At 46.6% G+C, this 72,089-nt stretch overlaps 1 protein-coding gene across 1 annotated transcript; it reads right to left on the reverse strand.

Annotated features, from left to right (window-relative positions):
- Positions 1-30,537: 30,537 nt before the first annotated feature.
- On the reverse strand, positions 30,538-46,431 carry LOC135901795 (uncharacterized). Its single transcript, XM_070533237.1, has 2 exons — positions 46,016-46,431; positions 30,538-33,304 (listed from the first exon to the last, which is right to left on the reverse strand). The coding sequence occupies exons 1-2, from the start codon at positions 46,429-46,431 to the stop codon at positions 31,951-31,953; spliced, it is 1,770 nt and encodes a 589-aa protein (XP_070389338.1). The 3' UTR covers positions 30,538-31,950.
- Positions 46,432-72,089: the final 25,658 nt, after the last annotated feature.

Below are 72,089 nucleotides of genomic sequence, written 5' to 3' on the forward strand. Positions count from 1 at the left end.
AGCAGTTTCAGGAGATGCTGCTGCTCTGACTGAAACGAAGACTGTAGAGAAATATGTTTTGAATTCTAATGAAGTAGATAAACGTGTGAGAACATTCAACTGGAATTCTTTAACGCGGCACAGCCACCTAAAGGCTTACGAACTGTTTGTAGAGGCCTTTAGAGAAATTTACCTTTGCTCAGAAAAGAAAATAAAGCTTAAAAGAAGAAATAAAGATAGCGCGTGGATTGATAACGAAATAATGGAGCTTTGCAGCGTTAAAAGCAAGCTCCTTAGAAAATGCCAAGATAAACCCGGGGACGCTCTTGCAAGAGAAGAATTTAGGCAGATGAGAAACAAAGTAAACGCTAAAATAAGACTAGCTAAGAAGCGCTACCACTCAGGCAAGTTTGCAGCTTGCATTCGTAACACCTGTAAAACATGGAACTTGGTTAACACTCTAATAGGGAGACCTGCAAAAAAGAGTATTGACAATACGCTTGCGGACGCCTTTCTCGAGTCACCTGCTATTCAGATAGCGAATGATCTTAACAAACACTTTATCGAATCAGTAAACAACATTACAAATGGGTGCATACCGGCAAATATCCGAAACAATGTCACGTTCTCTAACATTCATTCTGCTTTTCTGCCTACTGTTGATGAAGCGGAATTGTGGGATATTATACGATCCATGAGTTTAACAAAATCTCCAGGTTGTGATAAAATTAGGATAAGAGATATAGCTTCGAACTTCGATGGGCTCAAATAAACACTACTTTACATCCTATATGAAACATTAAAAACCGGTCAGATACATGAAAACATGAAAGTTATCATTGTGAGACCTCTTTATAAGAAAGGATCTCGAAAACTTTACGAGAATTACCGACCAATTTCAATTCTTTCGTCTTTGGCAAGCACATTGGAAAAAGTAGGCTATATTAATATGGCCTCATTGTGTGAAAAGTTTAGCCTTATTAACCCAGCGCAGTTTGGCTTTCGCTCGGGACAAAGTACTGTGGGTCTTTTGGAAGATTTTAATGACTATATCTGTAACAAAATTGATAAAAACAATGTTCTTTTGATACTTTTCGTTCATTAACAACGAGCATTCGACACATTAGATCATGAACAGTTACAATCAAAACTAACCAGGTGTGGTTTCAGAGGCCCGTATTACTCATTTTTTAAAAATTATTTAACAGGCAGACAACAGTGTGTCCGTGTGGCGGAGTCCTATAGTTCTTTGTTGCGTGTTAAATCACGGGTACCGCAAGGGTCCGTATTGGGACCGCTTTTGTTTAACATTTACATGAATGATCTTGCTTGCTTACCACTAAAATCAAAAATTTATTTATACGCTGATGACACGGCTTTGGTTGTATCAAATAAATTTTCAAACGAAGCCGCTAGAGTGTTACAGTATGATGTCTGTAAAATACTTGGTTGGTTCATTAATAACAAAATGTTCATCAGTAAATCGAAGACTGATATGATATGTTTTCACAGCCCATATAAAGCAGTCGCGGATATTTCCCCTGTTTATCTCCACACCAGTGACTGCCTTGCATGCTCATGTCCTCCGGTAGCTCTAGTAAATAGCACAAAATACCTGGGACTACACTTCGACGACACATTGTCATGGAATGTCCACATTGAAGAGCTCGCAAGGCGCTTACGTGCTGTGTGCGCCTATTTGTATGCCCTAAAATCTTTCTGTGATGTAACTATTAGTAAAATGGTTTACAAGGCACTTGGGGAATCGATCATAAAGTACGGAATAACAATTTATGGCTTTGCTTCTTCTAGTAGACTTAAGATAATTAACCGCAGCCTAAAAAAAATTGCCTATAGCCTCTCGTATGGCACACTTGGTCACGGGGAAGATCTCTTGCTGAGCATGTACCAGTCAGGCATGTCGTTTGTCGAGCAACAAGTTTTGTTCGACGCCATGTGTAAAAGTTATTTTTCTACTAAATTCAAAAACTTGAACATGAAATCTCGCAGCTTACGTCAGACAGAAAAATATGTGGTACCTCGTGTGTACACAAACTACGGCAAGAGAACTCGTGCTTTCTACGTGCCGGCTAATTTCAATAAATTGAATGAGAATGATATCGCGGGAACATTTAAACAAATAAAATCACATTTAAGGTCATGGGTGATAAGTTATGCCCACATTCTTTGAAGTTTTCTTCGGGATTTGAAGCATGCGAACCTGATTGCGAACTCATCTCTAATGTCAATGTGTATTTTTTTCCCTGTTGATACAATAACATCTTTTGTTCACTTTTTCAATATCATTTTTTTCCTATATTCTTTTTATTAATTTATTTGTACACATATCAGTACTACCAGCTGACTGCCCAGCCTCGCACACAAGCAATGTTGCTTATGCGGGCTGGATCTGTAACCATGACATGACTGAATGTAATATATATATATATATATATATATATATATATATATATATATATATGTATATATATTGCGTGCAACATGACTGATGCCACCGTCTTTCAATGTATAGTTAGGGCGACTCAACATCGTAAGAATGATCTACTCCCTGAAACCTTTCCGATAACCGCGATAAGTAGTTATTACTTAGAAAGTCACGTGGTATAGCATCCACTGGTTTATCGCGCGTTGGTTCAGGCGAGAACGACATAGCGTAACAAATGTATGCGAAAAGCAGCACGTATCGGTTGAACCAAATATGCAAGGATTAGAAACCGCACGTAACTTCCATTACAGTGAGAAAGCTTCACTTGCGCCATTAAGTCCGTTTCCCGTACTAGTCAACATGTGGTATGAGAAATATTAATAATAAAGTGGTCAAAATAACAACGTATGGAAAGCGCTGCACGTATGCGCAGCATTTTCGCAACGTTCTGTACCCGGGCGCATCTTACGCCTGCTGGCTGCCACTGGGTGGCGCTGCGGACGACGCGTGTCTATAATGCGCAAGTCAGCGGCTGCAGGCATTCGGCATGCTGATTCTGCCAGCTCTAGAGTAGGGGCTTAATTGGAACTGGCAGTGGTGTTCCGTAGTCATGGCAGCTTTGGAAGCATACGCGAAGATTCGGTTAATGTAATGCAGCGTTTCTGTCTTTCGTGCGAAGTAGCGCGATTATTAGAAGAAAATTATGCTTCATGAGACCACATCACCGTTTTCAAGGATTTTTCGCAAATCGTCCAAGTAGAAGTGGAGTTTTTTTAGAATAATCGCCTTTGTATAACGGGGTGTGCATCAAGGTCACGTGAGAAACACGAAGAGACGGAGACTCACGGCAGCTGTTCAGAAGAACTGCGATTATGATATTTATAAATGAGTCCATTCCGAGTCTTTTTCTTTCTCGCGTTTCCGATAGTTAATGATTTGGATGGTAATACCGATGAGTGAATTATTGATTGAACGTATACCGCCAGTCGAATAATCTTCTTCAATGCCCACCTTTTATTTATTCGACTTAATCGATTACGCCTGTTTGAGAAATCGATTTCGAGAGTTTCGAAAGTTTGACAGGGGTGGCGCAAAAAATCTGAAATCGGGCTGGAATAGCGGTGCACGAGCAGTGAGTCTGCCGCTGCGGTATAGCGCTGCCGACTGTTTTTGCCTAGTCCCGAGGGAAGCCGAGCCGGGAGATTTCCCTCTCCACCCTCAGAAAACACGCGCCGCCGGAAAGCAGAGGCTTGAAAGGCCCTCGCAATTCAAGGCATACTGTTACAACTCCCATCCACTGTAACGACGTGGAACAGCATGCGCACCGGTTTGGAGCATGTATTTCACATAGCGCAGGAGTTTATGTGGATTTCAACAAATCTACAGCGTCCGAGCCTCTATTCTCCCATGCTTATTGTGCGGCTGTTCGAAGAAGGTGTCGGTTTCACCGAAACATCCCAGCCTGTTGACTTTCCTTCACTTTGTATAAAATAGAGTGTGGTTTACAATCTTAAAGCCAGTGATTTTCTTTTGCCGGTGCATATCGCAATTTGTTGCATATTTTAGCTGGACTTCATCTTTCAGTTTTGCCATTTTTCTTGTTTCTTGTTTAACTGTACTCTACAGGTATTAATTTGTGCCATGTATAGTTTAATAAATTTTGCATTGAGGGATATTTCATAACATATATTGTTTATCTTTTCGAAAGCCACCTGTGCAGACTATATTTATTTTCTTAGAAGGTGAGTATTATCGTTTAATAAAGGTTTATATACTTCTGTTTCTAGCTTGGTTCCAACGCTCAAACATAAATATAGGGTCCTACAAAGGTTGATATTCTATCTTGTAAGTCCCCGGCAAAAATATTTATTTAATGAGTTAATCGATAAAAAACCTTGTATCGAAAGCGATTAATCGAATAATAGCTAAAATGATGAATGATGAATCATTAATGGCTAAAAAAATTAATTGACCATCGCTATTTCGTAGGGTGAGCGACATTCCAAACAATACGAGTCTTTTGCGCAAGATACAAGTTAACAAAGCGTGGTAAATATTAAGAAATAAAAAGGTTTCAAACTGGATTTCTTTGACGATTCCCTCAGATATACGGAAGTTTCATGCGTTGCATTCGTTGTAGTAGCACCCAGGTTCCATACTTCTCAAGTTTGTCCTTTAAGACGACACCCGCTTCACATACAATTTAAGTTACAGGTCTAGTGGTGTACTGGTAGTTTGTGTAGATTTAAGTGCACATCAAGAAACGCCAGGTGGTCAAAATTCAATTGGAGTCCCCCACTACGACATGCTTCATATTCAGATCGTGGTCTTGGCACATAAAACGTTATGATTCTTCTGTGCGCCAATATTTGAAGAAACAGGTTGCTGAGTTGGAAAAGAAACATGAAACAGGAATTTTACTGTAACTATTAAAACGTGACATTTATAAGAAATGAAGGAGCAGACTACGATGATTCTGGTCTATGTGGCACTATCCTTTAAAGAAAGGAACAATTTTTTTAGGCATCCTGATGCGTATGGCAAGGAAGCATGCTTCAAATACTGTGCTTTTTTCCTTAGACAGTTACGATACAACCATCAGCATCTTCATCAGGTTATTTTTATATCCACTGCAGGACGAAGGCCCCCGCTGGCATACTCCAATTACCTCTACCTCGCGCTAGCTGATTCTAACTTGCGGCTGCAAATTTCCTAATTTCATCATCCAACTTATTTTCCTGCCGCTCACGACTACGCTTTCCTTCGCTTGGCATCCATTCTTTAACTGAAACGCTCCATCGGCTATCTACCCTATACATTACATTGCCCACCTACTCCATTTTATTCTATTAATGTCAACTAGGATATCGGCTATCCCCGTTTCTTGCTGCCTGATCGACACCGCTCTCTTTCTGTCTTTTAACGTTACGCCTCAGATGTTTCGTTCCATCGCGCCTTGCGAGGCCCTCAAATTTTTCTCGAGCTTCTTTGTCAATCTCCAAGCTACTGCCCCATATGTTAGCACTGATATAATGCAATGATTTCACACTTTCCGTTTCAACGACAGTGGTATACTCACAATCAAGTTTTGCTAATGCCTAACGTATGTACTTCAACCAACCTTTATTCATCTGTAATGTTACTTCTCATCATTAGAGTCCCCTGTGAGTAATTCACCTAGATAAGCCTACTCCTGTATAGGCTCTAGAGGCTGACTGGCGATCCTGCATTAGTGTTTACTTGCACGGCTACTGAACTTTATCTGTATCTTCTGCATATTAATATTTACCTCCACTCTTATATTTACTCAGTTAAGGTCCTGAATCTTAAGTTGTCCCCAGTCGCCAGGGTTGGTGAACAGGAGGATGACATCTGTAAACTCAAAGCTGTTGAGATATGCACAGTTGATGCTCACTCCAAAGCATCCTCAGTCTAATAGCTTGCATACCTCTTCTAAGCATGTAGTGAAAACAGTAGATAGATTCTGCTTGCTTGCCTGAGCCCCTAATAGATAATTTTCTGCTTCTCTTGTGGAGAACCAAGGTAGCTGTGGAATCTTTGTAGATGTTTTCCAAGATAGTCAGGTATGCGTCCTGTACTCCTCCATTACGCAGACTCAATGACTGCTGGTAGCTCCACTGAATCAAATGCCTTTTCAGAATATATGAAAGCCATATAAAAAGGTTTATTGTAGTCCGGATATTTCTCAATTACCTGAATGATAACATAGATTTGATCCATTGCACAATAACCCTTCCTGAAGCCAGCCTGTTCCCTTGGTTCACTGAAGTCATGTGTTACGCCGATTCTATTGGAAATTGTCTCAGTGAATATTTTATGCAGTACTAAAGGAAAGTTAATGGGCCTATAATCGATCATTTATTTAACGTCTCTCTTTTATGGATTACTATAATGTTGGCATCCTTCCAGTTCTCTGATACACGAAGACGCGAAGTATTGCCTGTAAAGCGCCTGAAGGTTTTTCAAGCATAATATCTCCTCCATCTTTGAATAACTCGACTGTTATCCTATACCTTCTACTGCTGCTTTTCCCCGGGTCATGTCTTGCAAGGCATTCTTAACTTCATCGCTAGTTATAAAGGAGCCTCTGTATCCTGTTTACGATTATTTTCAATGAAGCTATAATGAGCTCCGCTTGGTTTATGGTATACATCCATGAACGTTGTTTCAGCGGTTTTCGTGTTCCAGACCACCATTTCGAGCATAATGAGGATATTATGAAGGATTCACCATTACCTTTTACTCCTAGTAACGCTACTGCTTTGACATGTAGTTGTGTACTACACGAGCGCAGGGTAAACCTGAAGTCATGCGTAGACATCTTCAAGAAATAATGAACTCAAAGTAAAAATATGGCACCTCATCTATATTTTGAGGAGGTAGAAAAGCAGCAAATTTCACCAAGCACAAAATGTTCATACATTTATTATAATTGAAATATTTCGCTTTTCTTTGTTGAGGGTATGAAAGGCGTCTTGCTTCAGAATTAGAAAATATATTACAGCCTCGGACTAGCATTGAAAATCAGCCCTAACGAGCTTGCCTGAGATTTCTCTGTGTCATAAAAGGCCATATTCTTTAGCGCTAGATTCCCAGTCGATGAACACACAATAGCTGCCGCAGGAGGGTTTCGTGGTGTAATACCGATAAGACGACAGGCTGCTCACAGAGGGGCAACTTTATGCGTTGGTGTTTATACGGTATTTACTACATTGATTTTCATTTTTTCTGCAGTTTTCATGTATTGAGGATGGCGTTTCGCCTTTTCACGATGCATTATTGGATTCAGTAATCTTCTGCCGTGGGCCACGATACAAAATGGAGCGTGTGCACACGCATCGACCGTTAGACGACGCAACAATGAACAGGGGACAACTTAAAGGAATGACGTACCAAATATTCTTTAGTGTGGTAAAACAAGTTCAGTATTAGAGCACATGTTTTGTTTTCTTAAAGGTTGCCAAAGTGTGCCTTTGTGGTAAATTGTAAATATTTGTTCGGACTGTGTCCTCTTCTCTTACATAAGCAGAAAGGAAGCTTCAAAAATGGGATTAGGTTTTCGAGACTGTAGTCGAATTCCACGTACTAAGTGTTAAAACAATAATTAGTTTTTTTTACTCTTATGAACGAGAATCTGATCCCAATAACCTTGTTCATGATGCAATTTGCTTAAGAACGCGATCATTTAGACCGGTTATTCGGTTTCTGATGGGGGTAATTCCTCTCTAAACAATGCTTGGCATTTAAATATAGCTCGCTTTTGTCATTCATACGCATATTTTCTACTCAGAAAGCACTGATAGAAAGGGCGTAATACAGTGCTGTGCCATTTTTTTGTGCATCGTGAATTTTGTTAAACACAAGGATAAGCATTAAGCAAAAAAATAACAACATCAGAATAAACTAAGCTCTATAGGATCGCAATGTTTCGAACTGCCTGCACGTGGTATACTGCGCAGTGCCGCACGCGTAATCAGGTAAATTTAAAGGATAATTTGGTGCCAGTTATTTCAATCTGTATGATCATTTTGAAAAGTAGAGACGGAGAAATCGATTTTGATGACAAGTCTCTTGAACTACTGAAAATAAATATTTGCCGTAATTCAAATAATTAAAAAAAGTCATTCATGTTTTTTCAGGTCGTCTTGCAAATGATGTCCGAACTGCGCAGATAATTCTTATCTGGGGACGTAACTCGAGCAAACCTGTAGTTTCTTTAGTGTCCGGAGAAAAAAAGAGCACACAGTATAGTCAGCGACTATTTCCGAGCCCCTACCGAGTGGAGCAACTGTTTCTTTTCGCTGGGCCCTTCTCTTCCGCGGCCGACAGCGTGTTCTCTCTGCTCACCCACGTGTAGCACTAAAAATGAGTCACCGTAATTCTTCCCCTAAAGTACAATCGTCGCTTCTTACTCACCTTTTTTCTTATTTTCGTACGTTTAAATATTCATTCGCTGCCTCTCTTTAGTGCAGCTGCTTGATGTCGAAGGGCATTTGAGGAAATTGCTTAGACAGCCACGTAATACCTTGGCGGACTGTATTCTACCCTGACTGCAGGCTTCCGCGAACAGGTTCGTTCTCCACCCCTATTCTGAATGACGGTGTTAACCTTGATTTATTTCTCATAAAATGGGCTCGGCAGGTTGTTCGAAGGAGCCGCCTTCATTAACCCGTAAGAAAAGAGCAATTGCAAAAAGACGATAATAATTTACAAAAATAATGCTAGCCCATGAACACGCTCTATGTTCAAAATATTCGAAGGAATTTGTAATTTTCTGGCGATTCCTAGGCGCTTCGATATAAATTTTTGTAAAAGCATTCCTTCTCAACTTTCAAAAAACTACTCACTTGCTTCTGCTGTGGCTACTGCTGCTACCTGTGCTGCTATAACTGCTACAGCTCTTGCTACTGCTTCGGTGGGATACGTCGTGCACTCCAGTTTCAAGTTCACCGCTCATCCTATGTCAATTCTCCCTTAGTGAGTGATGGTGATTATATCCTACACATAATCACGAAGTTAACATGCAAATCCTAGCAGGCTTTCAATCCTATTGCCATTGCACTCAACATACTTTGAATAGATATGAAGAAGACGTTTCTGATCTAATAAAAACAGTCACGCTTTGATTCTAGTTCGACGCGTCAGCGATCTGTCATTGTACGCGTTGGAACACAATGCGGTAACGGGGTCCGTCCAGCATGCGCATTATGTCCTGCATTTCCAGCTACGTAGGAGATGATGTTCTTACGGCCGATCAGCGTAAGAATGTTGAAATCCTCATTTTAAATATTTGCCGGTAATTTCCTCTGCATTTGCAATACATGTACTTAGTGTGGGGATGTTTGGGTCATGTTTCCAGTATTGCAGCGCACTGCTTACCAAGCCCTCAGGCACGTGTTTTAGTGAAGAACCGAGAAGTACCCCCTAGTGTGACATATGGAATGGAACACTCAATTTTTTTTAAAATTGCCGTAATGAGTAAGCGCACATGCCATCAGTAAATTTGTTCCATCAGAATATAGTAAACGCACGACGAAAAATGTACTGCTTGGTCTACTCTTAAACGGAACAGCTGAGCGGTGAGTAAGTCCAAATTTTTCTCTCTCGCAATTGTACCCAGTCCCCTAGCTTCACAATAGACAACTTTTTTGATTGGTGGCACCGGGCTGTGCAGCGAATTCACTGACATAGCCTTTTTTGGCATTTGCAGCAGGAGTCTGACCAAAATAAGTGCAGAGCACAACAGTGTTCCCTTTAGCAGTGGGCCGCACTGTACTTGTTACAGAGTATGACCGATACGACTACATGAAACGCATACCTGGAGCAACGACTGCTTTAAGACAAATTTGATGTATTTTTCATATTGCTCGCGACTGTGCAATGTTCGTTAAGGCTCATCGCATTATTATTATTATTATTATTATTATTATTATTATTATTATTATTAATATTATTATTATTATTATTATTAGTAGTAGTAGTAGTAGTAGTAGTAGTAGTAGTAGTAGTAGTAGTAGGAGGAGGAGGAGGAGGAGGAGGAGAAGTAGTAGTAGTATTTTGACACTTTTTTACAATTAATTTTACCCACCGTGGTTGCTTAGCGCCTATGGCGTCGGGCTGCTAAGCACGAGGTTCCGGGATGAAATCCCGGCCACGGCGGCCGCATTTCTATGGGGGCGAAATGCGAAAACACCCGTGTATTTAGATTTAGGTCCACGTTAAAGAACCCCAGGTGGTCCAAATTTCCGGAGTCACCCACTACGGCGTGCCTCATAATCAGTGCCTCATAATGAGATGGTGGTTTTGGCGCGTAGAAGCCCAGAATTTAAGAATTAGGTTTATTTTTTTTGAAAACGACACAAAAGCGTGCTGTTGTAGCAGGCACAAGCACATCTCTATGCGATCAGTGAGAATGTATGGCTGAAAGATTAAAAAGCGCTATTTAATGTGCCTAATAGCTATTGCTCAGAAAATAAAATAACAGCATTTATTGTGTCTACAGTTACACGTCCGGATTTTAAGCAATGTGAAAAAAGTGCAGAACCCTAATACCTAGTCCTATACATGGTCGAATGTTGTCGTAAACAAGCATTCTGTAGACATGCACTACTGCCAACTAGGACTGAAATTTGAAAACCGGGACGCGTGCCCCTTGCTACGTAGTACAGGGCAGCTAAGAGATACATATAAGTGGTAGCAACCAGGGTTCATGAATGACCCCCCCACCCTTTTTAGATGTCACCAGCAGTTCTCTCCATCGGATGAAAAGGACACGCCTGTTTTCATTCAGTGGCCGTCGCTCTGAATCGATGCCTTCACTCGGAGCCACGGAGTTGCCACATCCCCGTTCGCGCTCAGAAGCCTACGCATGCGCGTATGTAGGCTCCCCTATTCACGCCCGGCATTCAGATGTCCGTATCTTCTTGCTTTCAGAGCCGCAATATAAAATAAATAGGAATTTAGGAAATATCCGACAATTACAATACTGCCCAATGCGAAATTTGAGCCCAGCTGCATATGTGTTTTCATTTCGCCATACACTTAGGCAAAAGAATTTGAGACCGAAGTCATTGCACCGACTGGCACTGAGCCAGTGCGGTCAGCGACTTCGCAAAGAGAGGGGCAGCATGGGAACGCCGGCAGGATGAGCGGCCTCGCAGCCAGCTGTGGAAGAAGAAGACGACGACGAACGCGCGAGCAGTGGCACGAGCGAGTTGGCGCGGTTACGCCGAGGGACGGTGACGCTCAACGCAGGAAAGGGCGCCCAAGAGCTGCGGTCTAATACGCTTGCTATACGAGCGGCCCGTAACGTTGGTTAATGTAACCACGGTTATCGCTAAACGCGGTTAGCGCAGTTACACAGCACGGGAAACGGCGATTTGGCTGTTAACCGCGGTTGCATGGAAACCATTCTTGGCGATCTCGGATTGAGTAACCGACGTTACCCCACATGCGGTCAAGACTGCGGCCGGTGCGTCAACAGAGGGGAACGCTTGTATTTTGTAAGTCTTTTAAAACCATGTGAAGTGATTTGACGCGACTATACGAAGGCCATGATAATCATTTGGAATGATAATCTGGCCGCCCTGCGCTGAAACACCTGGAATGCGCACCTCTGTGCGCCTAGATGATGCAACGCCCGACGGCATTGTTGCCGCCGAGAAGGTACAGTACACAATGGAAGAAGCGCAGCTGAATCTCCGCAGTATGAGCTAGTGATATCGGCAACTGCCTACACCAACTGAATTACGGGCGTCACACAGTTTAGAAAACCTGTACGACTAATTATGTGCACGAAAAGCTGCAGTTATTATGCGGTGATAGGTCTGTCTGTTTCAGTGCTCTATGCACAGGCGCGAGCCACGTCGATCTCTTCGATACCAATGATGGCGAAGCACCTGACGAATTGTCAGACATGCCGTGTCAACGGGCAATGTTGTCGTCTCGCTGTTGACGCTGTACTGATCTAGTGTCAAAAGTAGCGTTAATTTTGCACCTCGGTTTATTAATTTTGCGGCGCAACGTGTTCGAATTTCAGTGGAAATGGAAACTTGCGGCATGCCTTATTCATCGCCGCCGGGAACCGGGGTCGGTGTTCACCTTACTTAAATGAGTAGGCGCCATTACGTTGAAACGCGAATAAGGGTATCCGTGTAACAAGGGCACAAAAGAATTACTCCTGCCTACGTGACACTCCTGAATTTATATAATTGCACACACAGACAACACAAGGTCTGTCCCAGAAGTCAATGGAGTGAGTCCAGCAAAACGGTGGAACAGTGTGTTGGGGAGGAGCTGTATAGATATCTCCACTATAATTTATCCCCGTAATGTTTAGTACAATTTGGACTACAGTATGAAAAGGCAAATGTTTCTGTGTGTACTTTTTTTGCAACCTGCTATCGGTCCTTGTTCAAACCGTGATCGGCGAACAGATGATAGCGATGATCAATATCAAATTTCTCGTGCAATTTGGCAGGTATGGCGAAGAAATTTACCAAACGTTAAGGCTTATGTGAAGGATGCCTAGAGGAAATAACCGTTTGATGTAATTGTTCTGCAGAAACCCGGAAGCTGTAGGGAAGTGATTATTAAAGGGAAAATGAGACATCCACCCAATCGTAGCAATCGCTACAATGGAAACCCATACGGGTTCCTAAATAGACAAAGCTTCGCAGTTGAATAAAAATTTGTCGTGGTCCGGGACTCGAACCTGGGACCACAGCCTTTCTGGAGCAGCCGCTCTACCATTTGAGTTAACCAGGCGACTCGCAGATGGTATGGCGAGGTCAAATTCATCAACAACTCTGAAGCAAGGGCGCCGAGTTGAAGCACATGTTCAGGTTCGAGTCCCGGACCAGGACGAATTTTTCTTCAACTGCGAAGCTTTTGCTTTCGAGGAACCCGTATGGGTTTCCTTTGTAGCGATTGCTACGATTGGATGGATGTCTCTTTTTTCCTTTATTAAGGAAATAACTGTGTTCGCGAGTCTCCAGGATTTTCGCGAAGGCCATAAACACTCGAAAAGTTTAAACAGTTTGGCAAGTGGGTAAGGTTTCATCCTGGAACATGGCGCAGGTAAATACAGGAAAGGCGTACGAAATTCGGGAGGAACGGGCGCAGACAGAAATATTGGCCAAGAGAAAGAAGAAAAAGCGCGGAAGAAGAAATAAAAAAAATTTGTCATGCTCGTCGTGCTTTTTTGTGCCATGCCAGAGACGTAAATTATTATAGAAAAGCTAAGAGGTAGGCCTGAATCTAAGTTCTCACCTGCTGCTCAGGATCGAGGAAGGGAACCTGGTATAAAAAGAGAGGTGACGTGTCGATGTAGAGGTGAAGATGGTGGTGTTAAAAATCTGAAATCTAGACCCCTCTCTCGCAAGAATTTGACGAGTGCCTTTAGAAGATAACGCGGAAAAGAATCCAGCTAGGATCCGAATAGAATATTTTCAAACAAAGTTTGACTGGTAAACTTAAACAAATTTTGTACAAATTATTGTCTTTTCGCAGAATATCGTGGGCCTATGTACGAGACTAGTTCTGTAGTCTGGGGTGCGTGGCACTCCCAGCAGTATGGACCTCCTGCACAGCTGATAAAATTTAGGTATCACCGAGTGAATGCCACACCAAATCCTGTCTTGTGGAAAAAGCTTGCACGATTTCTTTTGAACGTGAGCAGTAATTTCCCTTGTATACTATATCTGGGTCAAGTCCGTCACGACTTCGTTGACGGTTAGTTGGTAGCGCCTAGTATGTTCTAGTGTTTTCACGCAATACTGCATACACTAGAGAAATAGTGTCTGGTCGAGAAAAACGGGATGGAGACTTGCGTGGCATTATTGTGGGCCATGTTTGCTTCCTCACCAGCAAGCGCAATCCCATATAACACCCACGATTCCATTGAAACGCAATACGTAAGCAAGTTCTCAGAGCCTAATCGTGGTATAAACCACATATTGGGCAAGAAGGTAATGATGTACAAGTTCAAGGGCAGAATCAACCACTTGCAACGCTGCGTTCGCGTCACATAATATAGTGCATACTTGATGCTGTGCCATCGATACAAAATTGACTACTTGATGGATGGCTATAATCGCTGCAACAGTCGATGTAGTTTGGCTGTCAAATCGGCAGCGCTTACGCATCGTCAAATTCGATATTGCGAATGTCGCTCTCGAAGTAATTGAGCAACCGACGTCGCTGGCTTCCATCACGACACTGTGGTACTGAACCACGCCGCTCCACAACTATTTACCGACTGGGGCCGCTACTTTTTCTCACAGGTTTTTCAGGACATCTCGCACACCTGCGCTACGAAGCACAAGTATACAATGGCGTATCACCCTCAGACCAACGGCCTCACAGAGCGGCTCAGTAGGACTATCACAGAAATGCTCGCTAAGTACGTCTCCACCGACCACCGTGACTGGGATGCCGCTCTGCCGTTCGTCACATTCGCCTACAATACGTCCCAGCATGATTCAGCTGGCTTTTCTCCATTTTTTCTCCTGTGTAGATGAGACCCTATACTACCGTTTGACCCGATCCTCCCAGCCGCTCTCGATACAATGTCAGAATATGCCCGAGATGCCATATCTTGAGCGACCGAGGCACCTGAGATTGCACGCCTGCGTTTGACCACTTCCCCCCCTCCCCCCAAGAAAAAAAAGCAACAACGTATACATGACCCTCGTCACCGCGATTCCCACGATAACCCTGGTAACATCGTGCTTCTTTGGAAACCAGCACGGTGAGTTGGACTTAGTGAAAAGCTGATTTTGCCCTACTCCGGGCCATACAGTTTCTTGCGTCAAGTCAAAGACGTGACTTACGAGTTAAAACCTCGCGATACCTCTGCACAGCGATTCTCCTCTAATATCGCTCAAGTCGCTCCACTGAAGCAAAAATCCTTCAAACCTACCAAGCGCAGGGACAGCGCCTTCGCCGCTCGGGGTCATGCCACGAGGCGCTGCAGTAGCGAACGATGATGAGAGGACTGACGAAGACGACCATCGCCGATAGTCGTGCGCTCGGGCTCGATAGCTTGTGCCTTGCGTCTGCCCGTTGTATGTACCTTGTAAATCTATTGTTAAGCGTATTTTCTCCCCGAAACTATATATATATATATATATATATATATATATATATATATATATATATATATATATTGCACCACTTACACACACACACACATATATATATATATATATGTGTGTGTGTCAAATTGCCTAAGGCCACATAAGGGTATACACGACTTTTTAATAGCTCCCGGAATAGAAAGATGTGCCACAGCTATTGACAAACTCCATGCTGGTACATTCGCTCATTTGGCAGGAGTAAAATGTGATTAAATGGCGCTTTCATGGTGTAACGGAGAATGCGAAAACTGCTCTCTCGACGTAAATTGTGAATTGTCGAAAGCGGGTGACTCACTCGCGGGTCAGCAGTTAATATTTACTCTTAGCACTTCGCAGGATCGGTAAACGTCCATTGGGCCGATGCGGGCTTCAACAATCGTGTCCTTGGTTGAGGTGCAGCGTAGTAGATCTAGACACATTTGCAATGTTTGTAAACTATCAATATACGCAGGAACGAAGGGCGAATATTTGTCATGGTCTGTCAGCGGCCATGGGATTGTGCGTCACGTATTTTTACCTGAAGATCAACTTGTGAATGCAGCTTTCTATGTGGCGGTCCTAATGAATCTGAGAGGTCGTATGCGCTGCATTTCACCAAAAATTTGTCGAAGTGACAGCATTGGATTCTACATCACAATAGGAGCCTTGTGCACTCTTGCTCAATAATGCGTGAGTTTTTGACGCGCAGTGCCATCATTATTATGGAACACCCTTCCTACAAGCCAGATTTAGCCACCCTTCGAAAATTCTTTTTGGCCGAACGCAAACTGGGGCTCGAGTGGCGGAATTACAAAGATGTTACAATTCAAAAGAAAACGACATTGTTGCGGAAACGGTTAACAGAAGAGTACTTACTAGATTGCTTCTAGCAATGGAAAGAGAGATGAAAGAAGTGTATAGTGTGTAATTGGCAGTACCTTTTAGATGCCCCAAATAATGTATCCGAAAGGTAATGGATTTGAGTTATTTTCAAGGTACTGCACGAACTTTAGCGAGAGACCTCGTGTTCAATAGTAATTCGGGAAAATGCACTGCATCCGGGTTTAGTGCAACTGAAACAAATAATTGGCACACGTTAGAAGTGGCGTCTACACTAATGTTCCGCCCATTGCATGGCCTTCGTCAATGTATGCAGCAAAACATGTTACATTTTTAGTCGCTGGTTCATTGTCAACCGCTTTCATTCTTGCAATATGAGTTTGTTCTTTTCTGTTGTTCTTTACTAGCAATAATTGTTTCACGTTCTTAAGTTGCAAATTGGCATGACCAAAGAAACTGTCCATATCAAAGGAAATATTTCTTGGAGCTAAAGACAAAGCGTGGTTTTGCTATCCTCCCCGCTTCTCGTTACTGCTGGCGCGGTATGTACAACTTCTCATCTCTAAAAGATTACTTGATGTGAAGCAACGTCTAAAAACACCATGATTCTGGCACTGTAGATGCGGCCGTCGCGGTTGGAGCTTGCTCACTCCGCATGCTATTTCAAAACGCATGCTAGGCTTCCGCTTCGTCTGCACCAACCTGGTCTGATGCCATTCATTGGCGCAGAATTCACATTAAAATGTTGAAACGACTTTCACTAGTCTCTGGCAATCAGTGCAAACGAACCAAAATCACCTGGATGAGTGAGACTCGTCCTTTGGGTCAGTCACGATAGCCCTGCTGTCGTAGCTGATTAGGCGAACCCACCGATTAGCGTCCATCGCTCAAGGGTCAAAGGGTTGCGAGCGGAGTGAACTGGACGCCAGTGCCACCGTAGCATCAAATAAGTGTACCCATTCAACAGAGTGAATGAAGCGTATCAGAAGTGCGAAGGGGAGCACCGTGCTTAACAATAGAAAGCGCTGCACATCAAGAAATCCGCGCGCTCTCCTGTTCTCTTTTGAATGGGCCTTGAGAGCAGTTTGCCTGCGTTCATCAGTAATATGTCTGCGAAATTATTTCCGCAGTGGGTCGAGCACACTGGGGAATAATTATACAGTATCTTTATTGTTGTACAGAACCTCAATAGCTCCAAATGATTCGGATCCTTATGGCCTTTCTGTACGTATTCACTTGAGTTAGTAGTGCACTAGTTATACAGATAAAATGCCTCTAGAGGAACACCTGCGTCCTTCTGTTCAGTTAATATTTGGTCCGTTTGACAGGCCCTATATAAAAGCGTCGAGGAGTTGTCCGGTTCGCAGCATTACGCACTTTCGCCAGTTTTGTGGGTCGTTCTGCTTATCGCCTGCATGCAGTTCAGAATTAACCAGCTCGGCACCGCAATGACTATGCGGAAGTTGTGTGCAATGGCGTGAAAAAACTGTTTGAGTTGAAAAACCGTGCTCAAGCGATAAATGTTTACCATTTTAACCTGACGGTTCTAAACCTTTGCTGTATCATTGCTGTAAATGATTGCGACAAAAAAGATATGGCCGTACATGTTGTTTACTCCCGCTCACAACGGGACCAATACCACGCCGTAAGGTGAGTAGCACATATAAATTTGAAGGCACTCAAACGCTAAGGCGCCAAGCAGGCATAAGAGGCCATTCATGCTTCATAAAAATAAATCATTAATTGCGCACCACTTATGAAAACAAATAGCATCCAGTTGTTCTCGGTGAACCACTTCTTAACCTCTCAATAACCGCAACATAGATAAACGTCCGGTGAGAATCGGCGGTTCCCTGAGGGCGCATTTTGTCTCATTGCGTCGTTGTGCCATATCGTCCGCTTCGCGACGCCGTCTGGGTCCCACTCATTCGCTTTGTTTACGTAACAGCTTACCGTTGCTCTGACGTAAGTAGGTCGGAAACGTCGCGCGCTTAGCGTATCTTATTGAATCACCCAGAACACGTGATCGGCGCACGGGGACGCCGTAAGTGAAGCCTATTGGCGGGGACAGATCGAGCGCTGCAAAAGTGCGGGCCGATTTCCCCAGCGACGAGAGGACCAATTTTCCCCTTCACTTCGTCCGTCCCATCCAACCCCGGTGCTGCGCCTCAACACATTACTCCGACCCGTTTTTCGGCTGAATCCAATTTCCTCGCCTCTTTATCCTTTTTACGGCTTTTTGTTTAGTTGAGTGGTATGGCTAGAGCTGTAGACAGAACCCGCTCTTATAAAGGCGCATATCCCCCCTACCCGCATAGTGTGCGATGAGCAAATATTGACAGTGCTTCTTCCCGGCTTTATTGCTGTCGATTACTGAGTTCCCTGGGTGGCTCTGTGGATCGGAGATTGTAGCAGCCGAGGCCCTGCTGTTCTGTCCGTGTTCACTTGCAAAGAAGAATCTTTTTTTTTCGAAACAGTAGACGGTATGCGAAATTCTGTAAGCATGCTTTTAAACACGTCTAGCTCATTGCCCTAATCAATGTGACTGCGTTCTCATTAGTAGCACAGATAAAGGCGAGACGTGCTTTTTGAAAGCTTGGATGGAGCGAGGACACGAGGTGGACGGTATTATGTCACCAGCCAGCACGTCGACACCTTGTCTGCTTTTCTAGTCCTAACTCTGGCATCTTGGCTAGGTCAGTCAAGGTGTGCGAGGAAGTGCACGTGTAGAATTTAGCATATTCGCTTGTTTGATAAAAAAGAAACATGATTTCGTTACTTCCGTAAAAATTGCAGTCTGGAAAGGTTGTGAGAGAACAGATTGATGCGCTTTAATATTGTCGTTTCCAATTAAAACAGAAACGAATGGTTGTATTACTAAATAACATTTCTTTTGCATGAAGTAAAAGTTGGCAGTGAATAGATGAATGAATAGATTGCCAAGAGAATAAGGGTTCAGGATGGCCAGACAGCCTCTAGAGTCTATGAAGGAGTATGCTTACTAAGGTCAACTAATCACAGGGAACCCTGATCATGAGAAGAAAATTCATAGAAGAATAAAATTGGGTTGGATCGCATACGGCAGACATTGTCACCTCCTGACTGGAAGCTTAACGTTATCATTGAAAAGGAAGGCGTACACTCAGTGCATTTTACCGGTGCTGACATATGGGAGAGAGACTTGGAGAATGACAATAATGCTTGATACCAAGTTAAGGACAGTGCAAAGAGCGATGGAGCGAAGAATGCGACGCATAACGCTCAGAGACAGAAATAGAGCGGTTTGAATAGGAAAGCAAACGGGCACAGCCGATATTCTAACTGAGATTAAGAGAAAAAAAATGTAGCTGGGCAGGTCATGTATTCCGCAGGTGAGATAACCATTGAACCGTTAGGATTACAGAATGGGTACCAAGAGAAGGGAGACGCGATCGAGGACGGCAGGAGACTTGGTGGAGCGATGGAATTGGGAAATTCGCAGGTGCAAGTTGAAATCGGTTGGCGTAGGACAGGGGTAACTGGAGATCGTAGGGAGAGGCCTTCGTCCTGCAGTGAACTTGAAACAGGCTGATGATGTTGAGGATGATGATGATGAGAGTTGTCAGTTGCAAGAACTTCATAAAAGAGCACCTTGACTAGGCGATTAGCTAAAATATAGTGGTCACGAACAGCAACACAGCATCGGTGGGCAAACTTGAGTAATCTTGATGAGATGAGAGATAATATTTACGGAAGTTTATGTTAGGGTTTACATTAGATTACGTAATCTATAGGGTGATTTTTATACTGGATGTTTTAGCGAACTTTCAAAGAATTCTAAAGGTTGCGTGTGGCAGATAGCACAATTCTTGTTCATTAGGTGGTCTTCTTGAAGTGGCGGACACTATTTGCACAAGAAATTGATATGCATAACCAACTAATTAAAAAAGATTCGCTAATCAACTTTTTACCTTGTAAAGGCGTTTATTAGTCACAGGCGTTTGGAACCGACCGTTCCAGCAGGGCACGGTCTGGGCACGCTGGAGAGGATGGCCCACTATAGCGTCCCTATTCTTCTCTACATTAACCACGGAAACGAAACGGGAGCCATCGGGCGACTTAACAGCTACTCGTTATGAGTGGATCATACTACGGCTTGAGGCGTTCCACGTTGACACTGTCTCGTCCACGACGGCGCATGTGCGAACATGGTTCATTGGGTTTGATCGCGTAGTTAACGGGGGATGCGCGCTTGAGGATACGGTATGGCCCGTCATACTTGGGAAGTAGTTTTGAAATGAGCCCAGGTGCAGCGGAAAAAACAGAAAGCCACACAAGGGCTCCAGGAAGGAGGGTGGGTACAGAGGTGGTGTCATAGTGCTCCTCTGGCGCTCTTGGTCATTGGAGGTAAAGTGCCGTGCGAGAACGCGGCACTCTTCAGAGTGACTTGCCGTGGCAGAAATGGGTGTACATTCAGATATATCCGGCCGGTATTGTAGCATTGTGCCGATGGTGTACGACGGGGCATTCACAAAGCTCCGTGGGTGGCTAAACTCTCCGCCAATTTTGTGCCATTACGACTCGATAGCTTTAACCGAAGTGTACACAGATGTCAGCGGTGTTGGCCTCTGCGCTTTTCTTGCCCACTGCAAACAGAGGTTTCCTGATTATGTCACGGCTTATGCAAGTCGTAAGCTTACGAAAGCTGAAAACAATTACACTGCGACAGATAGAGAATGCCTGGCCATCATCTGGACTCTCACCGAGGTCAGATGATATTTGTACGGCCGTCCATTTGATGTAGTCACAGACCACAATGCACTATGTTGGGTGTCATACTTGAAGATCCCTCAGGCCTTCTTGCCCAACGGGCACTTCGCCTGCAGGACTACGATATCCGCGTGCTCTATCGCAGCGGACACCATCATGCTGACGCCAATGTCCTCTCCCTCTCTCCCTTGCCTGACGACAATGTTTACTGCTGACTATCCCACTTTACCGATTGTTCATTCGACCTTACCACCATAGCGTCTGAGCAGCGCAATGAGCATTGCATTATCTCTCCTACACTCTCGTTCTGTGGCTCATCAGCACCACCAACCACTCCCACCTTGCGTCGTCAAGCTCACCATTTCGCTATTCGCGATAACTTGCTTTACCGACACAATGGTAACCCCGACGGGTGCCAGTGGTTATTAGTAGTGCACCTCACCTCCACCACTTGTAAAGGCGTTTATTAGTCAGCAGTGTTTGCGACCGAACGTTAGAGCAGGGAACCGACTCTCAGCACGAGGGACGTCTGCCGAGGACGGCCCTGGAGAGTTTGACGCACTAGAAAGCGCTGGAGAGCACGGTCGACGATAGTGTTCCTCTTCTTGACTATGATGTAAATAATTATGGCCCAACTTGAAATTAACAAATTCTAGCCGTGGAGTTTGCAAGCGGGATCCACTTAGAACGAATACTCAAGATGACACCGGTTTCGAGATAATAATTATCGAAGTTTGTGGAGAAAAGCACTGGCTTTCCATTTACTTTTATGCTTGAATGCATAAAATGACGTTTTCTTAACAAAGTAACTTAGGGGTTTCGATCACCCCTCCCTAAAATCTTTTACCATCTAATAAAGTTTCCGTTTACGTACATATGCACGTTGTAGATTTAAGAGTGCTCGGTAACTCCGAAATTTTAAGGAAGTAAAAGCCTTAGATGTATTTTTCAGTCGTCTCCACGAAGTCATGTTAGAGCATGTAAGAGTAGGCTATGGATGTCAATCATTAACTTCATGTACATGGCGTGCCTGGTGGTGAAGTGGAAAGACACAGCTTTTTTTATTATATTCTACCCTGCCTTTAGTTTTCTACCAGCTGGGAGTTTGTTTGATAGATTAGGTGCCAATCGTCAGCCAATCAGCGCGCCAGTCAATCATTGTCCTTCACGCGCATGTTCTTTCGGTGCAGTATCGTGGGTGGCACAATAGTAGGCGCAATAAGTCTTGCGCTGTTGCAGGGAATATCGGTTGGATAAACATTCGCAAGTGTATGAGAACCGATCGCAGGTGTACTCAACTGCTGATGAGAGCACAACGCTTGTAGTGTAGGTGGGGCGCCCTTTGTTATAAAGCGGATAGACACAACTACTTTGTCACCTGCTTCGTGCCTTTCACCTCTTTGTCTTCGAAAACCATTTACCCACTTTCGTAATTTCCGAACCAAAAGTTCAGAACACTATCCACATTTCTGGCTGTGAGGCATTAATATCCTCTACCTGTGGTGATATGAGCAAAGTCGTTGAATATGTCAGATGTAAACTGATACACGTATTGCACAGAGTCCCTCCTCACGAGGACAACCAGTACGTTTGTTGAATTGTGAAAACAAAGAAAGTGACATTCATATTTATCGCTCTGTACATTCCTCCTCCAAGTCACTTCCACTCAAAACCACTGCACGCCGTGTTATCAGCGACAGCCGGCCCTTCGAATCCCACCAGAGATTTTAATGCTCACACTCTGCTTTGAGTGAGTTTGAAGATTGACTCCAGTGGAGGGAGACTAGCATCGTTTGACACGCCGAACGATTTTTACTGCCTCAACAATGGTAGTCCGACTTATTTGCATACATGAGAAGCCTAGATTTGACCCTGCCCTCTCGGTGTCTTGAAAGAAACGTGCGGTGGTTACTTCACATGGAACCCCATAGAATTAACCATAGTCCCACGTATCTGAGTATCAAGGTACTATTGAAATACCCCTCTACGACTCTCCAGTGAAATGACTGGCCGTCGTTTCGCTCACGCATGGACGAAGTATGTAAGGAAGGCAACCATTCTAGTCTAAAACAAGAAATTCAAACACGCATGCAAGAGGCTACGCGTGATTTTCAACCTTTCCAGAAATTTGAATAATTGGAACATGAACTGCAGTGACTACGAGCACTTCGCTGGGGGCTGAAAGAAGATCGAGCCCACAAAATCCATCCACAATCTCAGAGAGGCAAGGTGGATGCAAAAGGAGATTGAGCGCCGCATTGATTCACTGCAATCTCAAAGATGGAAACGATTCTTTAAGTCAGTGGATCTACGTCAGCACTTATCTCAGATATAAAATGCCTTTTGTGGACTTCGCGTATCACTGCAATAGCATGTTCCTTAGAAATCTCTCGCTTTATACCAAGGTAGAAGAGAGATTGAGATTGCTGAGGAATTTTGTTCAAGGCTCGCCCGCTTGCGGCCCCAACGTGCATCTACACATTTGTCACTGCTGTGCTCAGAACTCCCGTATGGATGTAATGTTTTCGGTGGAGGAGGTTCAAACGGCACTGGTGGCATGCAGGCCTTCTTCGTCACCTGTGCCGGAGGGCGTTGCCTATGCGCCGCTCGGCAATCTCGAGCAGAAATCACGACTCATGCTGCTAAACCATGACAACGAGTTTTGGCGCAGCAGTTTGGTTTCACGTGAATGGAAATGCAGCTGCTTGGTTCCACTTCTCAAACCTGGTTTCATCCTACCACCCTATCGACCTGCCCAATTGCATCGGAAAAGTAAGTGGAAGAGTGGCCCTGGCATGTCTTAAATTCTACCTTAAAGAGAGAGAGCAAAGGATAAATGAAAGGCAGGGAGGTTAACCAGGACTGAGCCTGGTTGACTACCCTATGCTGGGGAAAGGGAAAGGGGATGAAAAGTTTGAAAGAAGAGAAAGTCCACTGGGGACATCATTCGGTCGCTCAGTCCGGATCACAGACGCTGACTCAATCCAGTAGCTTTCAAATATCGCAGCTGCACTTTTGTGGCCTTTTGTAGCTGCGATATGCGAGGCCATGGTCCCAAGATCTTGTACAAGGAGAACGGCTTTCCATCTAGCTGATTGAGGGCTGTGAAGAGGTTTTGCCTTTCGTTTTCAAAAGATGGGCAGTAGCACAGTAGATGTTCTATGGTTTCCTCGACACCGCAGGCATTGCACTCGGCTCTATCAGCCATCCCAATCAAAGATGTATATACATTGGTGAATGCGACGCCCAAACGTAAGCGGCACAGCACTGCTTCCTCAATACGCGGAAGACCTGGTAACAAGCACAGTTGCATAGAAGGATCGAGGGAATGCAATCGATGTTGAATGAATTGAGGCGTGTGCCACTTCTCTAGTGTCAAAGAGTGCGCTAGCTTGCCTAAGTGTTGGGCTGCGTCAGTCCTCGATTAAGGTATAGAAACAAGGGTTGCTCCTTCGTGTGCTTTCCTAGGAGCTTCGTCAGCGATGTCATTGCCGGAGATACCGCAATGACCAGGCCGCCACTGAAACACGACGTCATGTCCTTTCGCGATCATGTGATGGTGCATTTCTCGTATTTCCGACACGAGTTGTTCACATGAACCGCGACGAAGACATCACAGAAGACATTGTAAGGCCGCCTTCGAATCGCAGAATATAGCCCACCGATCAGCCGGTTGGTTATTATTATAATCAACGGCACCTCGGAGGGCAACAAGTTCCGAACCGGTCGATGTTGTCAAGCGAGAAATCTTGTATTAGGAATTGTACATGGAAAATTACAACTGAACTATCTATGGCTGGCTTCCGGCGTGGGCGCTCATCCATAGATAATACCATCAATTTGATCACTTTTTTTCAACATCAAAAACGTCTGAAACGACTCACTGCGACTTTGTTCCATGACATAAAGGGCGCCTACGATAATGTAGCACATTATGCCATTATAGAGGTTCTGATTGAAGCCGGAATCGGCAGCCGCACTTTTTATGGCCCATGCAGTTATTTGACCGAGACATTTTTTCATGATCACGGAGGTTGGCTCCACGACTCTCCTCCGAACATTCCCAGGAATACCGAAAGGCGGAGTGTAGAGCCCGACTTTATTCAACCTAGTGCTCGTTGGCCTTGTCCGTGCTTGCCCAACGCAGTTCAAGTATCAATCCATGCTAAATGGCCTCTGCATCTGGGCGTCTACGGTAACATGATTGCATGCACGAAGAAGGCTAGAGGAGGCAGCTAGGTTAACATCGTTGTACTTGCGAAAACAAAATTTGCAGCTGTGTTGAGGGAAATGCTGCATTTTTACATTCATTTCGAAGGCAATGAGGCCTTCCAGTGTAAGTTTCAATGGGCAAGCAATTGCAAATGCGTGGAAACACCGCTTGTTAGGGATAATTATCGACCGCGACCTACCATGGAGAGTGCACATTTGACACCTAAAGACGGGGAGGTTCTCGAGAGCAATGCACCTTTTCAAATTAGTCGGCGGAAAGTCATGGGGTACTTCGTTGCGGTCAATGCTGCGGCTTTATGATGCATCGTTACTCGCTTTCACAAGATACAGCCTCCATGTGCGTGGTAACACCTTTAAAAGAAATATGCGTGTACTCCAGGGACTACAAGCTCAAGCCCTAAGGAGGTGTCTAGGGTTTGCGAAGCATGTGTCTGCAGCGGCAAGCATTTTCATAGCACGAGATCACCCAATATCAACGTACAGTCACGAGCAAAAATGTGGGGCGCAAAGGTGCCGCACATTTCTTTATTTGGCAGCCAGGGCATTGCGGCTGGAATCAAGAGCACACGCATATGAGCGCGTGTCCATAAATCCAGGCCGCGGAGCTGGTCTGAGATATTTTAATTCTCTTCTGATGCCTTGGTCTCCAATGTGTTGCTCGTGACTGTAAATAGCCCCCGACGCTCTCAGAGCGCATATTCGGCCTTTGCCCGACTACCTTCTATCCAACTTGCTTCTTCACCTGCAGATAGACCACACACAACTTTCAGTCGTATGACTGGTGTTCCTTTATACTTCTATTCTATCGAACTACATGCCTGAAGTAAGGCCGTGCTCGCCTTTATGGTCCCCGCACAAACCTGGAACACGCCTGACCATCCGAGTCATCCCGAAGGAAACCTAACATGGCTTCGTGTGCCCAGAAACAGACATTAGGACATTTACATTTGGTTCACAGTGACCGCATACTTGTTTGCATCGATGGATCAGTAACACCTACAACCTGCCACGGTGGTGATTCCAACAAGATCCGTCAATAAAAAAAAACAGCTAAAACATTTGCTGACAATTACGATACTCCCTTATGCGAAATTTGAGTGCAGCTCTTTATGTGTTTTCAATTCGCGATGTATCGGCTGGCAAGGACAATCTGTCTCACGCGGCACGTTGTAAATGGAGCGAAGTGCGGCGCGAGCGCCTTGCTATCCTCGAGATCCTGAGATTCAGCGCGTGGGTAAAGCGTGGGCGAGTTTCACAGCCGCCGCCGCCGCCAAGAGACCTGCCAGACCATCTGTGCAAGTCTGGCGCCATCTCGTAGCCACTGTCACCGCACTACGCTTTTCTTGTCACGCTTTCGCCATACCCTCCTGCGCTTTCTGCCTCATGGTTGTTGCGCTGCACGCTCCTCTTCGCTTTCCTCCTCGCGTCTTTCATTCTCCACGTTCGCTTTCACCTCGTTCGTTCGGTTACGCCGAGCTACGACGCCGAAGCACGCCGACGCTCGCCGAAGGAACGGGCGCCTAAGAGCGTTGCTCTAAAACGTCACAGGTATCATCAACGACAGCTACTGAACTGGTAGCCATCCGTGCAGATCTTCATTTCATTCGGGAGCCACTTCCGTGGTCAATATCCTGTGATTACAAGGTAGCCCTCAAGCGTTTATTGAGCAGCTCGTCGTCTGGGTAGATCGTCGCAGAGATTCGATAAGTCCACCATCGAGTAGTTGACGAAGGACACAATGTAATATATCAATGTTTGCGTAGTCACTGTGGAATACATTCCAATGATGAGTGGACGAAGCTTCCTAGACTGCCTATGGCAGAGTGAACTCCGTTGCCAGTTCTCTTAAGAAAGCCGATGCAACGAAAAGAAGTTGCCGCGCTTGCACGCATCCGACTTTACAAATAAACGCCTTCATACCCTAGTCCCTTATTTACAGCTCCCCATTCTCTCCGACCTTCCACTACATGACTGCACCCTTGTAGTCCGTCTACGGCTTGGAGTAGCATCTTCAAATGCTTAGTGCTTTCTATTCGAAATGGCGAATAGCCCACTTTGTGATTTCTGCTGGTGCGGCAAAATGATCGCGCACCTTCTTTACGAGTGCCCGCATTTGAACCTGCGAAGAGGAACGCTTTCAGTGACGCTAGACAAACTCGACAAGCGCTCATTAACAGAAAACAACATGCTTGGAAACATGCCTACACGAACGTTAGCGCGAGCCACTATGAAGGCAATGCTGCGTTATTTAAAAGACACCGGACTGCGTGAAAATTGCGGCTGTGCACTGTGTAAAATACAATGCATTAGTGGCAAGTTGACGCTCTATAGCACTTTCTAACGCCTTCGCAGACTGTGGGACGGCGCCTACAGAAACTGCTCTGCATTTTGTGCATTTTAATGTGAAATCGTTATGTGCCCCATTACACGAAAATCCGGCGTAGTCGTCGGTGACGTAACCGAAAGATGGTGACAAAAATAGACGATGACGCGAAGAGTAAAAACACGTTGAAAATGCACAGATTGACTTAAAATTTGTCAGGCAGGTTTCTGCAAACGATGTCAATTAATGGAACTGAAAACAATATTTGGCGCATTTTGGCATGGGCCTACGCATTTTGGCATTTTGGCCTACGGGATGCGAGGCGAGCCCGCTTCCCCGATGCAACTGTGGCCCCACGGTTATGGTTGACTAAAGATGTGCCTAGTGCATGCGTCATTGCACGCGTCACGTCACTGCCTCCGTCACTACCTCTTAGGTGTGGATTGCTCTCCGGATTTCATCGATGGATGGATGGAAAGAACTTTATTCTGAATCCGGCAAATTTGACGACCCGGGCTCAGGTCTCCCATGAGGGGACTTCGAGGCCTTGCCTCGTCGCCGCCTCTCGGGCTTGCTGGACAGTCCACTCTTGTGTCTTCAGGTTGGAGCTACGCAGAGCGGTGCTGTGTCTAGTGCGATGCACTCTTGACGCCAAATCATGAGTGTATAAAATGAGCTGCGCCTAGTGCGTGCTTCATTGCACACCACCTCACGTCGCTGTCTCCCGCTCCTTCACTTGCTCCGGATTTTATCGATTCTTTGTCTACTGCGACGCACTCCGAAGCGTCTGGCTCAGCGGAATCTGTGAAACGTGGCCGCCCACGGAAGCAGGCTGCCAAGGACGAAGCAGGAGAACACAAAAAGGAATGCCGTGCAAGTTTACAACGTGCCCGACGACACAGGGATGAAGACCTAAGCGAAAACGTTTCCCCAAAGCGACTGCAATGCTTTCGCATTCTCACACGTAAGCGGTTTTGACTGTCCCTGCCAAACTTTTTTTTAAATTTCTTTTCGTGTTCTTTCTCTCTCGTCTATCGCATCCCTTTCTGTTTCTCTCAGGACAGGGTAGCCAGCCGGATATATTGTCATGCAGTATAGTGAGAGTGAAGAACACAGCAGCAAAGCTATGAGTGAAGAAACTAAGTTTATTCGGCGAGTTTGTGTTCACAAGGACGAATGACGCTCGAAGCACAACGATAGCGACGTGTACTGTCGGCGATCGTCGAAATCTGATGTGCGAGGCAAGGGCGTCTGCTTTTATACATCCCTCGTCGAAGGTTCTGGTGTAATCGCTGGTGCCCGCGTAGTTTCCAGAAACTGCTACACAATTTGTGTCGTACGTGCAATCTGATAATGCAAGGTTCGGCAACAGATAGAATGAAGGATAACATACGCGTAAGTTCCAAATCATGCGGGCGCGTCTTGCGCTGAGCGATAACGTTTAACATGTGTTAGAAGCTGAACAGCAGTCACCGAAGAAAGATAAAAGAGCGCAAGTGCCAATATTCTCTGGTTAACCTCCCTGTTTTCATTTTGCCTTTCTCTCTCTCTCTCTCTCTCTCTTGTCAAAACGTACAACTAGCTTCGCTTTAATTATTTCACTGTGGTGGTAATTTGTTGATAAACTGAAGTACTCAAGGGTGTAGAGTCAGCATATCAGACCAGCTAAAGGCGCTAAAGGAGTCTTAGCATGCTGCTTTACAACCTTATGAACTTGCAGCAATGCGCGTAAAAGACACAAAATTGTGTAACCATGTTCCTTTTTCGTCTGTGTCTTTCATGCATACTGCTACATGCTAGTAATTGAAAAAAAAATTTCAGGTGAAAATCTTATTTAGGTATTATTCACGTTGGGTGCGTTGCGGTGTCGTCAAGAGGTGACACTTCAGACTGGAAATCTCTAGGTACAAGGTTCGAATCCACTCTGCGCGGCTGTTTTCTCGTCGTATTATTATTGTACAAATGTGGCGGAAAACACTTTGCAAATTAGCCGACGGTCCTTCAAAAGACTACGCTGTTAAGAAGTTTGCACCCTTGTAGCTTATGTTCCACAGCAATAACCGTCACCTATATTGCCCGCATTTCGCATTGCTTAAGCTACGAGCGCGGTACTTCCTGATCGAAAATGGCATGCTCATTATCAACGTGGCATTGTATTATTGCCACTAAAGTAGCGAACCCAACGTTTTCACGAATAGAAACGCAAGCTAGGCCGACGACAGTTATTATTGTGGGACAAGAAAAGCCCCAAAGGGAGCACACATATTTAAAAGTCTAGGGTAGTTATGGAATAAAATACATTGATGTCAAGACAAAACTCAGTGTGGATTTGGCCAAAGGCACGTTGGGGGAACGGGTAGAATTTCAAGAAGTAAACCTTTGAAATTGGACTATGCATTTGCTTAAACATGCTCTTTTGTGGGTGTGAGTTATATAAACAACAAAACTCTTAAGGCTGTAATTTTTTGTTACGGCGTAGGACCTGACGTGCACTCTGCCTAACTTTAGCTCTATCTATTTTCGCTTGTTCGCAGGTTTTGTACGCGGTGTTTTGCAGCCCCAGCATGATTCTGTCTACCTCTTCGCCAATGGAGCTAAGAAATACATCACATCCGAGTAAAATATATTGTGTATAGTTGAAAGAAACATTTTTCTAAGCAGGAAAGTGTTCTTACCTACACACTTACGATTTACGATCGCGTAGTGTGGCATTCTTTAAAGAAAGTTCAATGACAGTGTGGTGTTGAGCGAGGGTGGAAGCCAGACTCCAGCCGTCCCGAAGTAAAAAGCTGTTTATTTAGCATATGCAACCAAATATATAATGAAGAACAGAAGCGCCCCCTGGGGAATAAAGAACTGAAATGAATAACGAAACTGAATATAACATACTCCCTCCCTTATTTTTAGTGGTTAGTTGTTTGTAAGTATTAGTTACGAAAACCCCAAAGCATGCACACTGTACTTATTTACACATATTTACAACCTATGTACACAATGACAGAATACATTTACAACACAATGTCAGACCGCGAACTAATTAGTCTTAGTCTTGGAGCCAGGCCGGTGGCCGGCGCTCTCGGGTCGGCCGCGTTGGACGTCGCACAGGCGACGGGCTCGTTGACTGCTGCTGTGGTATGCCAGGAGACAGCGCCCGCGTCCTGGGAGAAGGAGGCTGTAGCACGGCAGGCTGTAGTGCCTCAGGAGACCGCGGCTGCGGCGTGGTGGGCAGCAGCGCATCAGGAGACCGCGGCTGCGGCGTGACAATTGGGCCTGGTCCCCAGGTGCCCCTCTCTGGAACAGTTGTGAGTAGCGCTTGTCCTTGTCTGTCTTCCTTGTGTTTGTGGTTTTATTTGCGCTAAGCTACTACTTCAAATATGGACGACCAACTAGCCCAACTGTCAACTCTTCTAGAACCCTGGAAAGCTTGGAGGCATTCCACGTACGGCCGTCTCCAAGTCGGAAAGAGGCTGGTCCCCTCCTCTTGATCACCTTAGTTGGCGAAAAAAGGCGCAGTCTCCCTTGAACCGAACGGACAGTTTTTTGATGCGCACAAAATCGCCTACGGCTATCTTCGTCTTCTTGGCGGCTCTCCTTTTGTCCGTGTAGTGCTTGCTGCTTTGCTGCTGACGCCGAACCCTTTGACGAAGTCGCGCCAACTCCTTGGCTGGATCTTCCGCAAATGCTGGTGCCGAGAAACCCACGATATCCAGCCTGGTTCGGGGCATTCTACCAAGCAGCAGAACTGCTGGGGCGACCCCGGTGGTGGCGTGCGGAGTACAGTGGTAAATGGCAAGGTAATCTGACAGCTTGCCGGAGTGGTCGTCTTTCGAGAAGTGAGACTTGAATGAAGTTTTTCAATGTGCGATTGGAACGTTCTATTTGCCCATTGGCTTGGAGATAGTATACTGAAGAATGTGAAAGACTGATGCTTCTGTGTTGCAGGAAAGTTATGAACTCACGCGAAGTGAACTGAGGTCCATTGTCACAAACGATCTCTTCCGGGTAGCCTTCACGGGCAAAAACACTTCTTAAAAAGTCTTTCACGGTGCTCGTGGACACTTCGCTGCAAAAATACACCTCTGGCCATTTAGAATGGTAGTCAACAAGCGTTACAGCAAATCTGTTGTAAGCTGCATGCTCTGAAGGACCAACAATGTCTAGGCCAAGCTTTTGCCATGGTCGCTCAGGCCATTCAACTGGTTGCAACGGTGCTGGTGATGTTCTGGCGGACTTATCTGCCTCCAGGCAGATATGGCAGTTTTTTACTGCCGTTTCCACTTGCGTATCTATTCGTGGCCACCAGAACCGCTCACGCAGTCGCGCCTTCGTGAGCATGATACCCGGATGTGTCTCGTGCGCGGTGCGATGATCTGAGCCGTGAGGGAGGACGGAACAACGAGGCGCTCTCCACGCAGAAGCAGGTTATCGACAACAGAAAGTTGTTCCCGAATGGCGTAGAATGGTTTCGCCTCTTCTGGTATGAACTTCTTTGGCGGCCAGGAACTCAGCACGAATGACTTCACGGTTTCCAGGCAACTGTCGTCGAGGGCGGCCTGCCTGAACTTCTTAGTCACGCCAGCTTTGTTACGGGGTTGCGTGCTTGACGGTGTGGAAATAAAACAGGATAGCGAGTCAACAACAGTCGGCTGCGGTGCAACGGGCGTGTATAAGCACTTGAGAGCAGAACCCTCGATGCTAAGATCCAAGGCCTTAATGCCGTCAAGACCGACCAGAGAAGTGCCTCAGTGAACAACATAAAAACGTGGCGACGCTGTGCGGCCTTTAAATCGAACGTCTGCCTGGAAACAACCTAGCACTGGAATCGGCTGTTGAGAGTAGTCAAACAGACTAACCTGCGGAGCAGGCAGGAGCGGAACGCTCTGAAAATATCGACTGAATTCTTGCTCCGACAGAATTGAAACAGACGACCCTGAATCAACAAGGAATGTCAAAGTGACATTCGCGACTTGCACTGGAATATGAATACCGCTACGCGCGGAACATTGCACAGTCAAAACTTCCTCAGCACTGCTGCATGACGAAACATCTTCATGAAATTCAAGTTCATGGACTCGGCCTTGCATTTGGGTTAGCTTGCGGTTGCATACTCTTTGAAAGTGGCCCTTGCGACCGCAAAACGAACAAGTCTTGCCTTGCGCTGGGCACTGCGGCGCTGACGCGATGTGGTTCCGCGAGCCGCATCGGAAACAATGTGGCGAGCCGGAGCGGCTACTCTGCGCTCGGTTCCGCTGAGGGGGGCGGTGCCGCTGCGGCGCACGTGAGCCGCCCAGGCTCCTCGTTAAATTCTGTTCTAAGGTGGCTGCCGGTTGTGAATTCCTTTGTTGCGAAGAATGCGACGACGGTTTTCGACGCTGCCGCAGTGAAATTGCTTCGACCGAAGCAGAAAGCTCCTTTAGCTCTTCAGCCGCCTGCTCAAACTGAAGTGCAATTCGAACAGAATTCTCGAACGACAGTGCGAAACCCTCGAGCAGTAACCGCTCACGTACGCGAGTGGAAGCTACGCCGGCAAAGAATTGGTCCCGCAAAGCATCATCTTGCGAGGCAAACGAACAATGTGACGCTAGCTCCCGTAGAGCGGCAACAAAGTCATGAACGGACTCGCCTGTGTGTTGGCTGCGGCGGTGAAAGCGATGACGCTCGATGATAACGTTGCGCGACGTCGAAAACTGGTGCCGTAATGCGGCGAGTGCAGAGTCGTAGTCGTCAGGAGGGGCCACGACAGACTTGTCATCGGCGAGTGCTGCGGCACTTGGCGCGGCCTGTGCTGCGGCGCTGGTCCCTGCATGTAGCGTCTGATAAATACGCTGGCCTTCCGCCCCCAAACAATGCAAAAGAATAGCCTTGCGTTGCTCCGGCTTGAATGCGGCGGCTCCGGATGCCAGCAAGTACACGTTGAACATCTGCTCCCACTGCTCCCATGGCAATGACGGACGGCCGGGCGTCGGAAGGAAAAACGGTGGCGGAGCAAGCCCGGTGAAGCTCATGGCGGGCGGATACGGACGGCGCAGCGGGGCTGGGGGTACGTTAACGACATCCTCGTCGCCAACGTGGAGTTGAGCGAGGGTGGAAGCCAGACTCCAGCCGTCCGGAAGTAAAAAGCCGTTTATTTAGCATATGCAACCAAATATATAATGAAGAACAGAAGCGCCCCCTGGGGAATAAAGAACTGAAATGAATAACGAAACTGAATATAACAGACAGTCCCCAAATTCCGACTTTGTCAGTATACATCGTAAGCTGTTTCGGAAAGAATAAGGAAACTATGAGAAGCTATTGGTAAGCTTTGCTATCCATGGGAAGTATACTCCCAAGATAAACGCATCTTCCGGGCAAGTTAAGGTGCCGAAGCGAGACGTATCTTGAAAGCTAACAGACTAAAAAATAGGTTGTGACTGCTGCTGAAAAGCTAGCAGACTAAAATACATGTTGTGACTACTCCTGAAAAGCATTAACTTTCGTTAAAACAGAGTTACCGTCACTATCACTAATGCGGAGTGGTTTTTCATTTTTCCCTTCTCCCTCTCACCTGTCGCATCCCCTTGCCCCTCCCCCAGTACAGGGTAGCCAACCGGAGAAAATCTCTGGTTAACCTCGCTGTCTTTCTTTTACCTTTCTCTCTCTCTCCAACAAGAACTATTGTTGTTTCTTTAAAAACAGAACTTATATGGTAAGGAAATTTGTTTTCTCAAGTAAAGAATTTGATATGCGACGGAGAAATGTAATTATAGGCTTACTTTGTAGCACTCTGCTATTGCTTCAGGGGTGGCAGCTTTTGTTTGATGAATATGACCGCATTACGCAGATTACTGCTAAACTACTTAGTTTACAGCGTGCGCGGAGTTGTCCACGTATTTTCAGAAGCACTTGAGCCTGTCGTAACATATTGCAAGGCGTTTCACTACATCTGAGGTATTCTTGGCTGCTCTGCTTCCTTGAGATACGACGCGTCGTTTACTATCACCGGCAGCCTAAACACTTCAGCAATCTCATGCAGATGCTTGTGCAAACACTAGCTGTAAGAATCCGCATCAAGGACCATAACCCTAATGGAGCACTGAGACTAGAGCAGAAGCGCGTTCTTACTCAGGGCTTCTCCCGGCCTCACGTTTGCTTCGCGGTGGCGGTGTTCTTCGGGTGCCTAATCGAGGCACACCTTTCTCCTCAAGTGTACAACCGAGCTAGGCATGGGCTTACAGGAAAGGCGACGACAACTCCGCGAGCACTCTCGCATCCCGGCACGAAGCCGCCACGCATTCCTTCGACTGCCATCGCTTACCTTTCCCCTAGCCAGCAGGGACACTTCGTGTACGAGAAACTCGCGATTAAGGAGCCGTTCATCTACGCACGCTGCAATTAGCTCAGAGTGCCTGCCGCGCTCACTCTGGCTGCACCTCGAGAAAAGAAAGGCACTTCGCTGTCTTGCACTCGGCCAACGAGACTGCCGCATCGTGCGGTAGTTCTTGGGGTTGCGCAAACATGTCGTTTGGTAGCGTGTGAGTGGGATGGCGAAGATCGGGGAACTCTCAGCAGACGCAAGTGGCTAGTAGGACGGGATTTGTACGGTGCTAGGATACAAACGAGAACAAACTGTGCCGGATCGCTATTCTCTTACGAGGAAGTAGACGTGTGGGACTTCCTTAATTGGTTCGGTAAGAGCAGGAACATTACGTTGGCGGCGAACACGGTGCCTGAAGCTTGAAGCTTCTCCCTCCAATCTGTCTTCCACTGTGCTTTGCCAGGGGTTTCATCCGCCGCCTTTGATTTTGCTGGCGGTGAAGTACAAGGAGTCACTGTGGCTAAGTGATTCACACTTCTCCTTGTCTAATTCTTCTCTCTCCGCGTGTTCCTATTCTGATACTTTCTTTTTGCACAATAGGCACTGCACTACAGATCCTGCTCTGCGCAGTCAGAAAGCTCACGCGTGAGAATCCAAGAGTCCACTAGGGCGTGTTTAAGCGGCCAATTTTTATCGCTCATAGAAAGGCAACTTACTTAGTTATTCATTAGCGGATCTTAGCAAGCACAGCCTTCGATATAGCATCACTTGTGGTGCTCGGTTGCACCGCGGAAAATCTCGCTGTGAGTCTCAACCTTCCTCTGGATTACTCTGATTTAAGAGATATAGGTCACAAGCATGATTCATGTTTCTCGTGGTGGTTATAATGGAGCACAATCAAAGAACATTTCTGTGGACCTCTCTGGTTCTTAAAGAGCGTAATACCATTCTCTTATCTGCTTCTTCTTGCAGTACCTTCGACTCTTGCCACATGATGAGTAAAATGTTAATTCGTATTCTATGAATCATTCTCACAACATTGGAAATCCATGTGGTAATGGGATTATTTATAAGAATTTTGGTGTCTTACAGGTAAGCTCGAATGAATACAGTGCATTGCTATTGTTTCAACTTTTGCTTATCATTAGGAAAACCGTCACCCATATGATGTTTGTCCAAGCCAACGTTAGCCAAGGTATTCAACGACAAGAAAGATTAAAATAAAAACCACGTTCCAAGATACAAATATAAGGCTATGCGGTGTTCGGTCGTCAGGCCTATGACGACTGAATATTGTAGCTTTTTGTATTATTACCTTGCCCCTTGTTCCCGAACTCTTCTTTTTTTTCTTTGATAAGCTTACCCAACGTTAGCTGGGAGGCCATATGTGGTATCTACCTGGCGATATCACCAAAGTAGCAGGCGGTAAGTTTGTTCACTTACCGAAAATGAAAATTGAGAAGCACGCATGTGAAGCATATTCTGGATTTGTAGCTCCCTTGGTTCGAACGTCGAAAAGACAGAAATAAATAGATCATTGTTTTTTTTATTTCTTGGAAACTGTTTTGGTACTCGCTTCTTACATAAATACGAACAAATTTCTAAATGTTTATGAGGAACTGGAGCTGTATATACGTCCTGATGTGTGCAAAACTAAAAAAAATTCGATCAGAACTCCAAGTTGTCTTGAAATCTTAGATGCTGTTTTCTTCTAAAGTACAACGGAGGGCTGAAGGAAAGGGATGCAAGCAATATAAACGAACCAATCCACGTTCACAGCAACCGGTAATTCTATGCCGATAAATTATGAATCGCAACAGCGGAATTGGAGATACACCTATGGTTGCAAGTAAACGATCGTGCTTTTTTGTAGTTGTTGTCGATCTCTTCACATTCTACACAGTTTTTCAGGCATATGCATATGTCGCTTATACATCGTGCCGGCAGTGGTTGGGGCTTTGGCTTAGCGGGAGTGAAGAAAACGTAAACAAGTACAATGAACCGCATCTTAAGGGCGTAAGATAAAAAATATCACAGGAAGAAGTGCGTTTTCTTTGATTACAAAATGCAAATACGAATTGTAGGTCATTCGTGGTTGATGCCTGCAATAGCAATACCGAAAGATTCAACCGAAGTGGACACGGCAACAGTTTTATTCCCGCAGATATTGTGGTTGGAAACAACTAGTACTTCCGATTGATAATGTGGGGTGTGTTTGTTTGATCATTTTACTGTGACCCATGCGCAGTGAATGCCTGGTGAGGTTGTGTTGGTGAGCAGAGCCATTAGAGCAGAGCCAGAGCCTGGCACAAACAACAGCCCACTGTTGTTTTCTGCCAGGCTTAGTGGCATACGCCGCCTAGTTTCTCCAATATAATGGAAAATAAACATGTACGTTTTCATATTGTTTACCTTACTTGAACAGGAGCGAATGATACGACTGTTTCGTAATTTAAAAGCACATCGAAGTTTAAATTTGTTCGGGAGTGCGCAGCCGCGGTTCCTCAAGTTTATTGCGAGTTTGACGTTCACAGCTGTACGCAGCTGGTAGTTCAGCGCTGTGTGTTGTCTCACGTGCGTTCTATGCCGGTGTCATTCTGCGTACGCTACAACGAATTAGAGGATGAACTGTGAATCAAGCCCATATGGCTCCCCGCATCGCATATGCAGTGTTCAGAATGCGGGTGCAGGGAAACCGTGGTTCTCGCGCATACTCTCGTGCTACCCGTGCTAAACATCAGCTTCTGATGGAATGATGTTTACATATTGCTCATAATTTCGCAGAAGAGTGGCCTGTTCCCAGCCATATTGCAAAACACAGCAGCAAGCATCGACCAAAAAGCCAACGTTTGCCATGAACGAAGCCGCAAATGGTCTATGTCACGAATGTGGAATGGAATTTTTGTTGCGAACTTGAATCTTATGTCACGACATACTTTTGGGCCAGTTTATTTATATCCGTAGTAAAACAGTGCCAGAGAACACAAGGAACCAGACGTATAAGAACGACATGTACGCAGGGTGTACCAACAATTGAAGGTTCATGCACTGGATGCGTAGAATAAGTGCTGGCTGAACATGAACAAACAGAAAATTGGAAATAATAAGACACATGAAAGCGCATCACATGGTGAAGCCTACTACGCACGAAAAACGGCTTGTGTGCGGAATCTCACGGCTTTCTCTGAGCATTAGCCTAGTTCATGCATCGCGCCGTGTGTGCTCTAATTGTGTGTAGAAGTGTTCTGAGAATAATAAGAAAAGTGTAAAAGGCGACACCCCAAGTATTTTAAGAACAGTAGTCACTTGTGTACGCGGCATGATTGCATTTGATCAGGCATGGGCGTAGTCTTCTTTCTTGTCCTGCATGTGCCTCACGCTGTAAGCATAGTGTGAAATTGTACCTCTATGCTTCTCCCTTTTCCTCTGTGTTTCTCTCTCTCTCTCTCTCCACAGAGATGTCTTAATCAATATGCTGCAGTACGTAGTTCGGCGGCGTAGCCACAAAGCAAAATAAAATACGTTGCTAGTTGTATATGTGTTTCCTTATTGACATAATACAGCGCGAATTTTTCCATTCGTAGTGGCAAAGGAGGAAGGGGGCGTGAAGTAGGAACCGATGGAAACTATCGGCCAGTCTTGTCGACATGCGTAGCCTTTTCTACCTGTTTCTGCATATTATCTTAAACAGGAGGCCCAAAACGACAGATTACCAAAAACCTGCGTGACTGGAGCAGAGGTTATGGTTGCTTCAGTGGAAATTAATTGCCTTGTTTCCTTTTTCCCGCGTCGGTACTGATGGTACGTACTGTTCGCGCAATCCATGGCTCAACTCAATTATTTGCACTGGTCAGGTATGGTTCAGCGACCGACGCCATTTCCCAAAACAAACCGCGAAGTAGCTGTCGCGGCTCTCCGCGTAATAAAAAAGATCGCAGCGATCGCTGCGATCTTTCTTATTATATCGCTGCGATCTGCGATGTGGCGTCTTCGGCGCGATGAACATAACATTATGTGAAACAGCCTTTACCTTATATTAACTGGACGGGATGGTCTGCTTGTATTATCATTTAGTATTAATCAAAAACACTCGGTAGTTCCCTTTACTTTTTGAGTTTTTCTTTTTTCTTTTGAACGAAGCTGAACAACTCAATGCATAAAGAATGCGTTATTGCTTTAGGGCAGTCATGACATCCTTATTATATATTTATGCTCTCGCGTGTCTATCATGTTGTACCTCCACACATCACAAGATGTTTGCACGTACTGAAAGAATCTCTACTAGAGACAGTTTTCGGAGCTTCGGAGAGAAAGCAATCAGTGGATCATAGTACTTCTAGCACGTAGGAGCAGCGAAGGGATAAGGCACGTGCCATCAGCAAGCACTCAATTGCCAGTAATTGTCCATGCCCATCTGTGGATTTCTGGCCTGGGCAGGAAATAAATGCGCACCTGGCCGTGCGTGACAGGAAATATACATTATGATTTCTTACCTAATTCATTTTTTTTCGCTCCTTCATTCGCCGGATTTCGTGTAGGGCAGCCAGGAAAATTTCCTACATAAATTGCTAGAAGGATCTCGGCCGTTCCTACCGTTCAATTGCCATAGCAGGGTTGGTTAGTAGGCGAACTTGTCTGAATTTGTTGCTTGTTGTGGCTCAAGACATCCTTGTGACATTGTTTGCGACACCTTGTCTGACTTTATTGGCCTAAAGACTGGAGAAATCGCACATTTGTAAATGTAGAAGGGAATAAGACTGCGCACGTACAAAATAATTGCAAGCTGTTGCTATTATAAAGCTACAGTTTGTTCAACACTGTTATTTTTCAAAGTTGAGAAGCAGTAAAAGCCACTAGGGTGAAGTTTAGTCAAATATTTGTACACTAACCATGGTTCCCATGCCGGCTGAACAGCCCTGCTTGCAGCGCCTACAGACAGTAAAGCCAGAGTTCCATCTTTTAATATTTGTAGACAATGAAGAAACGTAACTAACAAAATGTATTTTATCCTCCATCCCTTTGCTGATTCCCTCCGTCACTGGAAGTACGCTATTGACCTATAAAAAAAATAATTGGGGTTTCACTTACCGCTACACTACGGCTTCAGCCGCGCCTGCACTGCATGTCACCTTTCTCCGTCCGTGCTGAATTGCTTTCTGCTTATCCCAAAAGCACTGATAGAAAGACAACAAAAACAAAAGTGTAGCCCATACAATTGATGCAAGCGCGGGTAAAGTGATGTGCGATAGCCTCAGTATTGCACTTTCACGCCGAAGTAGGAAACTCGGGCCGCTATTTGGGAAATTGCAAAAAAAATGCTAAAGTGCGCGGTGAATGTCACCACAAATATTATATAATACACACATGCTGAGATAATTAGTCTGCTTAGTTAATTAAGGCTTAATATCACTGGAAATTGATATCCTAACTTCAGCGGATTTGCTACGGCACCATTAGGGTTCTATTTATTCTGATGGTGACATAGCAAAATTCACCTAAGTTAGGATTTATTATTGCTGGCACACTTTGGCCGCTGTAGCCTTTGCGCCAGAAAATAGTATTATTAATAATAGGAAGACTATTTAAGGCTACCTGTGGTACTTAGGCTACGGCTAAAACTGCACAAGCGACGGAAAGCAAATATGAAACAGTGAAAGCCGAAGTAAGCATAAAGAGGATAGATAACGGCATTATTCTTGAAACCTATGTCTCGATAATAATATTATGTATATGAGCAAGAAACATGAACTTGACTGTATTGACACTCTACTGCAACTAATGTTGGCAACTGCCGTCTTACTTGCAATACACTTTTTCCTTACTATACCGTTTACATTTAGGTTAGTGGGCCTTCCATGTATAAGTATACATAGTGGCTAGCAAATGCTGACTGCGAATAAATTGTTCATTCGCAAAAGAAAGACTCGAATCCTACTTTCAGGGCAATATTCAAAATTTCGAATGTGAATTCAATAGCTCCTGCTATTCTATTCGTACATGACTCAAGGGTTTAATGTTGCTAAGTGGCCAAATATCTGTTTCCTAATTTCGACTGTAAAAGCAAGAAAATCACTTTTTGCAGCCTCGCACGATACAGAACGATGGATGCGACGACTGGTCCGAGCTAATCTGCTGCACGATGGCTGCATTTGTTGTTGTGTGGACTCCGCAGTTCCCGAGTGAACGCACGATACAGCTAACTAATGCTCCATATTTCCAGTCATACAATAGCAATGCGTCACTTTTAGGCTGCGGATATACGAAATTGTTCCGATATAGTGTTTGGCCACGCGATCTGACCGTGTTCGTATGTCTCGAAAATGATGTGCGGTGTTCTATTGTACACCACGCATCAAGTGCATCTGGTAATTGATTTCTGGCATAGCCAGTGTGCTCCAGGTAATGTAAATTATTACTATTTTTTATTTCAAAGCACCTGAGTTGTCGGGACGTCTAATTGTGAACTGTATTGCATCGATGCATATGACCCTGATTTCTTTTTTTTTTTACCTAATACATTCAGCGAAGTTTATTTCGTATAGCTAAGGAAGTATTATCATATTCAATTTTCGATTCAATATTCAGTGGTTGTTATTCTCGAGTATTGGTATTTTATTTGAAAATGTGACTCTATATATGACAACACACCTACTTATATTGTAAACATGTATTTTTGTTTTTCAAAAGTATTTCTTTTAAATCAATGTCCTGGATGAAATCTACGTATCAAACTATTCTTTTGGAAGTAACACAAATGGTGCGTACTTTCTTAAAACATTAAAATTCATTATCTTTTAAATTTACCTGCCCTTGCATGAAACCTTCCGCTAACAGCAGAGATTTGCATGCCTAATATATCAGGATCATCTTGTTGCGCCATATATCAGGCGGTAACAGAGCATGTGCGAAGGATGGCCATGGTGACAAACGAACTCGCACACGCCATTTCTCAAGCTAGAAATCCAGCAGACCGACTGTTCTACAAGCAAAAGAGACCGGGTAGAAAAATCAGAAGTGAAGAACAGAGTTAGCGTAGCGGGGTGGGGCCACGACTCAGAGTGACTCATCGTCTATCGCTGATCGAGTTGCCGAGGGCTCTTCTGGAGTGTTTGAGAGGAGATGATGACGCTGGGAGAAAGGCGAGGAGGAAAGATCGAGGGATCTCTCGATCCTCAGCATCGTGATTGCAACAGGGGGGTACGTCAGCAGAATAAATCTAGCCTCGCAGACGCCTCTGTTAAGGTGCTAGCGCTACTTTGAGTGCCGACCCGGCCCCAAAACGATTTTCTCCCGCCACTGCACCCGATTCGCATATGTAGGCGTTACCGTTGGTGGGGTCACCATGCCAGCGTCGGGGACGTGGCTCATACATCTGTTTCTCCTGCCCTGTGCCACCCCAAACACGTGCTGTGTGGGCTGTTCGGTCCTTAGGGGCGAGAAGATGAGTGGAGCTGTGTTGGCGTGTAGTCACGTGGACAGCAGAGAGTCAACAAGGGCGCGTGCGGGGACAACTAGAACGTCTCAAGTCAATGACTGCCGTATTTGTTCGCTGGCACTTGAAACACGGGAAACCGGAAACCAGCGCTTCAAGTGGCCAGACAGATGCTGACTTTAATAAAGTTGAAGATGTTGGCCTGTCTGACAGTCGGGAACACTTCGCAATATGTTTGATGAGCGATGAAATAATACACCTAGATACGCACGCACATTTGAAGTGAACGCAATACAACGATTCTCAATCAGGCCTGTCGGTATCGGGAGAAGTACGCGCGCTTGCGTAGCACGGTAAGCGAAAGCACTACTTTTCGGCAGGCGCAATAGCTGACGCAAATGGGTGGGTGAGGGAGTAAGTGAATAATTACAATGGCAAATTGTTAGCGAAAGTGGAAATACTTTGACCTGTTGAGAGTCAATTTCAAATTCAATTACACCTAAAATTACGAAATCTAAGAATTTCCATGATGATTGCCCATTGTGTCTGTGAACCATTCGAATGTTTCAATTTCTCTTCGTCAGCAGGCGTCGCTCCGAAGCCTTACTGCATATATGAATACTAAATGAACAAATATGACACATGGGCTTCCTCTGCGGTTAGCTATCATAAAAGCAGCAACCCCAGCTCCAGGTCTGGCGGCGGTACACGGTAACTATATATATATATATATATATATATATATATATATATATATATATATATATATATATATAAGCTATAAGAAAACCACCTTGTATTCTAAGTAGGGGCATCCGCTTTGTCCCTTTGTCATAGGCCGACAGTTTAGGTTACATGACGCATGACTTTAGAATTTTGTGGGACTGCTGCTTCTCCTGCAGAAAATATTTATACACTTTATGATTTACGCTCTTCTATGCCCGTCACTCGGTTTTATATTGTGCGTGTGTAACAAAAAACAATAAATGTTTTAGTAAAAAAATGTAATTTTTCATTGAGTGCTTCTCTGCTGTATTCTTATTTACGACGATGCTCTCCTCAGCTTTAGCTGACTTAATTACGTGAGATATATTAAGAACGCATTTGAACGAGCGCTCTTACTGGGATAGCTGAGTTGTTGAAATTTGGGCCGCATTATTTATTCAGCTTGCCATTGAACAAAATGTTTTGAACACCAAAGCTTTCGGAAGCCGGTGTCTCCAACCGCGAAGCCCCCAATCGCGTGTTCTCATTCGTAGAGAGCTTTCCATGCATGTGTAGTACTCGGTTGAATGTAGTGCTCCTGATAACCCAAAATGGCCACGTGATTATGAGTGAGTGAATAAACTTTATTGTAGGTCCGGCGAGGACGCGAACTCGTCGCGCACCCGGCTAGTCCCACGTCGGGACCGGCAGGTCTAGCCCACCGGCCCGGTCGCGGGCACGCCGGACAGCCAGGATTTGCTTTTCTAGAGCGGGGCTACGCAGAAGCGAGTCCCACTCCTCCTTGATGAACTTGGGGTATGTCGACCCGCACTCCCAGAGCATGTGGGGTAGAGTGGAGGTCTGGCCGCAGGACGGGCAGGCGTCGTCGCGATACACGTCGGGGTAAGCCTCGTGGAGAGCGGACAGACACGGATATGTGCTGGTCTGTAGGAGCCTAAGCGAAACGGCTTGCGCCCTATTCAACTTTGGGTGAGGGGGTGGAAAGACCCTTCTGGACATGTAGAAATATTTAATAATCTCGTTGTGAGTAGCAGGAGCGTCCCTGTGACCGTAGATAGGAGGGGAGTCAGTGCCCCTTATAGAGGAAGCGCGGTCGGTGAAGTCACGCGCAGCCTCGTGGGCAGACTCATTGAGGTTCGGGGGAGCACCCTCGACCGATCCTACGTGTGCGGGAAACCAGTGAATTGAATGGTCTGCGAGAGAATGTGGACTCGAGCCGCTAAGAAGACGAAGAGCTTCCTTGGCGATGCAACCCTTTTGAAAAGCCCTAACTGCCGTTTTGGAGTCACTATATATATCGGACCCACGACCGTCTAGCAGGGCGAGGGCGATGGCGACTTGCTCGGCGATTCCGGGGTCTGAAGTGCGAATCGAGGCGCTATTGGAAATGTTTCCGCTCGAGTCGACCACAACGACGGCAAAGGTCTTCCCGTCACTGTACTCCGCAGCGTCGACGAAGCTTGCGCTAATGTCGTGTCGCTTGATCTGTTTTAGGATGGCGGCTGCTCTGGCCTTGCGTCGGCCCTCGTTGTGTACGGGATGGACGTTTCGGGGCACAGGGGCCACTACGAACTTGTCTCGAATGCACCTAGGGATCGGGGTACTGACCATCGAGAATTCCGCAGGGTGGTAACCCAGCTCTTCGAGGATTCGTTTACCTGCCGCTGTGGTGGCCAGGCGACTGAGTTGCGTGCGTTCTTGGGCTTCGGCAATCTCCTCGGCGGTGTTATGTACCCCCAGCTTCAAGAGATCCTCGGTATGGGTCCTGATGGGTAGCCCGAGAGCCCTCTTGACTATTTTGCGGATAAGAACGTTGAGCTTGTCTCGCTCCGCTCTGAGCCAGTTGTGCATGGAAATCGTGTACGTGAGGTGGCAGAGTACGAAGGCATTGATCAGCCTGAGAAGATTGTTTTCCTTCATGCCTCGATGCCGGTTTGCGATTCTGCGAACTAGGCGGAAAGCATTCTCCGTCTTTGCGATAATCCTGCGCAGAGCTGTTCCGTTTCCGCCGTTGAATTCGACAAACATGCCCAGGACCCGAATAACGTCGACCCTGGGTATCACCCCCCCGTCACAAGTGCGAAGTCTGATGCTGCTTTCAGAGACTGGTTTCCAATCTTTGGGTCTGCCTCCCTTCTCTTTTCTGTAAAGTAGCAGCTCCGACTTGGCGGGGGAGCATCGAAGTCCGGTGGGGCGGAGATACTCCTCGATCACGTCAATCGCCTCCTGCATGGCTTCTTCGACTCTGCCCTCGCAGCCGCGGGAGCACCATATGGTGATGTCATCGGCGTAAATGGTGTGCTTGACGTCCTCGACGCGGGCCAACCTCTCCGAAAGACCAATCATACAGATGTTAAACAATGTTGGGGAGATGACGGCGCCCTGAGGAGTGCCCCGCCCTCCGAGGGGCACATCGTTGGAGCGGAAGTCCCCAATGCGAAGCTTGGCCTTCCTGTCAGTTAGAAAAGAGCTGACGTAGTTGTGGAATCTGGAACCGAGACCGAGGTCTGAAATGGTCTTGACGATGAAGGTGTGGAGCACGTTGTCGAAAGCCTTCTCGAGATCCAGACCGAGCAGAGCCTTGACGTCTCTGGAACGGCCATCCACAATCTGATGCTTGATTAGTTTCATGGCATCCTGCGTTGAGAGTCCGGCACGGAAGCCGATCATGTTGTAGGTGTAAACCTCGTTGTCTTCGAGGTACCCGTTAAGCCTGTTGAGGACGACGCGCTCCATGACCTTGCCGACGCAGGAGGTTAGAGAAATCGGCCTCAAGTTGTCGATGTTCGGGGCCTTGCCGGGCTTGGGAATGAGCACCGTGCAGGCCGTCTTCCATTCTGCAGGTACAATGCCGCTCTTCCAGGACTCGTTTATCTTGTCGGTCAGAAAGACAATCGACGTGTCGTCGAGGTTCCTCAACATTCTGTTGGTGACTCCGTCCGGACCCGGCGCAGACTTGCGGTTGAGCGCGAAGATGGCCTGTCTGACCTCGGCAATGGAGAAGTCTTCATCCAGCTCGGGTCGTGGAGGGCCTCGGTAGTCCGGGAGTTGGGTCGACGGATCTCCGTCGCGATGGACAGGCAGGTACTTCTGTACGAGTTTTGCGACGAGTTCATCGACCGTGTTAGACCTGGTGGCTTCGTGAAGGGCCCGGGCCAAAGTATGCCTTTGATTTGACTTCGAGCCGCTTTCATCCAGAAGGTGCTTCAGCATACCCCAGGATTTGCCGTTGCGCATCTGTCCGTCGATGGATTCGCAGAGCTCGTCCCACTGCTGCTGGCATAGCGCCTTGCAGTGGTCTTCGATGATCTTGTTGAGCTCCGAAATCTTCTTTCGGAGTCTGCGATTGAGCCTTTGACCCTTCCATCGTCGGAGCATGGCGGTTTTGGCCTCGATCAGGTGGGCTAGTCTGCTGTCCATCCGCTCGACGTTGAGATCTGTTTCCACTTTCTTGGTGGCCGCGGAAGCGTTGGTCCGGATGCCTTCACACCATTCTTCGAGAGTGGCAGGTGCCCTGGCTCTCCCGGGCTCATCACGAATCCTCCGAAAATGGTCCCAATCTATGAACGTGAATTCCCTAACCCTACTCCGAGACACCTTGAAGTTGGTCTCGAGAATGTAGTGGTCGCTGCCAAACTCCATGGCGGTGTTCTCCCAACCCACGTCCTCGACGTTCCTCACGAAGGCGAGGTCGGGTGTCGAGTCCCGGGTGATGGAGTTGCCAATGCGCGTAGGGAAATCCTTGTCAGTGACCAGAGTGAGGTCCATCTCGTTCGCGTCTTGCCACAGGTTTCGCCCCTTGGTAGTGTCGTAGACGTAACCCCAGATGCCATATGGTGCGTTGAAGTCGCCGACGACGACGAAGTGTCGAGGGCCGGCCAAGTCGGTCGCTTTCTTGAGAATGGTCTTGAACTGCTGGCGCGAGTCTCTGGGGTTGCTATAGATATTAAGGACGAACACACTGTTTCTGCGCTGATTCCGCTGCGGTACGTCGAGCAGGATCTCAACCATGACATATTCGATTCTACCACTCGCCAGCTTGAGGTCGTGGGTGATATGAGTTAGCCGTTTATCGATCAAGGTGCAAATCCCTCGCCCCCCGGGCCGGCCCGACACGGCCCTGTATCCCTGGAGCGAGGCTGCGGAGATTAATGTTTCTTGGAGAGCAATGACCTGAGGTTTCGCAGAGAAAGACCTGAAAAACTGCTGCAGAGGGGCTTTTTTGTTAGAATACCCTCTGCAGTTCCATTGCCAAATGCGAAAACTCTCTTTGGATCTATCCATTATGGCTGACCTGACGGACTACCACCTGACGGGGCAGTAAGGCCTGCGCAAAGAATGGGTCCTCCTGTCGCCGCGCTGGGATAATGAAGTGTAGCTTCCTTTAGTATGGCGGGAACGGTTAGCGGTTGTACGACGGAGGCGGATGAAGCCATTCGCGCCTCAGTGGCGTCGATGCGATCTGCGAGAGCTCCGAGGCCCCTGTTGGGGTCCCCGAGCGCAACCTGAATTTGACGAACGTTATCACTGAGGCAAGCGACGCTAGCGGTGACCTGTTTGAGGCCATCTGCCAGCCCAATGAGACTTTGCTTAATCTCGCTGACTTCTGCAGACAACGCTCCCGATTCACATGTTTGTTTGAGTACTGCCCTGCGTTTGGAGGACGTCGCAGTACCGTCTACCGGAGCTGGGATTGGAGTCTCGGTGGCCGTGACTGACGCTCCGTTACCCGACACATTCGAAACGAGTTTCCTAATCTCTGCCATTTCGCTAACTAGTGTCTTGATCGTGTTCTTGAGGTCGTCGTTTTCTTTGCGTAAGCGAATGACTTCCGCGTCTCTAGCTTGCTCTGTGGGCGGGTTGCTACGAGATGTCGGAGCAGGCTGGGTATTGGCGCCGGGCTTGGGTCGTACCAGATCAGCCCAAAGAAGGGTCGGCTGCTTTCCGCAACGTGTGGAGGCGGGCTGAGGCCCGGATGCTGGCTGGGTTATGGAACCCGGGAGGCCCCTGGAACCGGATCTGGACCTGGATCTGGATCGCAACAGAGACCTTGACCTCGACCTGGCCCTGGAGACGGAGCGGCTCCTGGTGCGACCGCTGGAGCGGCCGCGAGACCTGGATCTCCCCCTGGACCGGGAGCGGCTGCGTCCGTATTGGCGTTCAGGCGTTGCTTGCCGGCCTTGATTCGTGTTCTCCATGGGCGGCAAATGTTCGGCGTTGAGGGCGCGGGAGCGTTGCCCCCGTCTGCGCCTGACGAGATATGGCGTCTGAAATCGTCGCTTGCACTCCTTGGCGGCGGTAAGGTGGTCGCCTCCGCACAACTTGCATTTGGGATCGCACCTATGCTGAGCGTCGGGGTTCGCTTCTCCGCATCCTCTGCAGATGGCGTCGTTGGGCGAAGGGCAGACGTCGGAGCGGTGCCCGAGCCTCCCGCAGCTGTAACACACGTCCATTTGCTTGCGAAATAAAGTGCACCTGACGATAGTGCCGCCGTAGGAGACAAAATTTGGCACCCGGTACCCCTCGAACAGGACCACCACGGTGCCGGTGTTCTTGATTCTTTTGGCGCCTAGCGCCGTGGGATTTCTCGCATTGACGAGTTTTTTGTCGATCGCCGCGGGCCCGTCGGTAAGGGAGACGCCTCGGATGACGCCCTTGCACGTGTAGTGGGGGGCGGCCTCGTAAGCGCTCACCTCGAAACGTTGGCCGGCAACGGAGATGCACTCGATGCCGACGTAGCGTGCAGCGTTGTCCCTGTTTGGTGTGCTGATCACCATTAGGTTTTGTTGAAAGTTGGGACACATCGTGTCGGTGTCCCGCGACGCCGAATCGAGCCCGGCAGCCTGCCATATGGCGTCGGCGACTGCGGTAGGTCCACACTTGCTGATACACAGGCCTCCCCTGGGCCGCACGACGATCTTTGCCTCTTCCTTGGGCATCGGAGGCATCCTGGCCCCTCGAATGATCTTGCTTTTAATGCCCGCGCAGTCGGCGCTACGCCGAGCGTTGAAGCCGGTGTTATGCTGAACGTCGGCCGCACTGGCATTGACCGCGTTTCTCATTGAAGAACGTCTGGCGGCAACAAGCTGCCAACCGGAGTCTTTAGTGAAGTCCTCGGGGGATAAAAACTCCCCTTCCACCTCACACTCCATTACAAAGTCCGTGGAAAAGCCTACGACGAGAAGAGGTGGGCGAGCGATGCCTCGCCTCGCGAACCCTAACACGGTTCGCCACGTGATTATTTCCACTGGCCTCTGGACAGCGGTCACATTGAACAACTAATGGCCATGTTGCTGTGCATGGCCCACCATAGATAAAATATTTAGAGCGGGTTATTGGCTTCGGCCAGCTTGTTAGATAAAAAATCGCGTTTTAGAAGTCAGCAGGTGATGTGGTACTGCTATATGAGGGTTGAAAAGTTGGTACAATTGCACACGGAGCTTCAATTTCACTATGCCCGCAAACTACTAGATATTTGTACTGCAGCTTAGCATGTAGGCGCCCGTCGAGATAAACATAATAATCTTATCCACAACAAGAAATGGCAGTACCGGCATATAACTTGCTAGCCTGTTACTAGGATTACGCTTGCCCTTTCTTAGCATGACCGCGTCTACTGGAAACGACAATCAATTTGCACTTGAGGGAGCAATTGGGTCTGTCAAAAAAAGTGACTCGCCACACCGGCCCTGCGAGAGTGGGTGTAAGGTGAAGCTCTTGCAAAACCATCGCTACAACTGCTGAGGGTAAAATGCAATGCTTTATTAAGGCGAAAGCTTTAGTGGCTCATACCCCCGATGGGCTGGAAAACGAGGTGTGCTGTACAGAAAGTCATGTGAGCTCACCACGCGCAGACATGCGTTCGTGCCACTGCTCTCCCGTTTGTCGTCGTCTTCTCTCCCACAATTGGCTCCGCTGCCGCTCATCATGTAAAAAAAAGCAAAGTTTATGTAGATAGAGTAAATTCAGGCATTCAAACCCGCATCCTTCGGTGGTAGTCGAACACTCGAGCTTATGTGGAAGTCATAACCACGACGTTTGGTGTTAATAGAAAGTTAACTAAAGCACTGATAATTAGTATAGAGTTAAATCACTCGATCCCACCAGTTACTCTCGACCTTTGGTGTTAATTAGGGTACATGTAATCAAGCTAGCATCAATTAAGGCGCTCGAACCGACGTCCTTTGGTGGGATAAAACAAGTAATAAGAAGTAACAACGCATTCGAATGAGAATTACAAGTAATTTACAAATGCCTCTTGAGCACGCAGGCTTTCGCCTTCACAATTTTTGGCGTGTGCTAGAGTGACCGTCAAGATTAAATGGTTCGAATACTTGTTTTGAGCTTGTTCATTATTGAAATGTATGGTGTTTGTGTGTTCTATGGGTGATTTCAATGAATGTATGTACGGCTTGCTTCACTTTGTTGAGCGCTTGCTTTTCGTGCCTTATTGTATTCGTACAAGCACGAACACAATATGGCAAGAAAAGGGAAACACAAACGACGAACATAGACAGAAAGGCCATAACCGAAACCTTGCCTTGAGCATGGCAGATAAGTTCTGTGTCTTGCTTCCTCTCCGCTACTCTTTAACCTTTCAATGTATCAAAAGATTTTGCGTAGTACTTTTCATCCTATCTACTGCACGTCTTTGAAAGCAGGCTTTTCACTAACATGGACCTCTACTAATTTGTTCAACCTTCGGCGGTTCGAACCTTTGGCAGCACTGGGCACTTCTGATAAAGTTCCCTCCTTCTGGCCCGTATGCTCCTAGCACATTGGCGATATAATGAAGAGACACTGAAAAGAAAAATAAAGAGAGCTAAATATACATGCTTCACTTCAACAATACTAAAAACAAAAGCTGCTTTTACTTGGAGAATATGCTCCAGAAAAGACGCAACAACTTAAGACGGGTAGTAACGCCCCATTCAAACGCCCATGCGAGCTCACAGTTACGTCATTAATTACCACAGCATTGGCCCGGGCCTCGTTAAGTTCTTATTGCTAAAGATAGACTACATTCTATTCGAAAAGAGTCAGGGAAGGAACTTGGCAAGCTCCAAGAAGTGTTACTCCGGCACAATTGCTAAAACACAAAATGCACGTCGAAATCCGTCCTGTCGCACTGACATGCTGTGTTTGCGGTGCGACGAATGGAACTAAAACTTTCTTATACTTGTCTCAGGGTTAGCAACCCAGTACTGCAGAAGTAACAAAAATGGAGTTTCCAAACAATGTCTTAATGGTTAAGACTGATTTGGTGTTTCTCATTAGCGTCCCCTTAACGTATACATGCGCTCGTTTCACTACCCCTGAGCGCATCATTGTTCCTCAATTTACCCTTGCTGAGTCAAGATATTGATTAGAGCGCGCCTTGTTTGCACGATAGCGGTAATGCAAAGCGGATACCGAGTGCTTGTGTCTTGCGCAAAGCTTGGTGCGCGGTCTTTCCCTTTTGTATAACTCGAATATCTGGAACAGTGAAAAACCTCCGCCACGTATTCCGAGTTTGGTATTGCCTTCCGCAGGCGCCATATAAGCCCTATATAAACGCCGATACTCGCTTAAGCCCACGCTGCACCGCCGTCTGGATCACGCTGCTGAGGCGCTGAACCCGACCACGCCTCACGTAAAACCTCTTGAAGAGCACTTGTGGGTGCGGTATTTTCTTCATGCCAAAGAAATTAAGCGTTAAAAATTGCGACTAGCAGGTTATATTTTAATGCAAAAGCATTAAATGCCCCATTTCACGGAACTCCGGCGGCGACCAGACCAAAACATGGGGCCAAAAATGACGTCAAGAAATTCTCCGATTGACGTAAGATTTCTCATTGTCTTACAGAAACAGGCGTCTTGTGTTCCCCACATGCAAAAGGCCATGAAACTCTATTGATGGTGTGCGGCTCACCGTCGTCATAGTTTTCTATCGCACGCTAACGATCCTTGAATAGGATATGAAACCGCTGGGCTCCGCGTATCCATTTTTTGGTCAATCCCCCATAGTGGCTAGGATCCACATACGTGACAGGAAACATCAACGAGACACTTTCGATGCAAAATTATGAGTGTCTAAAATCAAGTGTACCACCGGCATCATGTCTCAAAAGGAACGGTGTGCAAGTTTGCAAGGTGCGTGACAACACGTGGATAAACACCTAAAGAAAAATGTTCCGCTAAAGGAACTACAATGCTTTCGCATTTCCACACGTAAGCAGTCTTAGGTGTCTCAGCCGATTTTTTTTTTATTCGCAACAACACACCTGCCTACTTCTTCACAAAGCCATAAAAGAATGTTGGTAAATGTATTTCTTGCTGATTTTTATCAGCAGTATGTCGTGATAGAAATCTTTAGCGGGAAAGATCACGATCCACTCCTCTCAGACCGGCATATCCTAGCAATTCGCGCACAGCCGCTCAGCGAGAACGCTAGCGTACTTGCGTACAGTGGTAATCCAAGCACTGGAAGTCAGAGTGGTATACCGCCAAGGTACAGAGGCAATTAGGCGGAACGTGAGAGTGCATTCAATGGTTTGTCCGTCTTTCTGCAGCGAAAATAACTGTGGGCCGCGCGCGTCCCTGTAGGAGATACGCGTTTCCAAGGCGGCATTGGCGCTGTTTTCTGTATTGCTTCAGCGCGTAACTATAAACGACGCTCAGCTAAAACTGTTAAATACCTGGAATGCACTCCAACAACTCAAACGTATTTTGCAAGATTGTAGCGTACGTGCAGATCCTAGCCTATTTTCTAGCCGCCGCGGTGGCCCAGTGGCTGTGACGCTGCGCTGCTGAGCGAGAGATCACGGGCTCGATTGCAATCGCGATGGCTGCATATCTATGTAGGCGAAAGCGCTCGTGAACCTAAATTTAGATGGAGGTTAAACAACCACTGTTAGTCAAAATGTTTCCGGAGTTCTCCACTGTAGAATTCATAATGTAATCTTGGTTTGGGCACGCAAATCCCCAAAACGTATAATTTTAATGCAATAGCATTCATTACCCACTTCAACCATCTTGAGCATATCTATCTATCTATCTATCTATCTATCTATCTATCTATCTATCTATCTATCTATCTATCTATCTATCTATCTATCTATCTATCTATCTATCTATCTATCTATCTATCTATCTATCTATCTATCTATCTATCTATCTATCTATCTATCTATCTATCTATCTATCTATCTATCTATCTATCTATCTATCTATCTATCTATCTATCTATCTATCTATCTATCTGCCTAATCTATCTAATCTTATTCTGAACCTGTGACTCGACTTGTATACTTGCTTGGGACACTAGGTATGTGGTTGAAGTCGTTCCATTATCGTCATTCCAGGTTCGTTACCCGCCGTGGTTGCTCAGTGGCTATGGTGTTGGGCAGCTGAGTACGAAGTCGCGGCATCGAATCCCGGCCACAGCGGCCGCATTTCGATGGGGTCGAAATGCGAAAACACCCGTGCACCTATATTTAGGTTCACGTTAAAGAACTCCAGGTGATCAAAATTTCCGGAGTCCTCCCCTACGGCGTGCCTCATAATGAGATATTGGTTATGGCACGCAAAACCCTCTAATTTAATTTAATTCCAGGTTCGTTATTCCAGGTTCGTTATTTCGTCATGCTGTTGTCGTCACCCCTTCAACTGATACCCAGGAGTCCAAGTTGTTTAATAGCTTCGGCCACTAGTTAAGGGCTCGGGAAAATGAGGCCATCATGGTTGTTGTATCGTCGGGATTCCAGCCTTTTCATCGGACTCCCGCCATGATGTCGTCGTAATGCCAGCATCGTCATACATTTGTTCTGCATTCATTCTCCCTCTATCATCGTGATGTCGTTGTACTCATACAACCGTTCTCACTATATCTTTACGATCGTCATTACTTCAATAATTTGCTCCCATTGTCGTCACGGCATCGTCGTCATACCGTCTTCGTCGTTACATTGACGTCAGTCTGTTTACGTTGTTGAACTTAAATCATATTGTCATAATTAAATTGTGATTAGGCCGCCTTAGTTATACCATCCTCACGAGGCAATCGCTATGAGGCATCCGTTGCCAGACCGTTGTCGTCATGGCATCGCAGTCGTCTCATCCTCCTAACAAAAGCTTTGTCATCTCACTTTCTTCACGTCATCATTGTCATACGGGGTTCATGGTGCAGTCATCGTCACGCCATTGTCATCATACACTGGTCGTTATCCCATTGCCCTCAGCTTGTTCTCACGGCATCGTGGTCTTACAGTCGTCGTCATGCACTTCGTTGTCATACCGCCGTAGCGATGCTGTTGCCGGTGTTACATCATCGTTATTGCAACTTGGGCGTCCGAGTCTCGCCATGCCATCGTCGCGAGCCATCCTGGCCACACAGTCGTCGTCATACCATTATCATCATGTCATGATGGTCACACCGTCTTTTCACCCTCATCATCACTTCAGTAACAACATTCCATTGCTGTCATCCCACAGTCAACGTCATTCCTTGCTCCTCATTCTGTCGTCATCTTGATGTCGTCATTCTATCGTGATTATTCCGTTGTTGTCAGGCCATCGGCGCGATTGCGTCATAGTCAGACAGAAGATCACGCCTTCGTTGTCATGTCATTGTGGTCATGTTGCCGCGGTTGTGCCAGCCTCGTCATTCAAGCTTCTTCGACAGTTGTCGTGATACCGTCGTCGGCATACAGTCGTCGTCATCTCATGGTCCTTATGTCGTAGTCAAGCCCGTAACATTCCCGTAAGGCCAATGGGGCCAATTTTCGCAGCCGACGCTAGCGCCGCCTGAATCCTAACGGTAGTTGCACTGATACCAAAAAATGTTTACTTACTAATAATAGATAATGTTTTGAATATTATTAACTTACAATCAAAATTTAAAAATGACAGACGACGTCTGAATGATTTCTAGTTGCTTCGAAACTTACATGTATACCAAAAGCGCAATGACCCTCGTGAGGAGCACCGCACAGCAGACGACCGACGTCAGCGTCGTCTGCTTCTGCTATTGCTGTAGCGCCGCCCCCTTGCTTTGGCCAGGTATATCCCAATATATATATATATATATATATATATATATATATATATATATATATATATATATATATTCTTATTTAGGACTCAGAATTAGCCTGTACATTTACCTTTGAAGGTTGGCACTGCTGCATAGGCCGAGCGAAATCACGACGCTAATCACACTAACTTGCTGCTAATAAACAGCTTTATTATAACATCATCGATGTTTACATGAGATAAAAAGCACGTGAATAGCATTTCGGGAAATGTACTGGTGCGTAACATGCATAGTTGCTTATGTGCCAAAAGATACTACGTACAGCCTTGCCACACATTTCTGGTGAACGCAAGCTGTCCGCCGCTGAGTGAAGAAATACATCCGACCACATAAAGCCGTCGCACGCTGGTATGTTGCTAATGTTCCTCCAGTTTCGTAGGTGAAGATGTCACGCCACTTCGTTCAAAATATTCATGAACTGCAACTTGATTTGAGCGGGTGCCTCCTGTTTGAGCAGAAACACGTAGTTTTCACAACGGCGAATTTAGTCGTGACTGTTCGTCTTCTGGTCCAGAATGCCTGCTCTCCCTCTCTCTTGTGCTGTTAACCATTCGACAAGTCACGCTATAAAAATTTTAAGCGTTTAAGTTGAATTCACTTCGAAAAGTTTATAATTTCAGATAAAAATGTTTTTCTGTGCGTGCTGGTTTGATGCGTTGCAAGTAAAGTTTGCATAATAAAGGCTTAGCCGGTGCTTCGATTACCGCTGCCGGCGGTGCGCCGTCGTAGTTTCGATGGTGGCGCCACTCCCAGGCTTGGACGCGAAACACGCCACTTGCCACAGATTTCTTGTAGTCGTCAAGCTGTTGTCGTTACGTCAAATCATATTTTAAGAATACGCATCTCATTGTCGTCTTGCCGTCGTCATTAAACCGCCTTTGCCGTTACATCACTATCATTCTTTCTTCGACATGCCATCGTCAATGTGCCGCCGCCATACAGTCGTCGTCATGATGCTATGCTAATGGGCGACCTTCGAAGGCAACTGCCCGAGCAAACTTGCAAGATGTCGCAATATGTGGGATATAGCCGAATCAATGAACATCTACACGTGGTAAATAAACTCGACATAAATAACACGGTCTGTCGCAATATTGCTCGAATAATATTCGCGTGATCGTCACCAGTGAACGTGAGATCCGTTCTGCTGTAATTTTAGTTTCGATACGCAATTGTATGTCTCAAGTCACGAAAGAAAAAAACACATACACACCAATATAGTTACCAATGAATGTTTGTAGTGAGGAGTAAACGTAGGAGCGTGGAGTACAGACGTATTATCTTCGTAATCGATGCTGGTTGTTGTCTAAGCGTAGTAGATACGTCGAAGCAAAGTCTATAGCGTATAGGCCGTTGACAACAGAGTCCTGCTTCCCTGGCTTTGCTACATTCTATGAGCAAGACTGTCAGAGTGCTCAGTGTTTGAGCATCGATCCGCACCTCTCCTAAGCTGCACTGATGCGATTCTCTTGTCCCAAGCTGAGGCGCAGATGCTCGTCAAGGCTTTTGTTAACGCTCCTATTCTTTGCACCATACGGGGCCTCCATCCCTCGTTTCATCGTAAATTCGGGTGCAACGCTGACGGGGACGAACAGCAGATTCGTGCGCATGGTGTGCGTCGACACAAAGCCGCTGGTGACAGTAATGAAATTTCGCCGTCGGGGTTCTATTCGGCGGTGGTTGACAATCAAGGGGGCTGCGGTTGTGGTTGTGGAAGCCAGAAGCGGATGCGCCTTAATGGTGGTGGCTCATGTTCCGTAATTTTTCGGTGCAAAGTCTTCTCTGGGGCTGCGAGCACCATATAGTATATTTCATTTTTGCACGATATTCCCGGACGCACTCTTCGGGTAGGTAGCTCCTTCGTATTTCAATTTGTTTGGCAAGCACCTGCCTCGTCCGATATCAAATCTACCGATTTCAATGTTCCGCTGATTGGGAATTAAAATTTCCTTCGTTGCATCACGCCAACCACAAAGGCAAGATGACAAGTGGATCAACACTGACGAAAAATAAAAACAGCATAGCATATTCGTAACATTTCAGTTGAGGAGTAAAAGGCTACATATTCATGCATGCTTTAAGAAGTCTTAGTACTTGGCAACCACATGCGAGAGTTTGTTAGCAATGTTTAGTGCTGAGCGACTATATCCTGCCAACTAAGGCACCACACGAAAAGAATTCACACTATGGAACGGTGCAGATGTTCCCTCTTTTCATCACGTTTACATGCCACCTTGTGAGTGTCTCAGTATAGAGCACCCGTTCTACTAGTGGATACATTGACACAGCTACTATAATGTTCGCCAAAACATGCCATGAAATAAATTGAAAGTCCTAGGCAGAGTGGTAAGGCCTATCTTTCACGCGCTTGTCATGTCATTCGTCATGTGATAGCTATCTGTTATGTGCATTGCAGCTCCTGTTTGGAAAAGAGCACTGATAATCAGTGACGCCTCGTTCGTTTGGGTGCATGAGGCTGGCAGCGCTATTGTTATTTCACCATACAGTAAGTTTGTCAACGCGCTAAATGCTCTCATACTGCTACAGCAGGTTATCTCCCAGAAAACAGGGTTTCTGTTAAAGTAAAATTGCACAACCTTATCTAAATTCACGCATGCTAAGCAGTATTTGAGCGTAGTCATACGTGAACAAGAAAATACGCTGCAATAAGATCTGAAATGTGAATAGTTGAAGATGTGAATATACCAATTTCAATCAGTCAAGGATGCAACAAGGCCTTATTTGGAATAATTGTGAAGAGAAAGCTCGTACAGACGCTCTGAGAGAATCAATGCGGTACTGAGTAGGAAAGTTCCGCAGAAAACAACTGAGATAACCTTGTCTAACATTGCCACTTGCACTGTAAAAGTGTGTATCTCTCAACTTGTAAAAATGGGCGAGAGGAGGCCTGTGGCTGAAGTAGTCAGAGAAGCTACGAGAACAAAAGCAAGCTTTTCAGATTAGCTGCTTACCGCAATTTATATCTCAAGACGGGGGGGGGGGGGGCTAGTATAGTTTGGTGTGCGCCACTTATGCCAGCGGTTGCATTAAGTCGACCCTTCTATCCAATTCCGCCAATTACCGGTCCATGCCCGAAGTGAAGAAACAGAGTCATTTAGGCCGGAGCGTTTCATTCACTAATGCATACTCAGTATTGATTGGAATGACTGCTAACGCTTAATGCAATTCCTGTGGCGGTGGAAAAACTGTAGAAGACCTTGTATTCTGCCACCTTTTTGAAAAATGAGTGTTGCCCCGTACCACTCTAAATGAGCTAGACGGTTCACGTTGGACAAAACCTTGGGACTGTGGTCGCTGCAGTTCATAGATGCAGAAGGTCATAAAAGCGCTGCTGTGACTTTTCAAGGCAACCGGACTGAGTGACCATTCGTGATGTAGCGCGAAGAATTTTCGCTACGTCGGAGACATCAACACTAGAGTTCCTCTTCTCCAACAAATACTTCCCAGCCCTTTTCCCTTCCGCAGTGCAAGGTATCTCAGCATGCAATCTTTGGTAAACTCCCTACACTTCATTCAATATTGTTGCGGGAAGAAAGCAGGCCCACGAGTGTAAAATAACTTATATTTACAAATGATGGATATGGCGTTCAGGCAACCGCCAGACTTCGTCTTTCTCTAGTCCAATTCAACGTCTTCCTTCACTTCACCGTAACATCACCCTCCCGGTGGGGGAGCTCCGTCCCGGTGCAAGTTAAACAGCCTCACTTATTGGGGGGACATAGGGCTTGAGCCTGGTGACGTGAACAACATCACTGGTTAAGTTGGGAGGCACGGAAGGCTGACCGAGTGGGGCGATCTCGTAGGTCACGTCGGACAGTTGGCGTAAGATCTGGTACGGACCAGAAAAACGGGACAGTAATTTTTCCGACAAGCCGACACGACGTGAAGGCGTCCAGAGAAGGACAAGGGAACCAGGTGAAAAATGGTGGTCTCGGTGCCGAAGGTCGTAGCGTCGCTTTTGAGAAGCTTGCGATACTGTGAGGCGATGACGGGCGACATCTCGGGCCTGGGCGGCTAAGTCAATAGCATCGCGAGCGTAAGCAGTGCTGGGTGACTGTACTGCGGAAGGTAGCAACGTGTCAAAAGGCAAGGTGGGGTCGCGGCCGTACAAAAGGAAAAATGGTGAAAATCCGGCAGTGTCGTGACGGGACGAGTTGTATGCGAAAGTGACGTATGGTAAAGCGACGTCCCAGTCGCGGTGATCGTTGGAAACGTACATGGCGAGCATTTCAGTGAGTGTGCGGTTGAGTCGCTCGGTGAGGCCGTTCGTTTGAGGGTGGTACGCGGTAGCAATCCGATGTTCTGTAGAACAGGAGCGGAGCAGATCATCAACGACCTTCGATAGAAAGTAGCGGCCGCGATCCGTCAGCAACTGGCGAGGGGCGCCGTGGTGCAGGATGACGTCTTTTAGTAAGAAGTCGGCGACATCTGTAGCGCAGCTGCTTGGCAGGGCTCGTGCGATGGCATATCTAGTGGCATAATCGGTTGCTACAGCAATCCATTTGTTTCCTTTGATGGAAATTGGAAACGGACCAAGGAGGTCGAGGCCCACACGGAAGAAGGGCTCTGTAGGTATATCAATGGGTTGAAGCAAACCAGCGGGAGGCATAGCAGGCGTCTTCCGGCGCTGACACAGGTCGCAAGAAGCGACATAACGGCGCACAGAGCGATAAATGCCAGGCCAGAAGAAGCGGCGCCGCAGGTGGTCGTAAGTACGAGTGACGCCCAGATGTCCAGCAGTAGGAGCGTCATGAAGTTGCTGGAGCACGGTGAGTCGAAGGTGCTTGGGGACGACTAGGAGGAGCTCCGGGCCGTCAGGACGAACGCTACGACGGTATAAAGTTCCATCGCGCAAGGTGAACATCCGAAGGGACGGGTCAGTGGGCGAGGAGCTTAGGCGTTCCATAAGTGTTCGAAGAACAGGATCCTTGCGCTGCTCGTCGCCAATGTGGAGGAAGCCGGAGAGGGAAAGAATACTGATGTCCGAGTCTGCATCGGTATCGTCCGGTTGATCCACGGGATTGCGGGACAGGCAGTCAGCGTCTTTATGCAGGCGTCCTGACTTATATATAATAGAAAATGTATATTCTTGTAGGCGCAATGCCCAACGTGCAAGTCGTCCAGTTGGGTCCTTCAAAGAGGAGAGCCAGCAGAGGGCGTGATGGTCGGTGACAACGCAGAAGCTCCGACCGAAAAGGTACGGTCGAAATTTCGCGACCGCCCATACGAGCGCGAGACATTCTCTCTCAGTAATGGAGTAATTTCGCTCGGGCGTGGAAAGGCGGCGGCTAGCGTAAGCGATGACACGGTCTTGGCCCTGTTGACGCTGAGCGAGGACAGCGCCGATGCCATGACCACTCGCGTCAGTTCGTACTTCAGTGGGCGCAGAAGGGTCAAAGTGGGAGAGAATCGGGGAAGTGGTAAGCCGCTCAATCAGGGTAGAGAAGGCTTTCTCCTGTAGCGGTCCCCAAGAGAAAGAGGCGTCTTTCTTAAGAAGGTCAGTGAGAGGGTGAGCGATGTCCGCAAAATTTTTCACAAATCGCCGGAAATAAGAGCATAAGCCCAGAAAACTACGGACATCGTTCGTTGAACAAGGTACAGGAAAATTTCGCACGGCGTGAACTTTCTGTGGATCAGGTTGGATTCCGGCGGCGTTGACGAGATGACCAAGCATGTTAATTTCACGGCGACCGAAATGGCACTTGGAGGAGTTTAGCTGAAGGCCAGCCCTGCGAAACACGGAGAGTATGGTTGTGAGGCGCCGCAGGTGGCTCTCAAAGTTCGGCGAAAACACAATCACATCGTCGAGGTAACACAGGCATGTAGACCACTTCAAGCCGCGCAAGAGAGAGTCCATCATGCGCTCGAATGTAGCTGGCGCATTGCATAATCCAAAGGGCATGACTTTAAATTGGTACAGACCGTCCGGTGTGACAAAGGCGGTTTTCTCGCGGTCCATCTCATCGACGCTAATCTGCCAATAGCCGGAGCGGAGGTCAATTGATGAAAAGTATTGGGATCCGTGAAGGCAGTCAAGAGCGTCATCAATGCGAGGCAAGGGATAAACATCCTTCTTTGTAATCCGGTTGAGGTGACGGTAGTCAACGCAGAAGCGCCACGAGTTGTCTTTTTTCTTTACTAAGACAACCGGTGATGCCCACGGGCTACTGGAGGGTTCAATGATGTCCTTGTCCATCATCCTGTCTACTTCTTTCTGTATGATGGCCCTTTCTGTTGCCGAGACACGATATGGCCGCCTATGAATGGGGCTGGCGTCACCGGTGTTGATGCGATGCGTGACAACAGATGTCTGGCCAAGTGGACGGTCGTCCAAATCAAAGATGTCCCGATAAGATGACAGGAGATGACGAAGAGCTGTTGTTTGCTCGGAAGGAAGGTCGGGGGCGATCATCTTAGAAACATCGTCCGCAGGCGTCGAGTACGAAGGAGTGGATGACAAAGGTCCGTTCGTACTGAGGAAGGATTCAGAGGTCAAAAAAGAAATCTGAAATTCTTCCAAAGGAGTGATATGCGCTATGGCGATACCGTGTGGCAAAACATGTGACGAGAACCCAAAATTGAGGATGGGCACGCGAGCGCAGTTTTCGCGGATCCGAATTAAGGTGCTCGGTAGGGCAATATTACGCGACAAAACCACGTCAGTAAGCGGCGACAGGACGTACTCGCCATCAGGTACGGGAGGACAGGGCGTCAGCAGGACATTTGTAGCAGCCTGTGGAGACAGCCTTGCAAATTCAGCAGCACATAAGCGGTGTGGAGCACAAGTGGTTGCGTCGGCAGGAAGCGGCAGGTCCAACTGTACAACACCTGCGGAGCAGTCAATTTGGGCAGAGTGCTTCGAAAGGAAGTCGAGGCCGAGAATTAGGTCGTGTGGGCAGTGTTCAAGGACGATAAATAGAACAACGGTATAATGGCCCCCAATGGTCACACGTGCTGTGCACATTCCAAGGACAGGTGACGTACTCCCATCGGCGACTCGCACGGTGCACGGTACGGCGGGGGTCAGAACCTTTTTGAGCCTGCTGCGGAGAGCAGCGCTCATAACTGAAAGCTGCGCTCCTGTATCAACGAGAGATCTAACAGGAACGCCATCGACTTCAATGTCCAGCAGGTTTCCACATGTAGGCAGGGTCAATAGAGGATTTGTGGGCCGGGTCGGAGTTGCAGCTTCACCTCCGGGAGCTGCACCGCCTAGTTTCCCGAAGCGAAGCGACCGGTTGCAGAAGGGGACGAAGAGCGGTGAACGAGAGGCGAACGGGACCTACGACCTTGCGGAGACGGGGAGCGGCTGGATCTTGGTGGAGCACTGTCGGCGTTGATGTTCCTAGTCGGCGTATAGGGCGAGAAAGTGCGATTGTCGGGTACTTGGCTGTAGTGACTCGGAGACGACCACCGAGGAGGCGACGACCAGTGGTTGCGGCAATGACGGGCGATGTGTCCAATACCGGAACAATTAAAACAGATGGGTTTATCATCCGCTGTGCGCCATTCAGCTGGGTTGCGACGGAGTGGTGGAAAGCTTTGCGTCCGGGAGCGAGCGGTCGGAGAAATTTGGTAGGTGTTGGTATGGCGGACTGAGCAGAGAGATGGAATGCCCAAACTTGCTATTTCCTCCCGAACGACCGCTTGTATAAGGGAGATAGCGGGTACGCTTTCCCGACAGTCTGAACGAACGGGAGCCGGGGCCATGGCCTCAAGCTCACGGCGAACGATGCGCGTTATTTCTTCCGGTCCTGCGGGCTGAACGAACCGCGGCGGGTCTTCGCAAGAAGATGTCGCGGCGGTATTGGGCAACCGGTCGAAAGTTTGAGTGACGCGGCGGCCCTTCGCTTGTTCGAAGCGCCGGCACTCCTTAATAATTGCATCCACAGTGGCACAATCCTTACACATCAAGAGATTGAAGGCATCGTCTGCAATACCTTTCAATATATGGCCAATCTTGTCTGCCTCGGTCATGTTGTCATCAGCCTTGCGACAGAGGGCCAGCACATCCTGTATGTACACGACATAGGATTCTGTGGACGTCTGAGCGCGGCACGCAAGTTCTTTTTTAGCTGCCAGCTGACGACCGACAGGTCTGCCAAACAGGTCTCGCATTTTTTCTTTGCAAACATCCCAGCTCGTTAGGTCAGCTTCATGTGTGTCATACCATTGCTTCGCAGTTCCCTTCAGATAAAATATTACGTTTGCAAGCATCATTGTAGGATCCCACCTGTTGTTGTCGCACACTCGCTCGTACATCGTAAGCCAGTCCTCGACGTCGACGTTGTCCGTGCCACAAAATGTTCCCGGGTCCCGTGGGTGAGTGAGGATGACCGTGGGCACGGGCTGCCGAGGCGTTGTCGCTTGTGTCGGTTGATTTGCCATTGTGGCAGCAGGTAGATGACGTCCGCTGCGAAGTTCCGTGGTTGTACCCCGCACCTTCCACCAAAATGTTGCGGGAAGAAAGCAGGCCCACGAGTGTAAAATAACTTATATTTACAAATGATGGATATGGCGTTCAGGCAACCGCCAGGCTTCGTCTTTCTCTAGTCCAATTCAACGTCTTCCTTCACTTCACCGTAACAATATCTCTCTGAAGATGGCAGCAAGTAACGTTTTCCTTCTTTTAGGACGCCTTGGCGAAAACACAATTCTGTATAATTTCTTCTCGTTCCTAACATACACACTTAGTCTATGTGTTGTGCTTGTGTGCGCTACGAACACGAAAACCAAATCAAAAGTCCGTTGTTTCCACATCAAAGCATGCATGACTCAATGTTTCGGTATCCACACCTTGAGAAGTACCTTGGAGCACATTTGGCGCGGTCTACAGCGGATATTTAAGTTGATGGACAGAGAACGAATAAACTTATTCATCTGTTGATGTAAGGATTAACTGCTAACGCAGGTATTAGACGACATCAGCATGGAATCAAGAACGTTGACAGAGTACATAATTGTTTAGCTATTGAATAGAACCTATAAAAGCCCTCACTATGTGCGTGATATACGAAATGGTTTAGGCGATACACGAGGCGGTGGAGGAATGGAAAAAAACAATTTGGAGGACACTTAAGCTTCGCTTCTAAAGGGACCCTGAAACGATTCTGACGACTTTCCACAAGCGTACTGAGTCGTTAGAGTACGCCCTTCTGATCATTAATTGGCGTCTGTAGATGTTCCGCGTAAAGCGTGCAATTTATTATAAGGTGTTAAAATGCACATCACTGCCGATCACTGCCTATATGGCGCAAATCACCCATATGACGTCAGTTGGGCGAGCTATCCGATTGGCTGACCAGGGCCCATGATAGATAATTTTTGCAACTTTATGGTAAACAAATGATGTTCGTAATAGTTGGAATGTCAGTTCATTTGTTTTTACAAAAATAAAAAGTAACGTAAAGGTAATGCACAAGAAAAGTTTTTCAGCACGCTTAAGCACTTCCGGCACACAGCAAGTGTCGTCTGCTTGTGTTGCAGCGTGCTCCGTCTTTGACGAGAGCTCCACCGTCAGTGTCGATCTGTCTTTTCGCGAGCGCTGTGATTCGACTTTGTTGCGTTGTGGACTGCAAACGTAGCGACTGGCAATATGTCATGTTGCGACATCATGTCCCTCTGCAAACCAGTAGACGAGCGGACTGGCAGCAGCGCATCGGACTGCCGCTATCCGATCGGCGCCAGGATTTGCGCGATTGCGGCCGTCGCTTTAGACCGGAAGATTACTAACGCAATAGCGTATCGCGAGTATGGTATTAGGGTAAACGCAAGCGCAAGGGGACAGGGCCTGGCCGTGTCCCCTTGCGTGTAGTTTCATGGGATGAACAGAAGCGCAAATGTGAATGGTCTGCACGGTGCAGACACCTTGTCGCAAAGAGCACAACCAGACACAGTAGCAGTAACAAAATGCATTCTTCTTTGCTGCTGGGGCCCTATAACGTAAAACTATTCCAATATGTTTCTATTCCAATTTCCTGACGTCAAATTTGCGTAACCACCGACGCAAGCACCGGGCGGTCACCCATAGGGTTGTCTGAGCAGACCAATCAAACGCTCTCCTCGTTCATAGGACGTCCCTTTTGTTTGCTTGAAAAACGAATAACATTGCCTACACTGAGCGGCTTGTTGTATCTAATTGGCTCACAAGAAGCGAGGAGAACGCTCAAGTGGAGAGGGATTCGATGGGGCCGAGCCACTGCACTGAAAACCGATAACCGGATGAAGAGGGTGGTGCTGGCGTCTGCGATTGGTCGGCTTTCCCTTACTTAGCTTGTGGTGGCTGGTCGAAAATCGCGGCGGCATGCAACGGAAGCTTAAGAATGACGCTAAAATGGACCTCAGCAAAGAAGAGTTGGCAGAATGAGGTAGTAAACGTGCCGAAAGTGCTTGAAAACGTTACACGGTCACGCAAGAAGTTTTATTATACGCAAATACACCCATGCTCTCCGGCAGGTGCGAGTATAAAGCGTCTCAGCGATCGGCGGCAGCTATCTTTTATTCCTTTCGGAACGGGGCAGCCTGCGGCTATTCCGAAAAAAATTCAGTTTTGTTCGGCATATTAATGCATCTTTATCGCGTACACGTCACTTTGACGCGGTGAGTTCGTGCGGTGTTGTGACGTCGCGTGACAGGCAGGTGAAGTGGGTGCAGCCCGAAAACTTTTCACCAATAGCCGAGGGCTAATGGCGAAAAGGGGTCGAATCAGAAATAACTGTCTTTCTTTTTTCTGCCAAATCATGCATAATCAGTGTGCACACATCATATCAGATGGGGAGGTATTGCGGTTTTTGTAACGTCGCGTGACAGACAGGTGAAGTGGAGGGTGGTCGAAAAAAGTTTTTGACCAATCGCGGAGGGCTGATAGCAGAATTGGAATAGAAAAGTTTGGAATAGTTTTACGTTATAGCGCCCCTGGTGTAAATTTTTCGCAGGAGTGTAATCGCTAACACGTCGTTTTTGTAAATGTTTAAAATGTTTTACACTTGGTTAAAGCCATATTAGCTCCTCCTTTCGCTGGTTAAGCTCTGCGCCAACGGGAGGCTGGACCGTGGAGACCAATCAGGCAGCTCACGTACGTCTACGCTAAAGTTCCTTCATCAGCTCGAGTTTATGCCTCCACCGTTCCGTCGAAACGTTCAGCTAGTGTGTGGTTACCGGAATACCAGACACGTCCGGCGCTGCGACAGAATGCTCGCAACGCACACCGCACCGATAGCTCTCGCTAGGGGTCGACGGCCAAGCGCCTGGCGGAGATGTTTCGCGCGGGTGAGCTCCAAAACAACCGGAAGTGGCAATGTGACGTCGCATCGTGACGCAGAACTAGTAAAGGCGGAGCTTAGCCCCGATCGCTCGGCGAACGAGTTGTGGAGGAAAAGCATGGCTAGAAAGGAGGGTAAATTGTAATCGCTTGTAGCTCCGTCAATACGTAACGCTTTACTAAAATTGTGGTGCGAATCTTCTACGTAAGCTGTACCCTACACGTCTACAAAATTTGTCCAAACCATTTCAGGGGCCCTTTAAGAGTGGAACGTGATAGCATTCAAAGATCGCTGACTTCGTCTTGCATTTCCCGGCCACTGCAGCTAATGTCACCGTGATATTGATCTCAAACGGCAGCTGAAAAGGGGGTATGCGTTTCCGCGTAACAATATGATGTTTTCTCCTATATTCAAATTACAATCCGACAACGTCATGTCTGTAGTTTTTGCGTAAGTCGTGCTTTACTAATTTTCTGAAGCATTTGAATTTTACAAATTGAATTTGTTGCGTAAACCCTATGCGCCCCGCGAAGGGCCTGCATGGATCGAGATGCATGGTTCAGGATGCTTTTTACCGCGATAGCGATGAGGGCTCCGTGTCGCAGAAAGTCTAGTGTCGGCGTCACTGTGTATTAGAGAAATATAATCCCGCACGAGGCGCCTCTTCCACGCCGGCCCTCCGCGGAGTCATAAGGCAAAAGTTCCTTTTCTGCTCGCGGGGAATAGCACCTGAAAATATGATCTTTTGAGAAGGTGAGGCTTAAAACAAGAACTGTAGGATATTGGCTAGGGAAAGTTCAAACGTGAATGACAGGCTGTTCCCATGAAGTTTGAAATCATCTGAAATCCTTTGAACATACGAATAGTTAAAAGTGCATCCTTGGTCTCTCACAACAAAAAACTCGTCAACTTGTCTAAAAACCTTGAAAACATGCGAACAGTGAAGACTGCTGTCAAGAGTTTTCTCTATTTCATTGTTTCGACTTCGCGCATTGTAAGCTTGTCAAAAGAGTATTGCTTTAGTCTGCCCGGGTTCAGCACTCAACAGGTCATGTGAGCTATACATAGCGGACAGTTTTGACAAGCAGTTCAGTAGGCTTTGAAAAGCCGGCTACCCTCGTTCGGCCCTGGCGTCAGTGGCCGAATCGCTGCAACAGAAGCTCAGAGCGGGCCCAACAGCGAATGAGCCAAGAGCCGGTGAGCGGAGTCCCCTAAGGACGGAAGTTGTGCCGTACAAGCCATAATTTGAAAAAACGTGGTGAATGGGTACGAAATGCTCGCCGTGTTCTCCGTTCCCAGCCGGCTGGTCCAACTCTCTTCCCGCATAATGGGCAGCCCTAAGATAGGCTGCCAAGTAAAACACGTTAAACCTTACGTGCGTGGTGCCACTGTGGTGGTTTATGAAATCCCCGGGTATTGTGAAAAGTCATATGTAGGACAAACAGGCTACTGCGGCAAGGACCGAATGAGGGAGCATGCTAATAGCTTGAAAAAGGACTTCACGGCGCATCTTCCTGCACACAGTAAAGCCTGTCCTTGTAAGCGGGGATTTCATGACATGACGATACTGGGCAGAAATAAATATAAGCCGCACGTGAGCTATTACAAGCGTTTTACGTAAAAGAAAAAAAGTAGTGCTTATGAAAGCCAGACTTCTGTTGTTTTGTACAACGCGGAGCTTACTTTCTTTAGATCTACCAAATGATCTTGCTAGCCTTGATAATCACCCTCGGTAGTGTCAGATGCGCCTGCGTTTTGGGAAGAACATACATACTCTTCTCGCTGTCCTTCCAATAAAGTTTTTAGTTCCTGTGACGTGTCCCTTGTCTCTTCTGTGTAATTGTGCCTTCGCGATACATTATTTCGGTAAGCAAATACGAACCAGCCCCACATCAAGTCGTTCTACAGCTAACTCCACTCCACGTGACTGTACAATCACAGTCACAACTGTCGCCGTATACCGTCACCACAGCAGCAACTAGCGAATGTAATGTGGTCCTGTACAGAAGGTGGGGAGATCTCGTTTGGTTCTAGCAAGTTGCCCGGATGACGGTTCTGGCTTTTGGCTCAAGGCCACTTGAAGGTCAGCAACAACGGGAGCTAAAAAATTTCATGCTTAAAAGATCCTGATTATATATTCACGCCCTGCAGTGGACATAAAAATAGGTTGTTGTTGATGATGATTATGATCTGTTCGCTTTACTTGTCAGCTTTCTGCAACCACAACTACACTGTCTGTACTTCTCTTGGCGAACGCGTCTCTTCACGACTCCTCCTCTGACAAATATCCAACATCTCCTTTGTCCTCGAGACACCGCTGATGTCACATCTCACAGTGTGTATTCGCATAAAAGGCTGTTTGCATTGCGACATAAACCTAACATAACGATTTAGGCAATATATAGAAATATATGGCGGCAACAAAATATAATGGCATGACCATACCAAATAAACGCGGACGCTTGAGTCGTTCATGTTCACTGTGCATATCGTACAGGGCGCTTTCGAATTGCTGCTCTCTGCCGATGACAGAACTACCATGATAACACTGGTCAGCGCAGGCCTTCGATGCACGGGTCTTTCACGTGTCCGATATCCTGCCGTTCGCAGCAATGAAATAAGCCCTTCGTCACACATCGCGCACCTACGGGGGAAGCTGACCTGGGCGCATGACCTGCAAGCGGCGCCACCACTGAACACCGCCTTACAAAAGCGCTCGCACCGGGCACAACTAGGCTGTGGGCACGGCAACACCTAATCCCTCCGTATTCACCGTGCAGTTGACGAAGGAATATGGAATTTGCATACGTTCGAACGAGTGTTTCATGGTCGCGCTGCCATGTCCACCATAGTTATGCGGGATTTTGTAAAATGGTGTGGACATGGCAAAACTATTGCTTCTTGGTGGCGATACTGAAACCAATCGAGGGCCTGAGGTAATAGAAATCGCGGAACAGATAAAGAAATTTCTGCCGAAATGAAAGACATAAAAGACAAGTGTTTGACTCATGGTGACAATAAACTTGACCTAATATCACAACTAGAAAAAAAGGTTGAGTCATGTCAAGAAGAAATAAACATAAAGCAGGTAATGGAAACCTTACAAAAAGCAATGGATGACCTCGAAAATTAAAAAATCGAAACCGCCTTGAGTTCAGCAGAAAAGGAAGGAGAAATGAGCGAAGACCTAGAACAAGCTGTATAGAATGATTTTATTGAATAAAAGCTCCACCTTGAGCCAGTTGCGATGGAACGCATGCATCAATTGGGAAGCTTCAAGCCAATCAAGATTAGGCAAGCTAATTTCAAACGGCTTGAGTCAACACTAACAAAGGCGCCAGATTTATGAATAGCTACCGATTCAAGAACTCTCGCCTTTCCACTGGCGAAGATTTTTCGCGCAAAATAGAGAACGTCAGGAAAAGCTTTGGAACAGTACAAAATAAGGCCTCGAAAAACACTAGAAGGTATCACTCCTTTTTGACAAACTGTACAACAACGGCTGAGCCTTCGCTGGGAATGATGGAAAAAAATGACAAAGTGTGCCTCAAAAAAAAAGAAAAAGAAATTTTAGGCTGAAACACTTAAGACTGCTTATGTGTTGGAATTTGAAAGCAAAATAAATTACGGGGTTTTAAGTGCAAAAACCACTCTCTGCTTATGAGGCACGCCGTAGTGGAGGACCCAGGAAATTTCGACCACCTGGGGATCTTTAACGTGCACCTAAATCTAAGTACACGGGTCTTTTCGCATTTCGCCCCCATCGAAATGCGGCTGCCGTGGCCGGGAGTAGATCCCGCGACCTGGTGCTCAGCAGCCCAACACCATAACCACTGAGCAACCACGTCGGGTAATTTCAAAGCAGTGTAGTGGCTTTGGGGAAATATTCTCGCTTAGGTATTCATCTGTATGTCATCATGCACACTGTAAACTTGCACTTCATTCCTTTTTGTGTTCCCTTGCTACGTCTTCTGAACTTTGCTTCAGTGGCCGACCCCGTTTCACAGATGCCGCTGCGGAAGCCACTTCGGAGTACATACGAGTAGACACAGCCCCGATGAAGTCCGAAGTGCAAATGACACGTGGGAGGCAGCGATGTGACGTGTGCAATGACGCACGTACTTGACACACCTAGTATCATACACTCATTATTAGGCGTCGAGAGTGCACTGCAGTAGACACATCAATGAAATCTGAAGCGAAAGTGACACATGGGAGGCAGTGGCGGAGGCTGTGACGGGACGTGTGCAATGACGCACGCACTGGGCAGACATTTAGTTAATCGTAACCGTATAGCCACCAAGCCGTCAGAGAAGCGTGAACATCTCCCACCCTATAGGCCCGGGCTTGATTCCCACCCAGACCGAAATGCACCAAATCTTTTTTCACTTCCATTAACTGACTTTGTTTGCAGGAACTTGCCTGGCAAATTGAACGTTAATCCAAGCATTTTTTTCCTCTTCACGCCTTCGGCAATAAATGGTGCCATATTTCTTTTACACACAAACGACAACGCTCGATTTCGACGTAATAGAGTATATAATCTTTCATATTAAATAAAGAAAAAGCAATAACTCTGATTCCGGCTTGTCCCTCACCAAAATGTGGAGCAAAAGAATAAAAATAAATAAATAAATGAATAAATAATATTAAGTGCATTAGGTGCAAATGTAGGACTACGTTAAACGAAATTGAAGACCTCGCAAATCTATTATTTGGAACGTTGAAATTTATTCGGCATTTTCACTCTTGCTTTTACCGTGAAAAAGAAAATTAAAAACTTCAAAGGCAAGTAACTAGAAGCTGCCCGACAGCCGTTTGAGGGGATTCCTGCGCCTTTTTCGACAATCAGTTACAGCGAATAAGAAATAGGAGAATGGATTGCAGACGCACGAAACATGTCCACACCTATACATATTCAAACATACCTACTTAAGAAACACATTTACAAACACATTTACCCGTACATATATGAGAATCTTCAGGCACAATCGAGAAACAAATGGACACATGCGTTAAGATTAGTGCTCTGCACATGTTTATTGTGGAATATGAGCATTGAACAAAAGAATATGAACAAAAGGAAAAGTAGAAAGAGGTTCGAAACATGGTTACCAGAACTGCATATTTTAGTTTTATAAAAAGTTCAGTTAAGTAATAATTTTCTTTTCAGTGTCTTCCTTGTAGTGTTCAGCTCACTATGAAAAGTTAATAACACGTTTAATTTTCTCAGCACGTCGTATTGCAATCAGTTGAAACTGCAATTAGTTCTTGAGAAAGTCAACACCACTTGATTTTGGTTTCTGAATACTTTGGACATTTCCCTTTATTAATTTGGTTGCACAAGTTTCGCAACAACTGATATGCACCTGATATCGAGGCAATCACTGAAACATGAATTACACCTGCTGTCTACATTGCCACAATCTTTCGAAACAGCGTACATGTTTCGCAAACTGGCCTGTTATTGGGGTACTGTGTTCATCGGTTGGTGTTTCGCAGCCCGTCATCGGGTCATCAAAGCATATTCGCTGTTCAAGGGTTCTTGCAGCAGCATGTGCGAAATTTCATGGTTTTGCCGATGGGTTATTTTGAGCTTGCTGACCTAGAATGGAAAATGACCAGTCACTCATCATCAGCCTCACCTTTTCTTTTTGATTTAGTGCTAGAATTTGACCTTCGACAGATTGTGACTTAACCTGCATGCACACAACGCACAGTAAAAGCACAATGGTCCTTATTCTTCTCAGCCAGCACTTCTCGATAAGTGCTGTCAAATCAGGTACTATTCAAGTAATCTCCGACCATGGTATATCAATATGCACTTTGTCACTTAGCAGCGCAGTAGAAAATCGCAGCGAACGTTCTGTGATAATCAACGTTCCCAGGGCAGACCATAGTAGTGTGCTAATGCATGAAATGAATGAGTTTCATAGCTTTTGACAGCTGGTGTCCGACGCATCCTGTGACCCAAATAATCTCTAGGTTACGTTCAAATCAACTGTATTTTTTTGCATCATTAGGCATGTTCCGAAAACAAAATAAACAGCAAAGGCCGCACCCATAGATCA

The sequence above is a fragment of the Dermacentor albipictus genome, chromosome 2 (assembly GCF_038994185.2).
Source record: "Dermacentor albipictus isolate Rhodes 1998 colony chromosome 2, USDA_Dalb.pri_finalv2, whole genome shotgun sequence".
Lineage (NCBI taxonomy): Eukaryota > Metazoa > Arthropoda > Arachnida > Ixodida > Ixodidae > Dermacentor > Dermacentor albipictus.

What these genes read in the sequence shown, in the direction of transcription:
- LOC135901795 (XM_070533237.1), bottom strand. Translation starts at nt 46,431, where the DNA reads ATGGACCTCACTCTGGTCACTGACAAGGATTTCCCTACGCGCATTGGC. An exon ending in CGACGATGGAAGGGTCAAAG is followed by an intron (nt 33,305 to 46,015) that starts GCTCAATCGCAG and finishes GGACGGCTGGAG; the next exon opens with TCTGGCTTCCACCCTCGCTC.